The sequence below is a fragment of the Vigna unguiculata genome, chromosome 9 (assembly GCF_004118075.2).
Source record: "Vigna unguiculata cultivar IT97K-499-35 chromosome 9, ASM411807v1, whole genome shotgun sequence".
NCBI lineage: Eukaryota > Viridiplantae > Streptophyta > Magnoliopsida > Fabales > Fabaceae > Vigna > Vigna unguiculata.
The window spans coordinates 37,622,320-37,683,267 of NC_040287.1; the positions used below are offsets into that span (position 1 = coordinate 37,622,320).

A 60,948-nucleotide genomic window follows, 5' to 3' on the forward strand; every position below is an offset into this window, starting at 1 on the left:
ATATCATTTTCCTTGGGGCTCACTCTGTATTTATTAAACAAATTTACCATTTTGGATGGAGAAAATGTTATTTATACATCTCAAGTTCGTAAAAATTATATTTTATATATATTTCACTTTAAATTTTAATATAAAAACATGTATTAAATGTCAATGTTACGAACAATAGTAAAAACACATGCATTTGTTATTTTCTAAATAATTGTTATGAAAATTATAAAATTAAATATAAATAATTTTTATAACTTTTTATTTATATTGAAGATAGTTTTATACTTAAGAAAATGATTAAGTTAAAGAAAATGGTTAAATCACTGAAATTTAAAAAAAAAAAATTAATAAAATAATTATTTCAATTTAAAAAATATTTAAAGGATAAAATTAGAAAGTAAATGAAGATTAAAAAAAACTCTTTATATACTATCATATAAAGAGATGTATTCTTTGTACATAGACATTTTATATATAAATATATATATTTTGATTAATTTTATAGATAATTTTTATTATAAATAATTATTTTAATTTAGAAATATAATCAATTTAAAAGACAACCAAATTTTAAAAATAAAATTGATAAAAGTTTAGGTCTTTTTATTACCGTTAAAAATAATAGTTTCTTTTTATTTTGGTTAAATTATACAACCTCTGTTTGAGCCAATGGTGGATGATCCAGACATGGTTAAAGTCCCAAGGATTTTTTAGCATTGAAACTCATCAGCTGTTTTGTTTTCAACTTTCAAAATATTATTAAAGGTTGTGTTAGTGCACATCCTTCAACATGTGTATCTGCTTTGGACAGACAAAGATGTAAATCAAAATATTTTGAAGCCCATCCTATATTTCTTTGGTCAGAATATAGGTTTCAGAATATAGGTTGATTTTAATAACAAACCATATCAATATTATCGTTCTAAAGACAACTTTTCAAACAAATATTGCTTAGATAACTGTAATTTATTATGATGTTTTTTATAAATACTATTATGTTTATTATTATTATTTATATATTACCTATTTATTTATTAAATTTGCAATGGTTGCCATGAGTTTTATTAAATAAATTTACCATTTTAGAAGAAGAAAATGTTATTTATAAATCTCAAGTTCAGTAAAAATCATATTACATTATTATTTACTTTAAATTTTAATATAAAAACGTGTATTAAATATTGATATTATAAATATTAGTGAAACATATATGTATTATTTTTTTATAATAAAAATAATAAAATTTTATATTATTTATTATTATTATTATAAAAAATATATAATTTCCACAATTTTTATCATGCATTTTTATTCTTTGTCATGATTTCCACCCTCATCATCCATGTGTTCCTTTTGATTGGCTTGCTAATACGATATATTTAGAAAAGAACACGATCATTTCTGAATTTGAATCTTTCATAGAGTCGAGAAAAATAAATTAGAGAAGAACGCAAAATAAGACAAAGATGGAGGACACCACAATTTAGCAGATTGATAAGTTAAGTAGATGAAAAAGTTAATATTTGATAAGAATCAGAGTTCAACTTCAATAACCAAGAGAGTCCTCCCTCAAATAATGCAAATGCATATAATATAACTCAAAAAGTGTCTATATTATTTTTTTATACCTCTATACACAAGCACAATTTTAAGAAATACTGGAAACCTTCCAAAAAGACCTGAGCCCAAAAACATAAAAACATAAAATAATTTATAAAAGAAAGCACAAAGCTCAAAAGCATACAAACATAACTAATTTCTAAAAGAAAATCAAAGTCAAAAAACATAAACTAATTTTCCTAAAAAGTATTATTCAAATGTGTTCCAAACCATTATCTTTGTATCCTTTGAATTTTCAATTGCTTGTAGTATCATGAGTCTCAAATAGATTTATTCTTTCAATTTCTTGCTCCTTGCCATTGCCATAGATCATTTTAATTGTAAAAGTTCATCTTCAAGTTCTTCTTATATATGTAATCGAGGGATAATCTTTTATCATTCTCTCCTTCTTAAAAAAATCTGTCCTCAAATTCTTAGCACTTAAAGTTTAAAAAATAGTCTTTTATCACCAGGGATAGTCCTATATCATTCATTCTTGAAGAAATTTTATTCTCAAATTACCTATCACTTGCCTATAGGTCTCAACCTCACGATTATTTTACATTGTCCTTACAATTTATATGCCAAACAAATGAAAATAGTATAGTGATTAAGATTAAATTATATATTTCAATAGTAAGTTATATAAATTTCGGATTAAAACCTACATAAATCTTATTTTTGTATTCTCTTAGGTTTAAGTTTTATTTCTTGAATCTATTTATTTTAGGAGTTATAAAACTATAAAGAGTTCACCTCTTTTTTGACAAACTTCACTGACAGATATTTAAATTTTAAATAAATTTTATATATTAGCATTTTTTAATTAAGTCTTTTTTTTCAAAACAAAATATAATTACTCTGTATGGCAGTCCGAGTTGAATTTTATCAGGATTCAATTAAAAAAGTTAGTTTTCATTATTTGATGATAAAATCACTAGTTTAAATATTTAATATGTCTCCAAAATACTTATAAAATTACACAATAAAACCTAAACTTTAGAAGAAGAAAAATGTGCTTGAGGAAGTAATTTCTAAATTAAGAAATTTAGTTGGATGACTTATTTAAAAGAATTCAAAATACAGAATTTGCATAACAATACAGTCTTAAATTTAAATAAGAAATAGTAAATCGCATGTACCTATATATTTTTACTACCAATATAAATAGCATAACAATACAAAATATACCTATTCTTTAATAAACTTCACCAACAAATTTACAATTTTTAATAAATGTCAGTTTATGAGAAAAAAATCTAATGATATTGTAAAGTTGTTTTCTATCGTTCTCCATTTATAAATCATCGTGATAATTAAATTTGAAAATATATATATATATATATATATATATATATATATATATATATATATATATATATATATATACACACACACACACATATACTCTTTTCATTCCAAATCAATTGTCTTTTTAAAGTTCTCTTTCTGATTAAAAAAAACGATGTCGTACGACTTACTTGAAAAAATATGAGATTTAACAAGTTAAAAAGGTACTTTTAATTAGTTTTTTACTATTTAATGTTTCCTTCCTGATCAGTATATCAAAACAGTAACTTAAAAACCATTATTGATATTTTAACCGACTATTTTAATTCTAAAATTAGTATAGTAGAAAACTGTTTTAGACTATATCAATTAATTTCTGTGCATGTATTTCTAGAAAGTTTTGCATGAAGCTTCTCAAATCTCAAATTAAGACCGACAGAAAGCCATCGTTTATTTATTTTATTTTTATCAAATTATGTTAGCTAAAGTTTGCGTCAAAGTTTGCGTCCTTGGTCACACCAGAGTTTATAAAATTATTACACCCATATTGAAGAACTACGCTATATATTTTTTTCTTTTTTTTTTCATTAACACCATTTTCACGTTACCTCAATCATTAAGCTTTCGTTTCCTCTATTTTCATCCTACCAATTCAGAAACCTCACCTCTCATATGGTTCCCCAATTTCAAAAAGTCGCCACGATAATTCAACGATTGAGTAGCCTCCAAGTATTCGTTTCGTTCCAATAGATTGCAACCACCTTCGTGTTCCTTTCGTACCCCGTGTTCGCGTCGTGCGCGCAAAGTAGCGAATCGTAACTCCTCAAATTCTCCCTCAGTCGCAATACACGCTAGCGAGATCCGAACGAATAACGTGATTAAGATCATCAAGAGAAGCAGGTATGTTTCTCCAATCGAGATTCCTCCTTCGTCGATCCGATTCTGCAAAATCATCGATCAATTCGTTGAGACGGTTAGTTGCGGAATTGTTGGAGCGAATTTGAATCGTGTTTTTTTTTTATTATTAACAGGGGATGGCGAATGACAAAGTGATTGATGAAGGTGAGAAGAACGAGAGCGGTGGTACGAATTCCTCCGAGGGTGGGAAGAAGAAGCAAAAAAGCTTTTTGTCTCGAATTTGGAACGGGATACTTAGGTTACACGGTGATGATTTTGAGAAGAGACTCCAATACATTTCTAAAGAGGAGGCTCAGGTTATGACTAGGATGAACAGCAGATCACGATCCTGGAGGAGAATTTCCCGCCATCTTATTGTGTTTTCTGTCATATTTGAGGTGTGGTAATTGTTGATAATGTTTTCCTTCGCATTCAGCATTATTTGGTTTCAATCAATGATGCATATATACCTGGTTGCTTCTCTACGTTTCATTGTGAGATTAAGGTTTTTTTCAGTTTATCGTATTTTGTCGTTTAAACATGGATGATGATAAAACCCTCGGTTAGTTAAATTCTATAATTTCTCTACCGTCAACCTATATTATATTGAAGTTTAATTTCTCATTTGAAATTTATAATTATATGAAGACTTTCTTTTTAGTCCCGGTACATGCCATTTTAAATTCTTTAGTATTTGCATGCATCGTTTTAATTTTTCTTGAGATTTAAAATGGTACGTAAAGGAGTTAAAAGGGGTGATTTAAAGATAATGTTTTTGTAAATATAGGAAATAAATGAATAATTAAACCTTTATCAAACCTTATATCGTAAACTTCTCTACCGTAGTTACTTACACTTTTACAGAGACAGGGGGGGAATGATTACTCAGAGTGGTTATTCATTTTTAGTGATTAGCGAACTAAGAGGTTAATTAGTCTCTCTTCTCTAAATAAGTTGATCTTCTGGTCCCTGTTACTTAAAATAGTTTAAACTTTCAGGTTGTTGCTATAGTTTATGCTATTATGACAACAAGATCAATTCTTATGAATTGGAAAATGAGGGCACTGCGGGTTTTGCCAATGTTTCTTTTGCCTGCACTGTCATCCGCTGCCTATGCAGCATTTGTAAGCTTCACAAGGATGTGTAAGTATTTTAAGCTTTACCATTAACATGCATATCCTGCACAAGCTGGTCACATTTTATCTATATTTAACAATCAAAGTTTTGTGTGTTCGACCGTAATTGAGTGCTGAGTGTTGCATAATTTGCAGTTGTCATCTATGTTGATGGAATTTTAACTTTATGTTCCAAGTCTCAAATTGATGTAATTAGGTGGTCCTCTTTACGGTACGACTTACTACTGTAAAGAGTTTTAATTCATCTCTGCCATTAGAACTTTTTCCAATAAAATAGGATGGACAAGTTTCAATGTTAGTCTAAGCCAAACTTATTGATTCACTTCTGTGAGCAATGCTTTCAATAATTGATAGACCCAATCTAAAATCCTGTAGTTTAGTACTTCCTAGGTGAGTGTTTTGTATGAAAGAATATCGTATATTCTTCATGCTGTCGTATTCATAGCTCCATGCAAATACTGATCACAGTAGTATATAAAGTTCATTAGAAGTTCCTGCAGTTCATGTAATCATGTTCAAACGGTTCTAATGAAACTTTTATATGAAGAAAGATGCACGCTGGAGCAGCATTTGATACTAATAAGTAATTTCTCACTGGTAATAATTACTTATGTGATCTATTCTTCACAAATCTAATGATTTTATTATTGAATTCAAATTTATAGCGCAGTTTTTCACGCCCAACTAGTGCTCAAAATTTTATAACTCTTATGCCAACTGAAAATAAAATTCCCTTATTGTTTGAATTTTAAATTTATGATGTGTGATTTTACAGGTGATCGCAGGGACCAGAAAATTCTTGAAAGGCTTCGAGCTGAAAGGCAAGAAAAAATTGATGAGCTCAAAGAAAAGACAAATTATTACACTACACAACAGCTCATTCAGGTGATTGTTTGACGCAAGGCTTGTTACATGGTTCAATATCACCTATCTTTCATTTCTTGAAACGGAAGTGGACAAAATAACTTCGGGTTTGTAGTCTGGTGGGGTTCATTAATGTTGAATCTTAAGTTGAAAAGCATAGTACAGTATTTCAAATTTCAGAACCCCATCAAATTTGATGACATAGCTCCTAATTATCAGTTACGTTGAATATTTCTTTATCCATGACATTCAATACCCATGCTTCTATTTTTGTAAAGAATTAATAATGTCAGCATGTGAATGAATTCATGTGACTGCTGTAATCAAGGTTCATTTATTTCATTGATTTAAGCTGCTGTGCCAATGTGTATACTCCAAAGTGCATTACTGAAGAGCAACTCTTGATGGTATCTGTTTGTACGTGTCTTAATATTATTGTGTGTTATGCTTATGATCTATTCAGAGATATGATCCAGACCCAGCTGCAAAAGCAGCTGCTGCAACTGTTTTAGCATCTAAGTTGGGTGCAGATTCTGGTTTGAGAGTGTACCTGGAAGATCAACTCAGTCCCGGTGCTGCAATAGGGAAGAGCAACGATGTTGAACTTACGCAGTCCTCTGGACTTCGAAATCGGAGACAAGTTCAATCTAGATGCACTAGTCCAAGGGCAGCCACACCAAATCCTGGTGATCAACAAGTTGGTCTTGGGGGAAGTTATCAAACCCAGACTTTTGACGACAATCAGCCTGTTGTTGTTGAACATCACCAACCTCAAAGTTCAAACACACAAGACGGTGGATGGATTGCACGAATTGCAGCTTTGCTTGTGGGTGAGGATCCAGCACAGTCTTATGCTCTCATATGTGGTAACTGCTATATGCATAATGGTAAGGGGGCTATATTTGATTTTTTTTTTTTTTGTCTCATGTCCTTTTGCATTAGATCATGTTGATGTGTATTTTTATCTACTTATTTTCTTTCAGGTCTAGCTCGGAAGGAGGATTTCCCATTTATCACATACTACTGCCCACACTGTCGTGCCCTAAACAAACCTAAGCAATTGGATGAGCGTATTTCTAGTCTTACTTCTCCAAACACAGGGACTCCGAAAACAGACAATAGTTCCTCTGATGCAACTAAGAATATTAGGGCTTCTGCCGCTGAGAGTATAATCGCAGGCAGTAATCCTGGAAGTGCTTCTAGCTCTGAGATCGGGGAACTAACAGAAAGGGCAAGTGTGGATGAGAAAGTTGATTAAAAGAACGGCCGTTTTTTATGATTCAGCTGTTGGGATGACATGTCTACCCCCTTGTTTCGGACACAAACTGACTATATGTATAAAGGGAAGAACTTCGCTATTAGTTTCCTTGGTTGGCTTTGCAACAGGAAGAGTGCTGAAATACTTTGATACGTCTCGTGATCTGTGGTATAGAGTACACGTATTGTTTGAGTAAAGGCAATTTTGGCTTTATTTTACCTTTTTTGTGACAGTGTTCTAGTTTTAAAACTTGGACTGTAACTAAGAAATTTTGGGATCTGGATTTCTATCCGTTCTGTTTATGGATTTAAATTCAATTCATCCATGAGCAATAATTTCATTCTTGGATACCGAGTGAAGTAGCTGATTGTTGGATTCCAATATCTTGTTTATGATACTTTTGTATATATACAATATACGTTATAATTATTGTCCATTTGTTCAAATAGTTGGTTCCGACTGTATTCAGTCAAATCTGGATCGCTCCAAATTTAGCTAAATTCGGACCGGTCCTCTTGATGTTAAAATTGGTTGAATTAGTTTTAGAAGAAATTTGGTCAAGTCCGTCTCTGTTAAAATTTGGTTGAGTCGGTTACAATCAAATTGGTAGAGTTAGCATTGGTTGACATAGGCCGACCTAAGTTGAAAGGTGAGATTGTCTAACCTAGATCAAGGGTTTCGAGACTAGTTGGACATGCTGATGATCGAGATGAGTTTGGATTGTGTCGACCCAATGACACGAATTTTAAAATAATCATTTCAAATTTTTTTTATATAAGATGAATGAGTTGTTTTCTTTTTCACCTTCAACTTTCTTTTGTGTTTCTAATTTTTTGTCTCCAGTTTTTTTCAAAATTATCGAATTTTTAAATTTTATTAAGAAATTATCGAATTTCAAAATGTGGTTCAAGATAGTCAAGGAATTTACTAGATTTTGAGATATGATATACACACGTTTTTATATTATATTATTTTTTTTGAAAAAATCATTTATGTATTAAGAAAAATAAATAAAACATCAATTAATTTGTAAAACTGAATAAGACAGAATAAATTGATTTGTGTGAAGTATTTATTATTAGTTCCTTCACTTATCATACATACTAATTTAAATTAGAGAATGATATTATTTTATTTTATTTTATTTTATTAAATTTATTTTTTCAACTAATTTATATATAATTTGTGCTAAATTAATGAATCTCAACTCTTTCTATTATTTTTTAAGTTTCCAACAATTTCTTTCCTATCAGGTTTTTAATAAAATAACTAGTTTTTACAAATATTTTAAACTTAAAAATAAGAACAAAAGACTATTCGTGTGAATCGTAACCATAGTGTCACACAAATATAAATGTGATATAATTTTAATTAATTTGATTAAGATTTTTGACATCATTTTAATAAGCATTAAACAAATATATTATAAAATTGTTTTAATCGATGAATTGTTGTATCACAGATATGTTTGTGACAAAAAATCAAGAATAGATCAAGGTTAACATAAATACATAAATATTTTGTTTTGTTATATTGATTTTTTTTTATCGTAAATTGTATCAAAAATTCATTTTACTTTAAAAAACTAAAATAATAAATTGTTAATGTTGCACGAACAATACAATAATAAATAAACTACAGATAATCTGTTTCTTAAAATAAAAAAATAAATGGAATAGAAAAATATATTACGAAACTCCATAATACTTGTCATAAAAATTTTGCACAAATTATGATAATAACATATTACACAATTATGTATATTTAAATATTCTATCATAAATGTTTATACTTTTATTATAAAATTCCAAAATTAATATAATAAATAAATTATATAAAATATTCTTCAGAAACAAGTAAATTTTATTTTCTACTCATTATTTTTCTTTCTTTTTTAACACAAAAAAAAAACTTTATTTTCATTAAATTTTTTAAAACATTTTCACTTTCTAATCCATCGTAAGGATAAATATATTAAGTATATCACAATATATTATAAAAGAAATAATATTTGTTAAAAAAATATAATTAAAAATTAATGAAAAAAAAACATCAATTAATTTGTAAGTTTTAATAATATCACATTTTTAAACGATAACTCTAAAACATCGATCCTTAATTAATCCTAAAAGAGAAATTAGAAAAAAATGATAAAGATATAGAAAAAACATGAACTAAATAATTAATTACATTCGAAAAGTATATAGAAAATAATCAAATATCCTATTTCATTTTAAATTCTACATGTTTATTTTTTTTTCATTTCTATTTTTAAGATATTTTTCATTTGTCAAATTATTTATCTTTTATATAATTTTTACTTTGTTTTTTAATTTCAAGACCACTTAACACACAAATATACACGTATTTATAGACAGTGGATTAATATATTTACGATTTTATTATATTCATTAATTGCTTGATATCACGATTTCTACAAAAGTACATATTTCAAGACACTTTACATTAATTAAGGTTAATGTACTTTTGAAGCCTTAACTTTCAGTGGATCTTGGAATTAATCTATTTCAAAATTTTGGACCAATTTAGTTCTTCATCTTTCCAACTATAAGAATTTAGTCATTTTAATCAAATTTTATTAACTTTATTTCGAAATACGTTTGAAATATCAAATAAACCTGACAAAATTTGATTAAAATGACTAAATTCACGTATTTCAAAAGTGAAGGACTAAATTGGTCAAAAGTTTCGAAATTGACTAATTTCAAAATTCACATAAAGTTAAGTAACCAAAAACATATTTAACCTTATTAATTATTTTGATTTGCATTTAGATAGAAATAAAGCAAATACGAAGATATCATGTGCTTATACCTATTATATTCCTTTAGTTTTCTCGTTGAAACTAAATATTATTTTGATCATTGTGTTGATTTATTAATTTTGACTCGTTAATTTTCTGCATGTGATTTCTGAACCAACTCCCGATACTGATGAATAAGACAAAATGAATTGGTTTGTGTGAGATATTTATTATTGATTCCTTCACTTATCATACGTTGTAATTTAAAATAGAGGATGAAGTTATTTTATTTTGGTTTATAAAATTTATTTTCTCAAATGATTTATATTTTAATTGTGTTAAATTAATGGATCTCAATTCTTTCTCTTATTTTTTAAGTTACTTTTAAGTTCCTAACAATTTTTGTTTTTCCAACAGGATTTTTAATACAAAAATTGTTTTTTCTAAATATATTCAACTTAAAACTAGAAACAAAAGACTATTGATGTGAATTGTTGACTATTGTGTGACACCAGTAAAAATGTGATATTCTTGTAAGTAATTTGAGTAGAATTTTTTACATCATTTTAATAAGTATAAAAAAAATATATTATAAAATTGTTTGAATTGATGAAGTGTTACGTCATCGATAAGTTTTCGATAAAAAGAACAACAATTGATCAAGATTAACATAATTAAATAAATATTTTTTTATGTGTTCATTTTTATTTTAAATTAAGTTAAAAATTCATTTTATTTTAAATAAATAAAATAATAATTTGTTAATGTTACAAGAACAAGATAATAGTAAATAAACTATAGATGACATGTTTCTTAAAAGAAAAATAAAATAAACAGAGTATAAAAATATATTACCAAACCCCATATATGTAATACTTGTCATAAAATTGATAATGTTAATTTTTACCATTATCCAAGCTATATTTCATTAGCAAAATCATCTCTTCCAAAGCTTTTAACCACCTACTTAATCCTCAATTTTACCTTACTTTTGTAAATAAATACATTTTGGGTTACATTTATCTAAATATACCACTAATCCCCATTTTTTGTGTCCTTTTTGTAGATGGGAAGCTTTGTCCAAAAATCCAGACTAATGAGTGACCCGGAATAGCAAGGAGAAGAAGAAAAATGTCAACAGGAAGCGCCTGGCGACACGAAGCAAGCGCCAGGCGGAACAGACCGCCAGTCAAGCGCCAACCAAGCGCCAGCCAGGCGCCCTTGTTACGAACCGCCTGGCGGTAACTGGACACCGCCGGACGGTAGCTGTTAGTTTTGCCCCTGTTTGCTCGATACCGCCTGGCGTTGAGACCCTTCCACCAGGCGCCAGTGTTTGCTGATGTGACAAGTTGGCTCTTTTTCTTCTGTTTTCGCGAGGGGAAACAGATCTTTGGCATTTTGGAGGCACGAAGAACACATTTGGAGAGCTTGGAGGAGTGCTAGGGCTTGTGGGAACAGCTCCATCTTCCTCTTTGTATCTCTTTCTCTTCCTTTTCTTCCATTTTTAAGCTTGAGCTCTCCATGGCAATGGAGAGCTAAACCCATTTTTTGTTGGGGTTAGATGTAGCCACGAAACTCTTGTGTAAAGGCAAATGTTTTGATTATATATATGACTCTTTCATTAATTGCTAGTCTTCTTATTTCTTCACTTAAAGCTTGCATTGATTTAGCCATCTCTTGCATGATTTTTGGTTCATTGGGTGTGGAAATATCTTTGGGAACCTAGATTTGAAATAAGAAAACTCAATGGAGCTTGTACCTAGGAATGGGGCTTGACCCATTGGTTGTCTTAAACCTTTGTGCATAAAGCAAATTTGCTTATTAGGAGTTCAAGGAATTGACTTTTAATAAAGAAATTTAGGCTCAATTTATTAAGGAATTAGGGTTTGAGTAATATTGTGGGTTGGCATTAGCATATTAATGAAGAGGATGTTAAATTGTAGTTGCATGAGAGCATAGTGGTGAATTCTAACCCCGACAATATCAAGTCATATCATTTCTAATCTTTTCCATTCACTAAGTGCCTTTAACTTCCAAAGTTCAATTTTAATTATTTATGCAAAGTTTAATTTCATACATTGAAACTCAAAATATGGATTTATTCATTAGTTTAAATTAGTCACTAATTACGCAATTAATTAGTATACACGAGTCTTGGGAAACGATATCCCGGTCTTACCAGTTACTACTTGCGCGACTTGATACACTTGTCAAAGTCATAACAAAAATCTCTCTACAAATTACGATAATAACATATTACACAATTAAGTATATTTAAATATTCTATTATAAATGTTTATATTTTTATTGTAAAATTTCAAGAATTAAAATAATAAATAAATTTTATAAAATATTCTTAAAAAAAAGCAACCCTTTGTTTTTCTTTCTCTTTTTCTGAAAAAACTTTATTTTCATTAGAGTTTTTAAAATATTTTCACTTTCTAATCAATCATAAAGATGAATATATCAAGTGTATCACAATATATTGTAAAAAAAATATAATACTAAAAATTAATGAACAAAAACTTCAATTAATTTGTAAGTTTTAATAATCTCACATTTTTAATCGATAATTCTAGGACATCGATCCTTAATTGATCCTAATTGAGAAGTTAGAAAAAAAATGATAAAAAGATATAGAAAAAATATGAACTAAATAATTAATTACATTTGAAAAGTATATAGAAAATTATCAAATATCCTATTTCATTTTAAATTCTACATGTTTATTTTTTTTTTCATTTCTATTTTTAAGATATTTTTCATTTGTCAAATTATTTATCTTTTATATATTTTTTACTTTGTTTTTTAATTTCAAGACCACTTAACGTACAAATATACACGTATTTATCGACAATGGATTAATATATTTATGATTTTATCATTTATGATTTCTACAAAAGTACATATTTCAAGACACTTTACATTAATTAGGGTTAAATGTACTTTTGAAGCCTTAACTTTCAGTGGATCTTGGAATTAATCTATTTCAAAATTTTGGACCAGTTTAGTTCTTCATCTTTCGAACTATAAGAACTTAGTCATTTTAATCAAATTTTTTTATGTTTATTTCGAAATGCGTTTGAAATATCAAATAAACATGACAAAATTTGATTAAAATGATTAAATTCACGTATTTCAAAAGTGAATGACTAAATTGGTCAAAAGTTTCGAAATGGACTAATTCCAAGATTCACATAAAGTTAAGGGACAAAAAATATATTTAACCCTATTAATTATTTTGATTTGCATTTAGATAGAAATAAAGCAAATACGAAGATATCATGTGCTTATACCTATTATATTCCTTTAGTTTTCTTGTTGAGTCAAATAAATAATTGATATTTTATTTATTTATTTCATAATTTTGTTCCTCTTGTGATACTTATTAAATTATTTTTTTTGTTCTTTTAAAAAAGATAGAATACAAGATAGTAAATTAATGTAATGAAAAGGACATTAATATAAGCATGTTTTTTATTTTAAGCTTAATGAGAAATATTTTGAATGTCAAATAATATTAAAAAGTAATATAATATAAGAATACAGATAACTAAATATTATTTTGATCATTGTGTTGATTTATTAATTTTGACTCATTAATCTTCTGCATGTGATTTCTGAACCAACTCCCGATTCCAATGAATAGACAAAATGAATCGGTTTGTGTGAGATATTTATTATTGGTTCCTTCACTTATCATACATTATAATTTAAAATAGAGAATGAAGTTATTTTATTCTGGTTTATAAAATTTATTTTCTCAAATGATTTATATTTTAATTGTGTTAAATTAATGGATCTCAATTCTATCTCTTATTTTTTAAGTTACTTTTAAGTTCCTAACAATTTTTGTTTTTCCAACGGGATTTTTAATACAAAAATTGTTTTTTTCTAAATATATTCAACTTAAAACTAGAAACAAAAGACTATTGATGTGAATTGTTGACTATTGTGTGACATCAATAAAAATGTGATATTCTAGTAAGTAATTTGAGTAGAGTTTTTTACATCATTTTAATAAGTATAAAAAAAATATATTATAAAATTGTTTGAATTGACGAAGTGTTACATCATCGATAAGTTTTCGATAAAAAGAACAACAATTAATCAAGATTAACATAATTAAATAAATATTTTTTTGTGTGTTAATTTTTATTTTAAATTAAGTTAAAAATTCATTTTATTTTAAATAAATAAATTAATAATTTGTTAATGTTACAAGAACAAGGTAATAGTAAATAAACTATAGATGACATGTTTCTTTAAAGAAAAATAAATTAAACTGAGTACAGAAATATATTACCAAACCCCATATATATATATATATATATATATATATATATATATATATATATATATATATATATATATATATATATATATATATATGTAATACTTGTCATAAAATCTCCCTACAAATTACGATAATAACATATTACACAATTAAGTATATTTAAATATTCTATTATAAATGTTTATAATTTTATTGTAAAATTTCAAGAATTAAAATAATAAATAAATTTTATAAAATATTCTTAAAAAAAAAGCAACCCTTTGTTTTTCTTTCTCTTTTTCTGAAAAAACTTTATTTTCATTAGAGTTTTTAAAATATTTTCACTTTCTAATCAATCATAAGGATGAATATATCAAGTATATCACAATATATTGTAAAAAAAAATTGTTAAAAAAAATATAATACTAAAAATTAATGAACAAAAACTTCAATTAATTTGTAAGTTTTAATAATCTCACATTTTTAATCGATAATTCTAGGACATCGATCCTTAATCGATCCTAATTGAGAAGTTAGAAAAAAATGATAAAAAGATATAGAAAAATATGAACTAAATAATTAATTACATTTGAAAAGTATATAGAAAATTATCAAATATCTTATTTCATTTTAAATTCTACATGTTTATTTTTTTTTCATTTCTATTTTTAAGATATTTTTCATTTGTCAAATTATTTATCTTTTATATATTTTTTACTTTGTTTTTAAATTTCAAGACCACTTAACGCACAAATATACACGTATTTATCGACAATGGATTAATATATTTATGATTTTATCATTTATGATTTCTACAAAAGTACATATTTCAAGACACTTTACATTAATTAGGGTTAAATGTACTTTTGAAGCCTTAACTTTTAGTAGGTTTTGGAATTAATCTATTTCAAAATTTTGGACCAATTTAGTTCTTCATCTTTCGAACTATAAGAATTTAGGCATTTTAATCAAATTTTTTTATGTTTATTTCGAAATGCGTTTGAAATATCAAATAAACATGACAAAATTTGATTAAAATGATTAAATTCACGTATTTCAAAAGTGAATGACTAAATTGGTCAAAAGTTTCGAAATGGACTAATTCCAAAATTCACATAAAGTTAAGGGACAAAAAATATATTTAACCCTATTAATTATTTTGATTTGCATTTAGATAGAAATAAAGCAAATACGTTGTGTGAGATGTTTATTATTGGTTCCTTCACTTATCATACATTATAATTTAAAATAGAGAATGAAGTTATTTTATCCTGGTTTATAAAATTTATTTTCTCAAATGATTTATATTTTAATTGTGTTAAATTAATGGATCTCAATTCTATCTCTTATTTTTTAAGTTACTTTTAAGTTCCTAACAATTTTTGTTTTTCCTACGGGATTTTTAATACAAAAATTGTTTTTTCTAAATATATTCAATTTAAAACTAGAAACAAAAGACTATTGATGTGAATTGTTGACTATTGTGTGACACCAATAAAAATGTGATATTCTTGTAAGTAATTTGAGTAGAGTTTTTTACATCATTTTAATAAGTATTAAAAAAATATATTATAAAATTGTTTGAATTGATGAAGTGTTACATCATCGATGAGTTTTCGATAAAAAGAACCAAAATCGATCAAGGTTAACATAATTAAATAATTTTTTTTATATTGTTCATTTTTATTTTAAATTAAGTTAAAAATTCATTTTATTTTAAATAAATAGAATAATTTTGTTAATGTTACAAGAACAAAGTAATAGTACATAAACTATAGATGACATGTTTCTTAAAAGAAAAATAAAATAAACGGAGTACAAAAATATATTACCAAACCCATATATGTAATACTTATCATAAAATCTTTGCACAAATTACGATAATAATATATTACACAATTAAGTATATTTAAATATTCTATTATAAATGTTTATATTTTTATTGTAAAATTTAAAGAATTAAAATAATAAATAAATTTTATAAAATATTCTTAAAAAAAAGCAACCCATTGTTTTTCTTTCTCTTCTTCTGAAAAAAACTTTATTTTCATTAGAATTTTTAAAATTTTTTCACTTTCTAATCAATCATAAGGGTGAATATATTAAGTGTATCACAATATGTTGTAAAAATAATAATATTTGTTAAAAAAATATAATATTAAACATTAATGAACAAAAACTTCAATTAATTTGTAAGTTTTAATAATCTCACATTTTTAATCGATAACTCTAGAAGATTAATTCTTAATTGATCCTAAAAGAGAAATTAAAAAAAGTTGATAAAAGATATAGAAAAAATATGAACTAAATAATTAATTACATTTGAAAAGTATAAAAAAAACAATATCAAATATCCTACTTTATTTTAAATTCTACATGTTGATTTTTTTCATTTATGTTTTTAAGATATTTTTATTTATCAAATTATTTATCTTTTATACATTTTTTTACTTTGTTTTTTTTTAATTTCAATATTACTTGACACACAAATATACACGTTTTTATCGACAATGGATTAATATATTTAGCATTTTATGATATTCATTAATTCTTTGATACATGATTTCTACAAAATTTTATATATTTCAAGACACTTAATATATTAATTATTTTGATTTGTATATAGATAAAAATAAAGCATATAATAAGATATCATGTGTTTATACCTATTATACTTCTTTAGTTTTCTCCTTGAGTCAAATAAATAAATAATATTTTATTTATTTATTTCATGGTTCCATTTTTCTTGTGATACTTATTAAATTAATTTTTGATTCTTTTAAAAAGAAGAAGATAGAATACAATATAAGTAAATTAATATAATAAAAATGACATTAATATATGCATGTTTTTTATTTTAAGCTTAATGAGAAATATTTTAAATGTCAAATAAGATTAAAAAATAATATAATATAAGAATACAAATAACAAAATATGATTTTTATCATTGTGTTGGTTTATTAATTTTGGCTCATTAATTTTCTGCATGTGATCTCTGAACCAATTTTCTATTCCAGTGAATAAGACAAAATGAATTGGTTTGTGTGAGGTATTTATTATTGGTTCCTTCATTTATCATACATTGTAATTAAAATTAGAGAATGAAGTTATTTTATTCTGGTTTGTAAAATTTATTTTCTCAAATGATTTATATTTTAATTGTGCTAAATTAATGGATCTCAAATTTTCTCTTATTTTTTTAAGTCATTTTTAAGTTCCTAACAATTTTTGTTTTTCCAAACCGGATTTTTAATACAAAAAGTTTTTTTTAAAAATATTTTCAACTTAAAAATAGAAAGAAAAGACTATTGATATGAATTGTTATCCATTGTGTGACACCAATATAAATGTGATATTATTGTAAGTAATTTGAGTAAAGTTTTTTACATCATTTTGATAACTATAAAAAAAAATATTATAAAATTGTTTGAATTGATGAAGTGTTACATCATGGATAAGTTTTTTATAATAACGATAACAATGGATTAAGGTTAACATGATGAAATAAATATTTTGTTTTATGTGTTTGTTTTTTTTATTTTAAGTTAAAAATTCATTTTATTTTAAATAAATAAAATAATAATTAATTAATGTTACAAGAACAATGTAATAGGAAATAAACTATAGATTATGTGTTTCTTAAAATAAAAAAGAAATAAACGAAGTATAAAAATGTAACGTCCCATTTAAATAACAACATAATTAAATGAAACATCATACATAATAATAAAAGAGTATTGTCATGGAGTGGAAATGTCACTTCTTATAATTGTCCAAAATACTTGAAATAGGAAACTAATCCACACCACAATGCCATTAACAAAACAGAATAAGAGTTCAACAGTATTCAAAATAAATGCTTAGAGAGCAAGTTATTACATGGACTACAACCCTAAAAGAAAAACTCTAAAATTTCCATCACCCTTTTGACGACCACGAGGAGTTCTCACATTTGTTCACATCAATAAATTGATGATCATCGCAAAAGGAGAAATACCACACACAAACATACAAGCAAACAGAAAGGGTAAAAAATTTTAGCATACAATTGAGCATGCAACTTAAAAGTCAAATATACATAGATCAACAAGCATGTGATGACCATAAAACAAGACACCAAGACTCAATTAGCCAGATACATATAATCAGTTGGATTCACTAGATTGTGGTGGCCTCTACTGCTCTACAGAGCCATTGCTGATGAGTTTCACCCTACCACGCACAAGGTTAGCCTTCAAACATATGAGGTCATTATCCTGCCAAAGACTAAGGTCTCTTGCTACTCTCACCACTTGAGTCAGTACACGCTACGTGAAACTAACTGACTATTTAGAGTGTCAGGATGCAATCATTGCTTGAATCCTTCCTAAATTATATAACGAGGCACCACCACGAAACCTTCGTGGAATTACGTCTTAACCATGAGTCATCACCATGAGTTCCCACTAACAGGGATCATGGAATTACGTTCTGACCATGAGACACCACCACGAAACCATTGTGGAATTATGTCCTGACCAAACGAGGCACCACCATGAGATCTCACCTAGAGATTCATGGAATTACGTCCTAAACCACACCAAATCATGTCTCACTAACCAAGCATAAAGTTATCATGCATACCGATTCCATACCAACATTTATAACCAACCATCCAATCAGGTTCCATATAAAGGTCATACCAAACTCATCAATTACAGCCCATACAATCAAATATTACATGCATATTCACATACTTTTTACTTTAAATAGAGCAAACCAACAAATCAAGCAACTAACAACAATTAAGTAGGAAATCAGCACGGCCTGCATCAAGTCTTGCTCAAGCTAGGAGTCTTCGCTTAAGTGAGAGAGGTAGTCTCGCTCAAGCTGCATACTCTCGCTTAGGCAAGACTGCGAACATAGGCCCTAGAAGGTTTTGCAAACTCTCACTTAGGCGAGGCCATCTCGCCTAAGCGAGATGGTTCGCCTAAGCGAGTGCTCGAGCAAAAACCCCCTGGGTGAGCTTCTACTACTCTCGCCTAAGCGAGACCAGCTCGCTTGGACAAAAATAATAGTTCTCCCTCACTGTTCCACGCCTGCAAAGCCAAATTTTCATCCAAAACAACAACCAATGCATATTCATTTCATCATGAACACCACACAATCACCAGAAATGTAAAGCAGAACCAAAAATAGACATGATAAATTTAAATCACGAAACCCTAGCTTCCCTTACCTATAAAATGTTAGACAAGGACTCGGACACCCAAACAGTTGAGCACTATAGCTCTAAGAGTAGATTCGAGAGCTGGAAAACAACGGAATAGATTTAAGACAAGCTCACTACGGTGAACCCTAATTGAAATCACGAAAATATGACCAGAGGAAAGAGGATACAGGTAGGAACGGAGTTGAGCTAGCTTGAAGATGAAGGAGGTCCAAATCCTAGCAAAGCTTCTGAAAGAAGTTTAGAGGGGAGGAGTAAAACACTGATTTTGCAAAGTGGGCAAAAAAAGAGAGGGTTAGGCTGATTTAGGGATTTTGGACACCCCATGGGCCAGCCTTAAGCCCAACAGATTAGGGCAAACCCTTGAACATTGAGACAGAATAATAAGTGAGCCTTATAACAAAAATATATTATCGAACTCCGTATATATAATACTTATCATATAATCTTTGCACAAATTACGATAATAACATATTACACGATTAAGTATATTTAAATATTCTATCATGTTTATATACATTGATCCTTAAATTTTACATGTTTATTTTATTCATTTCTATTTTTAAGATAATTTTCATTTATCAAATTATTTATCTTTTATATATTTTTTTATTTTGTTTTTCTTTAATTTCAAAACCACTTAACGCACAAATATACATATATTTATCGACAATGGATTAATATATTTAATATTTCATGATATTCATTAATTATTTGATATCATGATTTTTTACAAAATTTTATATATTTCAAGACACTTAATATATGTATTATTTTGATTTATATATAGATAGAAATAAAGCAAATAAGAAGATATCATGTGTTTATACCTATTATACTCATTTAGTCTTCTCTTCGACTCAAATAAATAATTGATATTTTATTTATTCATTTCATAGTTTCGTTTTTCTTGTGATATTTGTTAAATTAATTTTTTATTCTTTTAAAAAAGATAGAATACAACATAAGTAAATTAATATAATGAAAATGACATTAATATAAGCATGTTTTTTATTTTAAGCTTAATAAGAAATATTTTAAATGTCAAATAAGATTAAAAAGTAATATAATATAAAAATACAAATAACTAAATATTATTTTTATCATTTTGTTGGTTTATTAATTTTGACTCATTAATTTTCTGCATGTAATTTCTGAACCAATCTCCTATTCCAATGAATAAGACAATGAATTGGTTTGTGTGAGGTATTTATTATTGTTTCCTTATAAAATGTTCTTAACAAGCAAGTAAATTTTATTTTCTACTTATTGATTTTCTTTCTCTTTCTTTTTCTGCAAAAAAAAACTTTATTTTCATTAAACTTTTTAAATATTTTCACTTTCTAATCAAGGATGAACATAATAAGGGTATCACAGTATATTGTAAAAAAATAATATTTGTTAAAAAAATATAATATTAAAAATCAATGAAAAAAACATCAATTAATTTGTAAGTTTTAAGAATCTCACATTTTTAATCGATAACTCTAGAACAATGATCTTTAAATTCTACATGTTTATTTTATTCATTTCTATTTTAAGATTATTTTCATTTATCAAATTATTTATCTTTTATATATTTTTTATTTTGTTTTTTTTTTAATTTCAAGACCACTTAACACACAAATATACATATATTTATCGACAATGGATTAATATATTTAATATTATATGATATTCATTAATTATTTGATATCATGATTTTTACAAAATTTTATATATTTCAAGACACTTAATATATGTATTATTTTGATTTGTATATAGATAGAAATAAAGCAAATAAGAAGATATCACGTGCTTATACCTATTATACTCATTTAGTCTTCTCCTTGAGTCAAATAAATAATTGATATTTTATTTATTTATTTCATAGCTTCGTTTTTCTTGTGATATTTGTTAAATTAATTTTTTATTCTTTTTAAAAAAATAGAATACAGCATAAGTAAATTAATGTAATGAAAATGACATTAATATAAGTATGTTTTTTATTTTAAGCTTAATAAGAAATATTTAAATGTCAAATAAGATTAAAAAGTAATATAATATAAAAATACAAATAACTAAATATTATTTTTATCATTGTGTTGGTTTATTAATTTTGACTCATTAATTTTCTGCATGTGATGTATGAACCAATCTCCTATTCCAATGAATAAGACAATGAATTGGTTTGTGTGAAGTATTTATTATTGGTCCCTTCATTTATCATACATTGTAATCTAAATTAGAGAATGAAGTTATTTTATTGTGGTTTCTAAAATTTATTTTCTCAAATGATTTATATTTTAATTGTGCTAAATTAATGGATCTCAATGTTTTCTCTTATTTTTTAAGTCATTTTTAAGTTTCTAACAAATTTTGTTTTTCCAACCGGATTTTTAATACAAAAACTGTTTCTTTCTAAATATTTTCAACTTAAAAATAGAAACAAAAGACTATTAATGTGAATTTTGAGCATTGTGTGACACCAATATAAATGTAATATTCTCTAAGTAATTTGAGTAAAGTTTTTTACATCATTTTGATAACTATAAAACAATATATTATGAAATTGTTTGAAATAATGAAGTGTTACATTATGAAGAAGTTTTCGATAAAAATAACAATTGTTAACATAATTAAATAAATATTTTGTTTTACGTGTCCATTTTTTATTTTAAGTTAAGTTAAAAATTTATTTTATTTTAAATAAATAAAACAATAATATATTAATGTTACAATAACAATGTAATAGTAAATAAAGTATAGATTATGTGTTTCTGAAATTAAAAAAAAAAATAAACAGAGTAAAAAAATATGATACCGAACCCATATTGCACTAATTACGATAATAAGATATATATTTAAATATTCTATATGTTTATATTTTTAGTATAAAATTCCAAAAATTAAAAAAATAAATAAATTATATAAAATGTTCTAAAAAAGCAAGTAAATTTTATTTTCTACTCATTGTTTTTCTTTCTCTTTTTCCGCAAAAAACTTTATTCTCATTAAATCTTCTTAAGTATTTTTACTTTCTAATCTTTCTAATCAATCCTAAAGGTGAATATATTAAGTGCATCAATATATTGTAAAAAATAATAATATTTGTTAAAAAATTAATATTAAGAATTAATGAACAAAAACTTCAATTAAGATGTAAATTTTAATAATCTTACATTTTTAATCGATAATTCAAGGACATTGATCCTTAATTGATTTAAATGAAAAATTAAAAAAAGTTGATAAAAGATGCAGAAAAAATATGAATTAAATAATAAATTACATTTGAAAAATATATAAAAAATAATGAAATATTCTATTCTATTTTAAATTCTACATGTTTATGTTTTTCATTTCTACTTTTAAGATATTTTTCAATTATCAAATTATTTATCTTTCATATATTTTTATTTTGTATTTTTAATTTCAAGATCACCTAATGCACAAATATACACATATTTATCGATAATGGATTAATATATTTAGGATTTCATGACATTTATGAATTTTTTGATATCATGATTTCTACAAAATTATATATATTTCTAGACACGTAATATATTTATTTATTTGATTTATATTTACATAGAAATAAAGCAAATAAGAAAATATCATGTGCTTATACCTATTATACTCCTTTAGTTATCTCGTAGAGTTAAATAAATAATTGATATTTTATTTATTTATTGTATAGTTTCGTTTATCTTGTGATACTTATTAAATTAATTTTTTATTCTTTTAAAAAAGAAGAAGATAGAATACAATATAAGTAAATTAATATAATAAAAATGACATTAATATATGCATGTTTTTTATTTTAAGCTTAATGAGAAATATTTTAAATGTCAAATAAGATTAAAAAGTAATATAATATAAGAATACAAATAACTGAATATTATTTTTATCATTGTGTGGGTTTATTAATTTTGGTTCATTAATTTTCTGCATGTGATTTCTGAACCAACTTCTGATTCCAATGAATAAGACAAAATAAATTGGTTTGCGTGAGATATTTATTATTTGTTCCTTCACTTATCATACTTGTAATTTAAAATAGAGAATGAAGTTATTTTATTCTGGTTTGTAAAATTTATTTTCTCAAATGATATATATTTTAATTGTGCTAAATTAATGGATCTCAATTCTTTCTCTTATTTTTTAAGTCATTTTTAAGTTCCTAACAATTTTTGTTTTTTCAACCGGATTTTTAATACAAAACTGTTTTTTTCTAAATATTTCCAACTTAAAAATTGAAACAAAATATTATGGATGTGAATTGTTGACCATTGTGTGACACCAATATAAATGTGATATTCTTGTAAGTAATTTGAGTAAAGTTTTTTACATCATTTTGATAACTATAATAAAAATATATTATAAAATTGTTTGAATTGATGAAGTGTTACATCATAGATAAGTGTTCAATACAAAAAACAACAATCGATTAAGGTGAACATAATTAAATAAATATTTTGTTTTATGTGTTCTTTTTTATTTTAAATTAAGTTAAAATTTCATTTTATTTAAAATAAATAAAATAATATTTTGTTAATGTTACAAAAACAATGTAATAGTATATTAACCATAGATGATGTGTTTCTTAAAATAAAAAATATAAAATAAACAGAGTACAAAATTATATTACCAAACCCCATATATGTAATTAGGGATGACAAAAATACTCGTGCCCGTGAATATCCGCGGATAAAATTCGCAACGGATAGTTGATACCTGCGAGTAGCGGATATTTATTACGCGTGGGTAGCGGGTATTTTAATACCCGCTTATAAACGGGTCGGGTACGAGTATCATACTATTCGTACCCGCGGGTACCCGTTACCCGCAAAAAAATGAAAATGAAAATTTAATTTATATTTTATTAAGTTAAATTTAATTAAAATTAAAATTAGCAGTATATTTTATTATGTCAAATTTAATTATAATTAAAATTTAATTTAATTTATATTTTATTTATATAATTTTATATTAAAAAATTTATAAAATATAAATTTTTTAAATATTTGCAGGTATCGGGTATCTACGGGTACCCGTGGGTTTTAAAACTATCCGCGGGTATTTTTTAAGCGGATACCCGACAGGTAAACGGGCGGGTTTTTTTGTGGCGGGTCGGGTTGCGGATAGGCACTATCTGTGCCCGACCCGACCCGTTGCCATCCCTGTATGTAATACTTGTCATAAAATTTTTGCACAAATTACAACAATAACATATTGCACAACTAAGTATGTTTAAGTATTCTATCATAAATGTTTATATTTTTATGATAAAATTCCAAAAAATAAAATAATAAATAAATTATATAAAATATTTTTAAAAAGCAAGTGAATTTTATTTTCTACCTATTGTTTTTCTTTCTCTTTTTTTTTTCTGCAAAAAACTTTCTTTTCATTAAATTTTTTAAAATATTTTCACTTTCTAATCTATAATCAATCGTAAGGGTAAATATATCAAGTGTATCACAATATATTGTAAAAATAATAATATTTGTTAAAAAAATATGATATTGAAAATTAATGAAAAAAACATCAATTAATTTGTAAGTTTTAATAATCTCACATTTTTAATCGATAACTCTAGGACATTGATCCTTAATTGATCCTAAATGAGAAATTAAAGATGGTTGATAAAAAGATATAGAAAAAATATGAACTAAATAATTAATTACATTTGAAAAGTATATAAAATATAATGAAATATCCTTTTTTATTTTAAATTTTACATGTTTACTTTTTTCATTTCTATTTTTAAGATATTTTTTATTTATCAAATTATTTATCTTTTATATATTTTTTACTTTTTTTTTTAATCTCAATATCACTTAACGCACAAATATACAAGTACTTATCGACAATGGATTAATATAGTTTGGATTTCATGATATTCATTGATTCTTTGATATCATGATTTCTACAAAATGTATATATATTTCAAGACACTTAATATATTAATTATTTTGATTTGTATTTAGATAGAAATTAAGCAAATGAGAAAATATCATGTGCTTACACCTATTATACTCATTTAGTTCTCTTGTTGAGTCAAATAAATAATTGATATTTTATTTATTTATTTCAGAGTTCTGTTTCTTCTTGTGATACTTATTAAATTATTTTGTATTCTTTTAAAAATGATAGAATACAACATAAGTAAATTAATGTAATAAAAATGACATTAATATCAACATGTTTTTTTATTTTAAGCTTAATGAGAAATATTTTAAATGTCAAAGAAGATTAAAAAGTAATATAATATAGGAATACAAATAATTAAATATTATTTTGATCATTGTGTTGATTTATTAATTTTCTGCATGTGATTTCTGAACCAATTTCCTATTCCAATAAATAAGACAAAATGAATTGGTTTGTGTGAGGTATTTATTATTGGTTCCTTCACTTATCATACATTGTAATTTAAATTAGAGAATAAAATTATTTTATTATGGTTTATAAAATTTATTTTTTCAAATGATTTATATTTTAATTGTGTTAAATTAATGGATCTTAATGTTTTCTCTTATTTTTTAAGTCATTTTTAAGTTCCTATAACAATTTTTGTTTTTCCAACCGGATTTTTAATAAAAAACTGTTTTTTCTAAAAATAAAATACTATTGATGTGAATTGTTGATCAATGTGTGACACCAATATAAATATGATATTCTTGTAAATAATTTGAGTAAAGGTTTTTACATCATTTTGATAACTATAAAAAAAAATATATTATAAAATTATTTGAACCAGTGATGTGTTACATCATGGATAAGTTTTCCATAAAAAGAACTACAATTATTAAGATTAACATAATTAAATAAATATTTTGTTGTGTTGTGTTATTTTTTATTTTAAATTAAGTTAAAAATTCATTTTATTTTAAATAAATAAAATAATAATTTGTTAATGTTACAAGAAAAATGTAATAGTAAATAAACTTTAAATGATCTGTTTTTTAAAATAAAAAATAAATAAACGGAGTACAAAAATATGTGATGAGTCCCAAATAAGTTGTACTTCTCATAATTTTTTTGCACAAAATAAGTAGTAACAGTATTATACAATTAGGTATATTTAAATATATTTAAATATTCTATCATTAATGCTTATACTTCTACTATAGTGCTTGAAATTATTTTTTATTTTAAATTAAGTTAAAAATTCATTTTATTTTAAATAAATAAAATAATAATTTGTTAATGTTACAAGAACAATGTAATAGTAAATAAACTTTAGATGATCTGTTTTTTAAAATAAAATAAAACAAATAAACACGGAATACAAAAATATGTGATGAGTCCCAAATAAATTGTACTTGTCATAAATTTTCTGCACAAAATAAATAGTAACAGTATTATACAATTAGATATATTTAAATATTCTATCATTAATGCTTATACTTCTATTATTGTGCTTGAAATAATAAATAAATTATATAAAATTTTATTAAGAGGCAAGTAAATTTTGTTTTTTACTCATGATTTTTTCGTTTTTCTTCCCAAATCAACCTTCTTTTCATTAATTTTTTTAAAATATTTTCATTTTCTAATCAATGGCAAGAGGGAGTATATAAAGTGTATTGCAATATATTGAAAAAGAAATAATATTTGATAAAAAAAGTATAATATTCAAAATTAATGAGAAAAAACATCAATTATTTTTAAGTTTTTATAATCTCATTTTTAATCGATAAGTCTATGATATGGATGCCTTATTTGATCTTAAATGAGAAATTAAAAAGTTGATAAAAAAATATAAAATAATAATTAAATAATTATAATTAGAAAAAAGTTTAAATTTTACATATTTATTATTCTCATTGTTATTTTTAAGATATTTTTCTTTTATCAGTTTATTTATTCTTTTATTATTATTTTTTTCAATACCACTTAACACATAAATATACAACTATACTTATATTTATAGATAATTGATTAATATATTTAGAATTTACTCGATGTTTATTAATCATTTAGTATCACGATTTCCTACAAAACTGTATATATTTCGAGATATTTGATATATTAATTATTTTGATTTGTATATAAATAAAAATAAAGATAAAAGATAAAAGAGAATAAAGTAATAATAAGAAGAAGGAAGATTATGTATACTAGAAGTAATATGTCAATAGAAAGTAAGATGTAGTTATTCATTATTAATAGTTTATAGTGTTTATTTATAATGTCAATTATTTAGTTTATTGTAATAAAAATGCTAACATTAATAAAAAATTTAAACATAAAACATTAACATATTTTTATTTACAAATATTATGTGCTTATTCTTATTATACTCTTTTAGTTATTTTCTTGAGTTAAATAAATAATTAATATTTTAATATTTTATTGTTGTATTTATTAAATCAATTTTGTATTCTTTTAGAAAAGATAAAATATAAGATAAATAAATTAGTATAATTAAAATGACATTTATATAATTTTTTTTTTAATTTTAAACTCAATGAGAAATATTTTAAATTCCAAACAAGACTAAAAGTAATATAATATAAGAATACAAATAATTTTGGTTATTAATGTTTTGCATGTGATTTCTGGACCAATTTTCTAGTCAATAAATAAGACAAAATGAATTGGTTTGTGTGAGGTATTTATTATTGGTCCCTTCACTTATCATACATTGTAATTTAAATTAGAGAATGAAGTTATTTTATTCTAGTTTACAAAATTTATTTTCTCAAATGATTTCTATTTTAATTGTGCTAAATTAATGGATCTCAATTCTTTCTCTTGTTTTTTAAGTCATTTGTAAGTTTCCAACAATTTTTGTTTTTCCAACCAGATTTTTAAGGTTAACATAATTAAATACAATAATTGATTAAGGTTAACATAATTAAATAAATATTTTGTTATATTGATTTTTTATCTTAAATTATATTAAAAATTAATTTTATTTTAAATAAATAAAATAATAGTTTTTTAATGTTACAAGAGCAATGCAACAACAAATAAACTATAAACAATGTGTTTTATAACAAGAAAAAATAGTAGAAAAATATTTGACAAAATCCTCAAATAAATAGTACTTATGATAAATTCTCTGCACAAATAAGATATTATTTGCACAGTACGTAGCGATATTAAACAATTAGGCATGTTTAAATATTTTATTAATTTTTATATTTTTATTATAAAAATCCAAGCGATAAAAATAATAAATAAATAATAAAAAATATTATCAATAGGGATAAGTAAAGTTTTTTTCTGCCTATTCGCTTTTCTTTTTTCTTTTCAAACAATCTTGCTTTGCATTATTTTATTTTTAAATATTTTTACTTTATATATTTCTATCCTATCCCAATAAAATGTAAGAGTGAGTATACAAAATATATTAAAAAATATATATTATTAAAAAATTAATGAAAAAAAACATTGATTATTTTGTAAGTTTTAATAATTTCGTTTATAACCGATCACACAGGATAATATAACTAAATAGATAATTTATATGTTATTTTTCTAATGTTTTCAAAATAGTTAAAATTAATAGTCAACTTGGTGCACCAATATTTGAATTGGATTAGGTTAATTTTTTTTATATAAATTTTATTATTAATTATAAATGAATATGATTTTTTAAGAATTTTACTCACTCGAGTTGTCTCACTAACCTGAACATAGAAATAAAAAACCATGACACTATTGATTGCTTCTTCCTACATCTACAATTTTACTTCCTGCACCTTCCATAAATTCTTATATCAAATAATCTTACCTATGATCAAATTATATTTAAAAACCCTAGGTGGTATAGGATGTTTTTGGATAGTAGGTTAAGTTGGACTAATTTTTTTTTAATTCACTAATAACTGACCTAAATTTAGTTTACTTACTAAGTGACTAATTCGTAGTGGATCGGATCAGGTCAGGTGACCTGTTTTAAAAATTCTATCATTTTTCCTTTTACTTATCCTTATATGGGGTAAGCAATTTTTAAAAAAAAATCTTGTATGTTATTGAAAATGAGACACATGTTAATTTCTTACAAGTTTAATGTTTTATTTATATTTTTGGAAAACTCAACAGTCAGAGGTGAATAAGGTATATGCCATTATGAAATTCCTACAAATTAATAATAAACAATATATGTCATTATCAAATTCCTACAAATTCTCAAAATTTATGTCAAGATTATCTAATACTACTTATGGATTGGATAAGTAATCATTAAAAGTCTAGATTCTCTGCTAGATATGTCACTAAGTTCTCAAATTGTCAGAGTTAAGTTACCACCAATATAACCTACACTACATGTTGGATAAGTAATCATTATGATTCTAGATTCTCTGCTAAATATTCCTACAAATTCTCAAAATTTATGTCAGAGTTACCACCAATACAACATAAGTAATCATTCAGAGTCTATATTTGATTGGCAGATATTTTGATATTGTCTCCTGCTGAACACTAAAAACATACTAAATGTTGATATATTAAAAGTATTTTAAAACATTAAAATTAATGTCTACTATTTTAAAGACACAATAAAAAAACAACACAAAAATTAACAAAGAATCTAAATTCAACTATCTACACTCATTTGTTATTAAACTCAATATTTATTGTTAGTTTTTTTTTGACATTATTGATATACTTATGACTATAAAACTGTCAGAGTTACCACCAATATAACCTACACTAAAAGTTAGACAAGTAACCACTATGAATTTAGATTCTCTGCTAAACATTCTTACAAATTCTCAAAATTTATGTCAGAGTTACCACCAATATAACCTACAAGTTGGATAAGTAATCATTTATAATCTATATTTTGTGAATAAATATTCTAGTATTATCCCCTGCTTAACACTAAAAATATATTGTTGACATATTAACTTTTCTTTAATGTATTTTAAGACATAAAAATTAATATCTATTATTTTAAATATAATAAAAAAATAACAAAAAAATAGTAGAGAATCCAAATTCCATAACTCTATTATTTTTGATTGAATTCGATGTTTCTTAATGATTTTTTCATTATTTTAAACATTATTAATAGATTTATGACTAGAAAAACTTATTAGAATACATTTTTTCTATATACTAAAGTGATGTTATTAAATATCTCACTCAAAATATTTATAAAAATACCAAATTTAGGTTGATGAAAGAAACCATACTTACACCAACTTTTGGTTTCAGTAATTTAATTAACTGATCAAATATACTACCCTATCAATATTTTTTAAGTTGAACACTTTTTTATTAGTATTTATCATCATAAAATTTTTAAATTAAGTATATTTTACGCTTTTGTTTTTGTTAAATTTGTGACACAAGCATCACAAGAAAACCTATGTTTATAATCTTTACTAAACTATTGTATAATCCAAACAAATAATTTACACAAGAACATGCATTAGTAAGAATTAGAATTTAGGATTATAATTGTAATTATATTATACAATAGTGATTAAAATAAACCTTGTTTAATATTATTATATTTATTAATTTAGTATGAATCTCTAATAATTTTCGGTGATATTTTCAATATAAAAAACCTCTAAAAAACCATTCTCCCCGATAAACATGTACAAAATAAATTAAATATTCACTTATTTAGTATATAAAAACATATAAATTTTATAATAAAATGTGAAGTATGATGACATACTAAACAAAATAAGATAAAATTCAACCTTCAATTCTTTCTCTTATCCTCAACAAAATCAAACTATCAAATTAATTACAACAAATTAGAAGAAGTACGATAGTACACTGTTCATCAAAATTATTTGTTTATATATATATATATATATATAATTTCATTCTATGAAATTCTCGTTATTAATTTATTATTTAATAATGTATTAATGAATCTGTTCATCATCACTTTTTTTAAGGGAAAAAAAAAACATTTTAAGTAATAATCATTATTACGGTAATAATAATAAATAATAAAAAACTAGTGATAACGTTGAAGGGATAAAAAGTGATTATGTAGGGGTAACCTCAGGCACAGAAGCTGAGCCCCTCTGACTCAAACTTGACCCATCAATTTCCCCCTCTTCTATGTTCTGACATGACATTGGCATCCAAACCCAGCCACCTCTGTCCCCATTCAATTCCGTTTCTCTCTCCTCTTTCTCTCTCTATATTCACTCTCTCTCTCTCTTTCGCTCACTCGTCCTTCGTCTGCTGTTTCAAAGGTAATTATGTATTTCTATTTAATTCACATTCAGTAATTTCCAACAAAAGTAAAAAAAAATAATAATAATTAAATTTCTTCTTACTCTTATATCTTCCCTTTCTCCACAATCCTGAAGTGTGTTTTGATCTTGCAGTTCATAGCAGTTTCGTTTTTTTCTCCGTTCTCTCTCTCATATCTGTCTCTCAGGTAACCTCGCAGAAATAACTTTCCTCCCTTCTTATCATTCATTCTACCAACTTCGGCTATTTGTGCTGTCGATTCTGATTAATACCTTGTTGTGTTTTCAAACACTGTCATTTTTTTTGGTTGATTAGATAGAAAATTCTAGGGTTCTATGCAGCAGCGGTTTTGCCGAATTTTGTTTATGTCTTTTTTTCAGCGGTTCAATGATCGCCAAAACTTGGGTTTCGGTAATGTGTCTGCTTAGACCTGCTTAGACCGAACCGATGATAGCCATTACTTCCTTCTTAGACTTTTTTGTAATGCGATTTATGCTATCTTATGCTTTAAGTTTAAGTTATGTTGGTTGCATGTATGCTCCAAGTGTTGCATGTGATATATCTGATATGAATATGATGTTCAGTTGACATATTGTTTATTTTCACGGAAATCTTAGAATGGATATGGATTTTTGAATCGGTATTTATTAGTGTTTCATCCTAATATGTCAGGACTAGGTTGTATTTGTACTGTAGAATGAGTAGACCAACAACACGAGGTAAAAATAAAAGGCACAGACAAGGGGATGATGGCAACTGGAAAATGGAAATATGGAGGTACCGACTTTCTACCTTCTACTCCTACTTTCTAATCCGTAAAATGAAAAAAAAAAATAAATTAATGCTAGCTTTTTGGCTTATTGATTGTTTTAAAATGTCTTTGCATAGGAAAATTCACAATAGTGGTGCGGTAACTCAGGATGATATGAATCAGTTATATATGATCTGGAAGCCAGTTTGTTCAGGCTGTCGGGTCAATAGCAAAGATAACCCAAATTGCTTTTGTGCATTGGTTCCACCTCTAACTGGATCTCGAAAATCTGGCTTATGGCAGAAGATGTCCGATTTTCTTGAAGGTCTTGGCCATGATCCGTCCAAGGATCTACGGGCATCTGCCAATTCTCCTGCAGGTCTCACAAATCTGGGTGCAACATGCTATGCCAACAGTATACTTCAGTGTTTGTATATGAATCAATCTTTTCGAGAAGGCATCTTTTCTGTAGAGCAAGATGTTTTACAACAACAGCCTGTGCTGGATCAGCTCACCCGACTTTTTGTGCAGTTGCATATTAGCAAAATGGCTTTCATAGATTCATCTCCTTTTGTAAAAACTCTTGAATTAGATAATGGAGTTCAGCAGGATAGTCATGAGTTTCTGACATTGCTTCTCTCTTTGCTCGAGGGTTGTCTAAGCCATTCGAAGGTGCCCCGAGCACGAACCATAGTTCAAGATCTTTTCCGGGGAAGTGTGTCTCATGTGACAACGTAAGCATCATTATATATGTACAACTTATTTATTGATTGACAAATTTATTTTTCTTGTAAAATTATACTTAGCCTTTTATATATTTGCCATGTATACTATAGTCTACACTCTTAATCTTGCACCCTTTCATTCCTTAACCTAATAAACAATCATAAATTATACTAAATATGTAATATGATTGTTTGTTTTAGAATCTTTACAAAATGTTAATTTGGGTGTATTTTCTGAGAAAGTGTATTTCTTATTTTCTGTATTACTGTTATTTGTAATATACTTCTACACACTTATTTTTTTTATAACCAATCAGAATGCAGGAGTAACACCAGTGATCTGTGTACATATGATCACAAATATGGTCTTTATATTAAATTCTGTCCGTCCAATAGTGATCTTGTTTATGATTCTCACATTTCTTATGCTTTAATGACTTGTTATGTAGGTGCTCACAATGTGGAAGAGACTCTGAAGCTTCTTCCAAGATGGAAGATTTCTATGAACTGGAGTTAAACGTCAAAGGGTTGAAAAGTTTAGATGAGAGTCTTGACGAATATCTAACTGTTGAAGAGCTTAATGGAGACAATCAATATTTTTGTGAGTCATGTAAAAGAAGAGTTGATGCTAGTCGCAGCATCAAGCTGTGTACACTGCCGAAAGTACTTAATTTTCAACTTAAACGATACGTCTTCCTCCCTAAGGTATTGATATAGTATATATATGAGCATTGTGTCTTTTTTATTTTTATTGCAAGCATTGTTTCAACCAAGTTGTGTGCATTTTTCATTCTTTATAATTATTATTTTTTGTTTCATTTTAGTTTTGTAAGCATGGAAGAGGACACCGAGTTGATAAAAATAAGCAATAAGCATCTGACAAAGAATGTTAAGAAATTTATCCAAAATAATAAAAATTAGTAGTAATGAAAAATTATTAATCTGTTTGCTTATTTTTATCAGTTTTGAAAGGGTAGGTTGGATATTATTCCTATGTATATTGCATGTACGATTTCTGTCCTTTTAAGAAATTGTATTCCAGTGCAAAAGTGTTCAGGAAATATTTTTTCTAAAATATTCTGTCCTGATTACAAATCTTAGATAATCTTAATTGGATAAAAAAATCTCTCTAACCCCATGTCTTGTTATTTAAGCAGATATCTTGTTCTAAAAAGAGCTCTGGAAGTACATTGGTTTGTTTTTTTTGTTGTTCTTAATATGTACTTTCGTTTTTGGTTTTTCTCTTAATATCTTTTCCTTTTACTCTTGTTAATCTATCACTTCTCTAATCAAATAAGTAAACAAAAGAGGAATTTTTTGAATGGTTTAGGAGTATTATTTTTTACTGTTTGTTAACTTTTTAATATTGATTATCTGAAGTGTGAATCTATCTTAATAGTTACATTCTTTAGAGTAAATTACACTCCTTCTCCTCGAGAGATTGTTAAATTACAGTGTTCTTCATTCGGTTTTGAAAAATTATGCTAATAGAACTTAAATTAAATTAAATACCAGAAATACTAACCAGGAAACAAGAATGTCCTCATGGTTATTAATTTAGTCCTCAAATTGTGATTGCTCTCAAAAAAATTAGTTTCAGGGATTTTGAGAAACCTGTACTCTCCCATCCAAAACCATTGCATTTTTTTACCCTAACTACCAATAACTTCCCTTAATGATAGGATTTGCTCAAACTGACAGCTGACTCCACTAACTATTACACATTATAATTTATTCTTATTTCTTATTTGATACGCACATTTAATAGAAGATTTTCTTGTTCTATCAATACTCTTCCTTTCAAGTGGAATATTGTCCTCAAGGTGGAATTGAGGAAACACTTGTTGAATCTCAGATGCTAACTCCCAATTATTCTCACATGGTGGAAGTTGTTGCCATTTGAGCAACACTTCTACATCTCCCTGAGCTTTTTGTTTGGTACCGAAGACAACTTGTGGAAACATTTGGAGCTTCCTATCTTCAGTCAGAGCAGCAGGTAAACCTTGTTCCGTTGACAAACCTCACAACATGCCACATAGTTCTTAATATCATTTTTATACCCATCTAGTATACTGCATTCACCACCCTTTTGTAAGTCCAAAAAAACCAGAATGTCTTCCTATTGAAGAGTCATGTAATATCTGTAGAATGATAGAAATTTGACCAGGTTTACTAAATCTTGGTAAATCTTATAGAGATGTAGATCTTGAATAAATTTAGAATCCCATTCAGGACATTTTTCACCATGCATCACTAAAGTAAACCGTATAGAAAGAGCATCAAGAACTATTCCCTTACCATCTATATTGAATATCAAAGTCACAGCCAATCAATTTAGTAATCCATTTAAATTGTTTGTTAATCCGCATGCATCTAATTATCTTGCTTCAATACTAATAAAGACAGGAAGGTATTACTCATAGATGCATGTTGAAATCTCTCCATTAATGCACCTTGAATTCTTCTCAACCCAAATTAAGGCCGCAAGATTACCACCACCGAAGCCACCCTAACAAATCACCTTCTAATGTCACCATAACCATCTATGTCTTCTCAGCAAGCACAACCCCCTATACAAAAATAATGTTTGAGTTTTGTTATCTACCAAACCCGTGTCTTCTCTGCAAAGCATTGGGATGTCAGGTTTCTGCCGTTTTTCTCTTCCACCTGAATCTGCCATTATATCATCTCCTGATACTTAATGCTATTCTCACAATTTTCATCTGTTTTTAATATATTTTTTTATTTTTTAGAGTGCCTTTCCCACATCCCAACATTTTTTTCCAACTTTGATTCTAACCTCCCAAAAAAAAAAAAATCAATTCTAACCTCATTAATTGTGATTCTTGCTCTGAAGTCTTGCTGATGTGGTTGATTGATTCTCCTATATGATTTTCTCCAAATTGTCAACACGTCCCTCTATGGTGTTCTTTCTCTCACTCATGTGCAGCATCCATAAAGCTCTTAAGATTGGAGTCTGGAATCAGATTAGTATCTATAGAAACCGTAGCCAAAACAAGAATGTCTTTATTGTTATTAAAGAATTCCTCAAACAGTAACAACTCTCAGAAGAATTAGTGTCTATTATTTTTAGGAACCCGAACCTTCCCACACAAAACTATACAATTGTATTTTTCCACCTGAAACTGTTAACAACTTCATCTACTAATAATGTATGCTCATGTAACTGACAGCTGATACACATGTTTAGTAGAAGGAAGGTTGTCTTGTTTTATCATATGTCCTCATCCCTTAATGACCTACACTGAAAAGAAGGCTAATTTCTAATATATAACGCACTGGGACACTGCATATGAGTGTGCGTTTGTCCCCCATGTATGTATATATAGAGAGACTGTAATGGAATGAATAATGTACAATGAATCTAAAGTGATAATCAATATTTATATCTTGTATACTAAGCCTTTTTGAAAAAAAGGGTATATTCACCTTTCCAAATCATTTACTTTTTGTTTGGTACGATAATGAGCCCTACAAGAAGAGGTGAGAGGACATTATTAGTTGTCCTCCTTCTAATTGGGGGTGCTAAGGAGGTGTAACTCTTGGAAATGTATCTGCCAATATTTCACTTCAAGAAGTTGAGGTGCCTTTGCTTCATAGCTTGAAACTTTATTTCGTCTTCTGATGTTTGTTTGTCAGTTGGAGGTATTAAAACAATAGTTTAGTGGCGTGCATAATTTCTAAGAAAAATTGACTTGGAGGGTCTCAAAATTGCCAAAGAAATCTATTTACATTCGAACAATGCATAACACAGTTTCATCTCTCGAAGAAGGGAGCATGATTTGCCATGTTTATTTCTTAAAATGGTGGTTTTATAATGGTGTTTCCCTATGTGTGCTGTCATATTTGTTTCTCTTTACCCTTCATTTGTGTTCTGATAGTGTATTTGTTTATTTATTTGTGTTGACAGACTACAACAAAGAAGAAAGTTAATTCTGCTTTCTCATTTCCTGCTGAACTTGATATGCGACATAGAATGTCGGAGTTGTCTCAGTTTGATTTGGTGTATGATCTGTCAGCTGTACTGATTCACAAGGGAACTGGTGCTAATAGTGGTCACTACATTGCACATATTAAGGATGTAAACACTGGGCAATGGTGGGAATTTGATGATGAGCATGTTACTAATTTGGGTTGTCATCCATTTGGTGAAGGGTCTTCAAATTCTACCTCTAAATCGATCAAGACTGAGGTAATTCAGTCTGAAAATTCTCAAGCGATGATAGCTGACAGTAATGGAAATGGTTTGAATACCTCTCATTCACAATCTTCACTTGTGGAGACATTTTCGTCTAGTGATGCGTACATGTTGATGTACCATCTTAAACATTCGAAAAATGTAGGTGAAAGTGGGAATGTAATTTGTGGCGCTAGGCATAATGAAAGAGAGGGAGTTGCAGTTGCTTTGCAAAATGGCGATTCTCTTCTGTGTCATATTTATGATGAGATTCAAAATTTTAATTCATCATATGAAGAGGCTTGTATGCAGTACACTAAGATGAAAGAGTTTGAAGTGGGTCGTATTACTGGGAGGAGACAGGAGGTTCGATCTGTTTTAGCTGAGGCTCCTGTTCAACCTTTGGAGCAACCATTTTACTGGATTTCTAACGAATGGCTTCGCCACTGGGCTGACAACATTGTTCCAATGTTAGTGCTTAATCCTTTCAAATAATTATTAGAGTCAGGTTAATTGATGTATTTTTTAGGATGCTTACTTTTCAAGATATATGCAGTCCTCTTGACAACTCGCCTGTCCAATGCCCACACGGGAAAGTCCCAGTTTCAAAGGTTACCTCAATGAAACGATTGTCTCCCAAAGCATGGGATATGCTGTTCTCCAAGGTAATTTTGTGTTAGTCATCTATTAACATTTTTTGTGGATTATTAATTTCTACCTGCGGTATAATGCCATTAGGGTTTGTTTGGTGTTGAAGATGTGATAGGATAACACTGGGACTAAAACAATTTATGATATAAATAGGATTGAATCCAAGCATGATAAGCTTAACCGTGTCGTGTACATGGTATACCTTAGATGATTGTATAACTCAATTGTGTTACCTTTTCCTGTATTCGACATGGACCATGGACCAAACAATGGTATGATGATAAAAATTTTGTTCTCGTGACAAAATTACACACACACACACATATATATATATATATATATATATATATATATATATATTTGATTGCTTTCTAACTTAGTTCCTTCATCTGAGGATAAGAAATGCTTTCCACGGTTAACAATGATTATGTCTTGGGGATGGTCAAAATTCACAAGAAGCTCTCTTTCAATCTATTTTTATAGTTTGGGTTGGACAATACTGGTATGAATGTTGAAAAGAAAATTTAACAGATGTAGGGGCCATAAATCTTGTTCTATAAGTGAACTTTAGAAGTTGAGCGAGTAGTTGTGTTGACCATGACCACATTTCTTATGGGGACTGATGGAACAGACACTTTCTCAGAGGAGGAAAATGCTGTATACTTAACTGAATTAATTACAGTTTCTGGTATAATTAAAAGGAACTGCATGCTCTGCTGAACAGGTGTAAATAATGATGATTTTCCTTCTGATGGTTTATTTGTGTATCTCCCCCATATTCTTGTTCCGATTGCTGCTTCCGCTCTCACCATTTGCTGTAATAATAATATCAATGATGTGTTCCCTTTATTGACTTTTGATATTCAGTATGGTGGGGGGCCAGCATTATCTCATGATGACCATTGTTTGGATTGCCTGATTCATGGGGCCAAGACTGTGGTTTCAGCTGACACCTATCGGGATAGAAGAGAATCAATGAAATCACTTGCAAGAGATATTCTAGATGGAAACTGCCCGGATGGAAAGTTTTACATATCCAGACCATGGTATGATAACAATTTTCTCATGTCATTGCGGTTCATGCTGGGGATTTTGGGGTGGGGGACTGTGTTCTATTTCTTGTACTTAAGAAACTGAAAATATATGAACTTACTGAACTCTATCATCATTTATCGGTGGCTCCAATTTCTTCTTCACTGTGCTATAGGCAACTTATAGTTCAATAGTTTGTCCATAAACATAATTTATGATTGTATGATCTATGCCGCTAACCACACCTAGTGGAGTGATTTTTTTTTCTTCACTACACTAATAGGATGGTTTCAAAGTAATGGTAATATCTTTTCATGGTGAGGAACATGCTTTTGTAGGTTGCAACAGTGGTGGAAAAGAAAAGTTCTTGATGCTCCATCTGAAGCCGATGCTGGGCCAACAGCAGCCATTAGTTGTCCACATGATCAACTGATGCCTGAGCAAGCTCCTGGTGCTAAGCGGGTGCTTATTCCTGAGAGTTTTTGGCTCTTCTTACATGAAGATGCTGTTTCTGTAAAGCCTGATGATCCTTTGGGTGGCCCAACATTTTCTTCAGATTCAGAAGAGTGTTCCCTATGCAGTAATGAATTATCAGAAGTAGCATGCTTGGAGGACTCCTTGAGGTTTTATCATTCATTCATTGCCACTAATGCAGAGTATGCAGACAAATTTCAAATTTTAAACTGACTTCGTGTCTTTATGCTGCAGATTAGTTAAACAAAAGCAACGTCAGAGTCATGAGAAATTATTCCAGGCTAAAAGTCTGCCACTTTTTCTAAACTGCAAGTATTTCTTGGTGCCTTCATCATGGATTAGTAAATGGCGAAATTACATCAATCCAACCTTGAAGAATTCTGATAAACCTGAAACTTTAGATGGGGCAATTGATTCATTTTTATGTGAGAAGGTACATTGTTACTTAACCTTGATTATCTGTCATATTTTGTAATTTTCTTCACAGTATGCATTGAGTTTGCTTCAGTTATTAAATATGATTTTGACTGGTGTTTGGTTAAATTTGAGAAAAAATATTTTTGCAACTGTTAAGAGGAGATTTATTGCTAAAAGGTATCCTATCCAGTATGCAATAGGTACTTTTTATTAGCAGAGATTACTCTTGAACTGGCAGAGTGATTTGGTCTGCACACTGATAACCTTTTCATTCTTTCGAATTTAATACTTAGGAAATTGATATGATGAAATTTGTGTCTTTGTTTTGTATCAGCACTCACAGCTTCTTGAAAGACCTCCTGAATTGGTTTTCAGACGCGGTGCCATATTCCAGAAGGAGTCTTCTGTAAGTTGATCAAAGTAACATTAATTTCTGTAATTTCGTCAAGCAGTCCTAGTTTTTTTTTTTTTTTTTGTAATGAACAAGTATGATGGTTCAAATCCCTTACAAAGTTTAAGCAAGTAAATTATGTCTTCTTGTCATTCATTTGCTTCTTTCTCGTTTTTCACATTTTAATGGAGTTTTAGTTACTTTGAAGTTAGATTTCCTGCCTCTGTCAACTACATCAATTTTGTGTGTTCTAGGTTGGTGGCTTAACCATTGTATCTGAGAATGATTGGAAAAGCTTCTGTGAAGAATGGGGTGGTATTGAGACTAAAGGAATCTCTGCAACTATTGATCATACTAATGATCCGGACAATGTTTTGGCTGGATCCAGTGAAGAAATGCTGACATGCAAGGATCAGTTGGGCACAGCAGATAAAATGAATTATGAAAATGGAACTGGACAAATCTTCATCAAGACTTGTCCTAAGGTAATCCAAAATTCTACCTTAGTTGTGTAGTTATACAGATGGGCCCCATGTCCAATTCTTTCACAGTAGTCACTAGAAAGCCGTATTGTTGGTTTTCCTATTTTTCCCTTTTGCTAGCTACTTTCATCTCATTAATATCACAATAACTTTTTCTTTGAGAACATTTGATTCTTTAGGTGTTCCCCATTTTCCATTGTCCCATAATTCTATAATGTACTCTCTGTCATCACATTTTTGCTTTTAGTTTAGTTCATTCTTATATTCTTGTGCTAAACTATCTTTCTTTTATTGGATAATATATTTTAATCCTTCTTGAACTATAATTTTTCCAGGTTTGTGAAAATTGCATTGGAGAAAAAGAGAGCTGTAAGCTAATGCAGAAGCTTAATTATTGCAACGAGGACATATGTGTTATTCTTGTCCGTGGTAAGGAGGTACCAAGATCAATGTTGGAGGCTTCTAAGGGGTCTGTTGAAACAGATAGGAGGGTTTCCAAGCGCTCCCGTAAGACTAAAAACGGCAGTTCAATTAGTCTAAAAGTTTCTGCTTCAACAACTTTATATCAGCTGAAAATGATGATATGGGAATCCTTTGGGGTAAGTCTAAGTCTATATATGTATATTGTTTTATTGTGTTTAAATGTTAGAACTAAGCATGTGCTGAAAATGACTATAAGGAGTTTCTGTAATAGTTGAGGATCATGTCGTGTGCATATTATTATATATGTTATATGTTAAATGATTTTCTACCAAAGCATTAAACCATTCTTCGACGTTTGCTACCACACACAGGTTAGTATTGAGATTTTAGCAATGCAAATTGGAATTCATGTAAATTTTAAAGAAAATGTAACGGCATTTTATTTCTGAACACTCCCAAAATGGATTATAAATGAAGAAAATGAGCAGAAGTAATAATTCAGTTCATCTTTTGACATGAAATGGATGAACATGTTGGTTGCTTCCCCTTTTTCTCCTTATTTACTGTAAAAGATAACTGCTTCATGATGTTTATATTTTTGTTCATGAATCTTATTAATGATAGTTGTCCTGTCAGGTCGTTAAGGAAAATCAAATCCTGTATAAAGGTGATATGATGATTGACAGTGATAATGAATTTGTTACCCTTGCGGATGTGAACATATTTGCTGGAGATCAGATTATAGTGAGAGACTCTGAGATTCATGAAAATCGAGATATTGCTGGTAAGCTATTTGCTGGTGGCAATCTGGTTTTTCATTCTATTAATGTTAATAAGAGGCTGACACAGGGAACATGAAAAATAGTGTTTTTTATCTTTTGAAGTGAAAGTCTGAGTTGCATAATTATGTTAATCTTTTTGCAGATGAGCTTTGCGATGATAAGAAGGATCTGCAACATACCGAAGAAGGGTTCCGTGGAACGCTACTTACAGCAAATGTTTCATCCCAGGTTGTTTAAGAACCGCACTTTCACGAGCTGATATATCTCTGTAACATCTTTTTGTTGCTGTATATATCAAGAAAAGCTGGATGAAGCAGTCCATGTGCCTGGTGCTTTTCAACTGTCAACAGCTATTTTATCCTTCAAAGCCTGGGTAAAGGCAAATTTTGGAATGTATTAATGTGCTAGTAACGTATGGTACTTCTGTGGTTATCTGAGTAAGTGGTTATTTCTGTATGAGTCTAGAAAAACAATTGTTGTTTTTAGTTTACTTATTTATCATGAATATCTTTCAGTTAAACATTAAGTCCGTGTCTTTTGTTCGAGTACATTATCTGAGGAATAGTTCCAGTTCAAAAATTGCGAATTATCAGTTATTGTTGGGGTTACATCAGTTTTTAACATGAATTATTTATTGTTTTTTACCAATTGGTCGAGTTGTATGTTTGGATTCGCTAGTTTTACTCTTGCTTGGAATGCGTATGATATTAAAATCACTCAAGGAGTAAATGTTATTGAATTTTATTGGGAAATTTGATGGATTTTGTTCTCAATCAGGCACGTTTCACCAAATATTGATGGTTGTTAGTTTACCATCTATAGCCTTTTTCAAAGTACATAGTTTTCTTTTTATTTTACTTCATATAAAATTGGCATTTTAAATATGCTTGACAAATGAATAAGCAAATATGTATAATTTTTAACTATGTACAAAAAGGTACACTTATGCGGTGTTTTCGTTTGTTTGTTTGTTTTTAATCTTACACTCAATGTTTTAAAGTTTTGAATAATTGTTTATAATAAAAGTATAATTTTTTAGTTTTACTTTTTTAATAATTATTTTTAATTTAAATAATTATTTGTTATAAAATTAATTTTTACTTGTATCATCCTTAACTAAATATAAAGGATACATTTCTTTATGTACTTTTTATTTTTTTAATTTTATCATTTTAATTACTATTTCTAAAATTTAAATAATTATTTATAATAAAATAATTATTTTCAATTTTATCATTTTAATATATTTTTTTTAATTTAAATAAATATTCATTATAAAAATCAATTTATACTTTTATTATATTACTAATTATTTTTCAATTTTAAATAATTATTTTATAATAAAATATTATTTATAATATATTTTATTTCAATAATTAAACATTATTTGATCTATAGTTATATGTAAAGGAAATTGATTGTTGTAACTGTCTATTTGGTGTATACATTTTATTTTCGGTTTTATATTTTATTACAATAAATTATTCTATAATTTTACTCTTTAAATTTTATAATTATTAATAAAATTAATTAATTAATTACAATAAAAAAAATCTGCAATTATTAATAAAAAGATTTTTTATTTTGGTATACATACTTTTTTTAGGTAGTATTTTTTTAAATTAAAATAATTATTTTTATCATTTTTAATCTTTAAATGTCCGTTTATTTATATTTAGCTATTTTTTAAATTAAAATAATTATTTTACTACTTTATTTTTTAATTCATTATTTATTTATTTTTTACTAATAATTTTTTCAAATTATGTAAATAAAAATAAGATAACAATTATTTACAATGCAAAACAGTAATTTTTTAGAAATTTAAAAAAGAACAATTATTTTTAGTTTTTTAAATAAGTAAATATTTATGTTGATGTTGGATTACATCGATTTGTCCGAAATGAATAACATTAGTTAACTGGATAGACTCTAATGAAATCAGTTTAATCGATTTTATGGTGACATTAACTTCTTTTTAATATGTATAAATATTTATATTAGTGTCAAATTGATATTGGTCTAGTGGATATTGATTAAAAAAATATTAAAATAGGTTAAGAGTAGTTAAGTTCATGTTAATCTTTTTTTTTTAGTATGTATATCATAAGAATAATAAATTACTTTTATTCTATAGATATGTATATAAAGATGACAAATTTTTCTGGTTATTATTTCTTTGACTTTCTATACATAGATCTCCTATCACTCATCTCTTTTATTCATGATTGTCAAACTTCTCACTCTGATTTTTGACACTTCTTTAGTGTTTTCTTTTGTTTTTTTAATTTTATCATTTTAATATTTACTTTAAAAATTTAAATAATTATACATAAAAAAATATATTTTTCAACTTTATCATTTTAATAACTAATTTTTTAATTCAATCAATTAATCATTATAAAAAATTAATTTACACTTTTATATATTAGTAACTACTTTTCAAATTTAAATAATTACTCAATATAAAATTAGTTACACAGTATCCCATATAACATCATCTTTCTTTCAACAACTATTATTTTATCATAACTAAATATTATATTTTATATATAATTATACGTAAAGAGAATTTACACATTTCATTCCCAATTTTATCCTTTATTATTATAAGTTATTTTGTAATTTTACTTTTTAAATTTTATAATTATTTGTAAAATTAATTAATTACCTGCAATAAAAAAACTATCTACAACTATTATTTTTAAAGAATTTTTTATTTCCGTGTACATAATGTTTTTCAATAATTTGTTTCTATATAACAATATCTAACAATGCGCACATAATGTTTTCCAATAATTTGTTTCTATATAACAATATCTAACAATGACGTTGTTGGAAAAAAAAAGAGAATTTTTCTCAGATGAGATACTTGTCTGCTCTTCCAATAATTGGTTTCATTACATTACTACAAAAATTCGATAGACTTTTCTTTCTCTTCATCTCAGATATTCTGTTTTAAAAATCATATTCCGAAAATGTTTCAAAAATTCTGTTCAGAAAACAGAAATTCCAAAAGCGAAAGATTGCAAAATATGTATAACAGAAGTAACTGACAGTTCCCACTATTATTTAAAAAACAATCCTATTCTCTCAGCAACATTATGATCGTTGTGTTGAAATTATCACCTGCTGCAGGGGATAATTGTTTGAGAAAAGTGAAAATGTTTTTTGAGTTAGTTATAATGCATATCATGGTTTAAGGCATAACTTGGATTGTGTTTAGTAAAAAATAATATAAATAATGCGGGTGCTATAAAACTACTTACATTAGATAGATGCATTAAGAAGAATACTAGCAAACAAAAAGTAGCTTATTGTACAACAAAATTTCCCATAATGAATTGAAATGATAATATTTCTCTACAGAATACATGGGGCTCTCATCTAAAGCCCAACCCAGTATGAACGTCCATTACTATTGTGAATTGGGGTCGACGAAGGAGAAGTAACACCCCACTCATACCAAACCTGTTTTAAGATTCCACAAGAAAATAGTATCAGTGTTTATTCAAAGGAAAAAAAAATGCCATGGGAAGACAAGAAAAATTACGAAAAGTCAGAAGCATGTGAAATTGTATTAACCTTGGTAGAACCACAACAGCGCCAAAAATGAACTTCGAGAGTAGAACCAGGGCTTACACAAATGGGTGCCCTCAATGGGAAAAATATTGCAAACCTGCAAAAGACGGCCAAGAGAATCAGCGTTTGAGAAATTGATTTGTATTTCCTGATCTTAAGGGTCCGGTATAAAAAGACACAACTATTTTTATTAGAGCTCATCCAAATCAACAACTTACATCAAGTAAAACAAACTACACATTATACAAAGAATGACACGATTTACAAAGTCACGTAGCAGGCCGTACGTAGAAAGGATTAAAAATCGGGTAAAATTTTCTTAATTGAGGTGCATAGCATGTACTTTGATCTTTTCTATGTGTTCCTTAGGAGGATATATTATCCTTTCATATTTTTCTTTCCGATTTGCTACTCCAAAATAATTACTTCTCAACATGGAACAAAGCAAACAGAAATTTCAATACCAACTGAACATGTTTGGTGTTGCTGTTGAAGGTTCAATTCCAAGATGCACATCCTTGTAAAGTGTCGCATCAAAGTAACCAGCAAATCCTGTAATCAAGGAGAACACAACATCAATCTTATATACAAAATTTCCCAAAATTGGATTCTAAAGATTTGAAATAATAGAAACATATCACACACCGTGTACCATTGCAGATCCAGTGTCACTTGGAATCTCAAAACTCAACTTTTTATAACGCTGATTGTTTTCATGTTCAGAGCGTTTTGGATGAGTAAATGTAAAAACCTACATATAGATCAAGAAAATGAGCATAAAAAATTACTGTAAAATTCACTAGAAAGAAAAAACCAATAGTATATTGATATCTGAAACAGTGCAAGGCCTTAATTAATACATAGATCAGTATCAGTCGGCGTAGATTCAAGAAAAAAACAAGACAAGAATTGTGTATGAAGAAACTCACAGATTGCGATGGTGCAAGTCTGGCAACATTGTGTAATTTCACAACATAAGCAGTTTCAAAATGTACAAGATCTTTATGCGCCTTAACCTGAAATACAATCACAAGACAATAATATGAAGTGCTAAGTTTCTAAATGTTAATTAGAAACAATTAGAAACTACTAGATATATACATCATTATACAACTTCGACGCTGTCACTGGTTGGAGGAAACTTGTATACCTGAAAAAAATCCAAAATACATACATTAATCACTAAGAACCGCTTGAAACACTCAATTTATACTTACAAAACACAAGTGAAACTCCATCATTGGCAAATTTATTAGCCTCAACAGATTACAATAATTAGCTGAAACAACTTTCAAATGGAACATTCTGACCCTGAAATTGTTTTGCACTGTCACAAATTGTGACCAAAACTACAGAAAATTACCATTTTTTTACTTGAGACTGAGACTTTAAAATATGAGTAGTGGACAACAGTACCACTCTCTTCCTCTTCTATTTATAGTGAAGCAAGCACGTACATATGAAAAGATATGAAAAGACTACTCTAAGATACTAGGCATGATTACATGCAATAGTAGATATGGCAGTAGGTAGTTTCCCACACTCAACACCCTACACATAGGGTTAATGATACAATAGGTATAGGTAATAATTCTAACACTCCCCCTCAAGCTGGAGCATACAAATTGTATGAACCAAGCTTGGAACAAATGAACTCAATCCGAGGTCCCTTTAATGACTTGGTCAACACATCTGCAAGTTGGTCATTTGACCCAACGAACTCAGTACAAATTTCCTTGGTCATCAATTTTTCTCGAACAAAGTGGCAGTCAATTTCTATGTGTTTAGTTCTCTCCTGAAACACTGGATTTGATGCAATGTGGAGAGCAGCCTGGTTGTCACAATACATCTTCATGGTCTGAATTTCACAGAAGTTAAGCTCTCGAAGAAATTGCTTTACCCATATGAGTTCACACGTGAGAGACGCCATTGCCCGATATTCAGCTTCAGCGGTGGATCGAGCCACTACATTTTGCTTCTTACTTTTCCAAGAGATAACATTTCCTCCAAGGAGGACACAATATCCCGTAGTAGAGCGTCTGTCAATAGGAGAGCCTGCCCAATCAGCATCACAGTACCCAGAGATTTGAACATTTCCTTTATCTTCATATAGCAAACCTTGTCCTGGAGCCTTCTTGAGGTACCTTAAAATACGGATGATGGCATTCCAATGTCCAAGACATGGAGTCTGCATAAACTGGCTAACAATTCCAACTGCGAAAGATAGATCAGGCCTCGTAATAGTGAGATAAATTAACTTTCCAACGAGCCTCCTATATCTCTTTGGATCGGAGAATAATTCGCCTTCTACTGTTGTTAACTTCTGATTCGGGTCCATAGGACTCTCTACTGGTCTGCAGTCAATCATACCTGTTTCTTGTAATATATCAAGAGCATAATTCCTTTGAGAGATTACAACTCCATCTTTTGACTGAGCTACTTCAATGCCCAAGAAGTATTTGAGGCTTCCAAGATCCTTGGTTTGAAAATGTTTACACAAGTGCTCCTTCAGTTGAGATATTCCAGTAGTATCATTTCCTGTAATAACAATTTGCATACCATACCAGACTCCCCCTGAGCAACAAACCCAGGAGGTTGCTCCATGTACACTTCCTCCTCAAGATCACCATGAAGCAAGGCATTTTTGATATCTAATTGATGAAGAGGCCAGTGACGAATTGCTGCCATTGCAAAGAAGAGGCGAATAGTAGTCATCTTGGCCACGGGAGAGAAGGTGTCACAATAGTCAAGGCCATAAACCTGAGTGTACCCTTTTGCAACCAATCGGGCTTTGAGTCGATCAACCTGACCATCAGGGCCAACTTTAATTGCATACACCCATCGACAACCAACAGCCTTCTTACCCAAAGGGAGGGGCACGAGCTCCCAAGTATGATTGCTTTCAAGAGCCTGCATCTCTACAATCATGGCTTGTCGCCATCCAGGATGATCAAGTGCTTCATTCACATTTTTGGGAATAACAACAGAAGACACTGAGGATAAAAGTGAACAATAGGAAGGCGATAATCGGTGATAGCTAAGAAAATTATAAATGGGATGTGGATTTCGAGAGGAACGAGTACCTTTTCTGAGAGCAATGAGCCAACCTGAATCACCTTCATCAGGAGTCGTGGGATCAAGAGACGAGGGAGAAGAATCTGAAGTAGGGGATTCACCATGTTCTTGAACAACTGGACTATTCGTCGGCGTCCTGTGTTGGAGAGAGTCAATAGGTGGAGATGATGGCTCAGGAGGACTTTGGTCGAGACTTGGAGGGACAGGGACACTGGAAATATTGTACTCAACCACGGGAATAGGAAGGACCTGCTGGATGACATGGACATCTTGAACAGATGGAGAGAAGTAAGGGGTCTGTCCAAAAAATGTAACATTGGCAGACATGTAATATTTCTTGGTTTCAGGAGAGTAACATCGATACCCTTTTTGAAGTCGTGAATAGCCCAAGAAAACACATTTGAGAGAGCGAGCAGAAAGCTTGTCTAACCCGGGAGACATGTCATGAACAAAACATACACAACCAAAAACTCTAGGAGAAATGTGAAAGAGAGGATTGTCTGGAAACAGAATGGAGAAAGGGACCTTATGATTGAGAGAGGAAGATGGCATCCGATTAATAAGAAAACCTGCAGTTAAGATGGCATCTCCCCAGTGATGGACAGGAACGTTGGCACTAAGCAAAAGGGTACGAGCAATTTCAACTAAGTGTCGATTTTTTCTTTCTGCTATACCATTTTGTTGTGGCGTATGAGGACAAGTAGACTGGTGCAGGATACCATGGGAACTCAAAACATTAGAAAGAGCAGACGAAAAATACTCTTTGGCATTGTCACTTCTTAAGATTTTAATTACTTGACCAAATTGATTCTTGATTTCATTCAAAAAGGATGTGAAGAGGGATAATAATTCAGAACAATCTTTCATAAGATAAACCCAAGTACATCTCGAATATTCATCAATGAAAGTAACAAAATACCTAAAGCCAAAAGATGAGACACGACTAGGTCCCCAGATATTGGAATGGATAACAGAAAAACTAGAAGTACACTTTGATTGAGATCTTTTAGGAAAGGTAGATCTAACATGTTTTCCTAGTTGACATGACTCACATTCTAAAGTCTGGAGATGACTAAGTTCAGGAAACATTTTCTTTAACTTGGACAGGTGAGGGTGACCAAGCCGATCATGTAACATTTTAGGATTAGGGGCTGCAACACATGACACACGTGGACAAGATCCAAAATGGTATAATCCGCCCGCTTCATATCCTTCTCCAATCCGTCTCCCCGAGCCACGCTCCTGTATAACAAAAGATTTGTCATCGAAGGTTACAGAGCAATTCAATGTTTTGGTTAACTGACTTAAGGAAATTAAATTGAAAGGACAATTAGGGACAAAAAGGACAGATTTTAGATTTAAGGACGGAGATAAGATGGCTTGACCGACTCCATTTGAGGATGTTTTAGAACCATTTGCGAGGGTTATAAAATGAGATTTTTCTTGGAATGAAATGGTTGAGAACAAGGAGGTATTACCAGAGTCAATTACCCATGAATTGTGACCTTCCATGGATTGAGAGATGCAAACAGTTGATGTACTTGGAGCTTGAGATGACTGTGCCAAGTTGTTGGATTTGAGGCGTAGGTACTCTTGATAATCGTCCTCGGTGAACTTGGAGTCAGTAGTCTCTGCCTGGGAGACATTGGCTGTTTTGGCAGGAAATCCATGTAAAGTGTAGCAGTTTTCTTGGGTATGACCCATCCTTTTACAATACGTACACTGAGGACGCCCACGACCTCCACGTCCACCTCCTCTAGTTCCACGACCTCCTCTTCCTCGGGTGGCAACCATGACAGATGGTTCCATTACAGCAAGAATTTCTGGAGTTTGAAGAGTTGGAACACGTATCATGAGGGAGATCAAAGTTTCCATGAAAGGAACCTCATGAGAGGTCAAAAGCTGATCTCGGATATGATTAAAGTCTGGGTGTATAGCGCGGAGGATCATTACCATATAGTACTTGTCAAGCTTTTTCTTCATTTCATCTAGAGAGTCGACTTCCAAGAACATTCGAAGTTCTTCCACAGCAGCTTGAGCGTCATTCATGAATGACATCATATCATGGTTAGTCATTTTCATAGATGCCAACTTGTTCGCCGAATCATAGAGGCGTTGAATATCATTTGCATAGATATTCTGAGTTCGCTTCCAAAACGAGTGGCAAGTTTTGAAGGCCCGTAGGGACATCAAAAGTCGTGGTTCCACCGATTGCCACAATAGAGCACATAGTTGGAAATCCGCTTGTTTCCACTGTTCAGCTTGTTTCCATAGTTGGCCATGATAAAGAGAGGATCTCGGAGAACAGTAAAACAGTGACGAAAACAGTGAAACAGTGATGATTTTCGACTTCGAAAGGGACGATTTCCACAAGAGGTGCTACTGAACTTCGCGCGGAGAGGCGGTTCAGATCCGGACGGAACTGCGTCGGTGGACGACGGCGGACGGCAGCGGACGGTGGCGGACAGCGGCAGAGGACGCAGACAGTGGCAGATAGTGTTGAGAAGTTGTTTGACAGTGTTGGGTAGTTCAGAAACGAGGTAAATCGAACTTAGACAGCCGCGGACAGCGGCGGTGACTAACGGCGATCAACCGCGGACAGCGGTGACGGACCAGCTGAGACAGAAACCAGAGCGGGATCGACCCGCTCTGATACCAACTTGAGACTGAGACTTTAAAATATGAGTAGTGGACAACAGTACCACTCTCTTCCTCTTCTATTTATAGTGAAGCAAGCACGTACATATGAAAAGATATGAAAAGACTACTCTAAGATACTAGGCATGATTACATGCAACAGTAGATATGGCAGTAGGTAGTTTCCCACACTCAACACCCTACACATAGGGTTAATGATACAATAGGTATAGGTAATAATTCTAACATTTTTCATTTTCATTTCTAATCCAAGGAAAAACTGGGGACAAAACAAAGAAAATGCATTGATCTTTGGGGCATAATGAAGCCCTAAAAATTTTCTTTAATTCCAAGATTTAAAATGACCAGATAAAACTTCAGCAACTAATTTGACCATATACTTAAAGTAAATTGCCCAAAACAGATATAAAACAAAGATCCGTGCACAAAAGATAAATCAGTAACTACTGGAGTGGAAGCAATTTACATACGAAGATGGTATTGAAATTCCATCTTGCTTTAGAAACCTTTGGGCTCCATCTAGACACTCGGGAGAAAGTTCATTGTCACCAAAAGAACCTAGCAATTCACTAACCTAAATTCAAAACAAGAACAATCAGACACTGGAATATGCACAATAAAAGTCAAACGATTGAGTAGTAAGCATTCAAAATATACCAATATGTCAGCTTTTTCAGCGGCATTCCAATGTCGCATGTCACATGAGACTATGGTGACAGTGTCCTCCCATCCTTCTAACTTGACCAATGCCTGTTCTAACAATAAAGTGACATGGAGTAACATTCAAAAATAGAAGTCTTATACCAAAAGAAAAAGAATTTTTTCCACGAAGATAATCTAAATCAATAGGCGGAGAAAAGGCAAATAGCTTAAAAATGTAAGAGCACCAACCCTCAACACAACAAAGAAGAGCCAAAAAACAATGATAAAGACAAATGGTGTTAAGAAAATAAAATTTATTATTCAAAAAACAAAACAGAAAGCATAACAAAGAGTATGACACACATTCAAGCCCGTTATAAATATATTACAAAATCTAAAACTTGATAATAATTAGGTCATGTATTTGAATTTAGCAAATACAGCAAAAAACAAATAACATTACATTAGCACATGAATTCATGGAATCAGCATAGATGTTGAAAATCCAGAACTTACATGCAGGGTAACAACTGCATTTGGATTCTTTTCAACTGCATAAACTTTGAGCCTCCGCCCAGTTTCTTCAGCGGCCTACATATGAATGTGACAAAAATCACTAAGGAATAGGATATAACAGATTCTACATTTCACAGAATGTGTTCAATGGGAAAGAATATGCAAAAACTCATCAATTTAAGGGACAAAATCACACCTGCAATGATGCCCGCACAAGAGGCCCACGCCCTGCCCCAACAACCATCAATACCTAGGCACGGGAACAAAAACAAATAATTTTCAGGTTGATGCTGGTGTATATATCACACCCCCAAAATATCAAAATTAAAAAGTAAAGACACTGACAAGAAAACTAGAAAAAAGAATATTACAATGATTTTAGCAGATGCCTCTTCATCAGGAACCCTGTCCAATAATGCTTTACTAACTGCTCGCTGATACTGTCAAAAGGAGTGTTGACTATTAGTTTACATGTACGAAAGAAACCAAAAACATAATATACACACCAACAACTTGGCCTTCATATTCCAGTGATACAAAAATCGCAAGTACTAAGGTCATTTCCAAACATGTATTGACAAAACCCAAACATCTTTGTAAGTGCTAAGGTTATTTCTAAACATGCATTTACGAAGCACAAACATCGTTGTAAGCTTATGATAATGAAAAACTGAATAAAACACATAAATAAGATCCCTTATATTCTATATACCTTCTTTTCCAACAAATTTTGAAAATCAAACCGTTCATGAAGATCATATAAATAAAACACAATCTATATCATCCCAAATTTAAAAAAAAAAAAAAATCTTTGGATGAAGAATAGGATAAGACATTTCATGATGTGAGATAAACAGAAGTTCTAAAACTAATCAACTCAGGCAGAAAAATTGCTCAGCAAGTACAATTTAAGGGGAACAGGAAACATATTCATCAAATAGATACACTCAGTTAAGAATATCATGCATACACTGTCATACATGAATGTATTTCACCGAATCTTTCTCAAAAGTCTCGTAAGTCTGAGCTTCCAAATTATCCATCAAAGGCTGCAAAATTATAAAACATTCAAAAATTATTTATCTGAAAGTGCAGCATAATATGATAGTAACAAGACAATAACCCAGTAAAAATAAGGCAATGCAAAAATAATGCTTACTTGCAAGGGTGACTGTAAAAAATCCCTGTAACCAAGCTGGCATAAGATGCTGAGAGAGTCAAGAGGAATACAATAACATACAATCCTATGCCATAAATTCAACAAATTTAAAGATAGATACCTCAAAACGTTCTTGCTCAGGAAGAGGATCCATTCTTTGGTATAGATATCCAACGTAGTCCAGATAGGGCCGCAAGGGATGTCTTTGTGAATCTGACAGGCAAAAATACGGACTTTAAACAGAAGATTATAACAAAGGGCTACGAATATGAAGAAACAATGGAGCACCAAATAACAGCTTCTAGTCCCAATTTAAAGGTACAAGCTATGTAAATATGTCGTATTACATAGAAAATAGTTGCTGCTCTAGTAACCTAAATGCAAGACAAAAAAAAGAGGGTTTCATATCAGGAAAACATTGAAAAACTAGTTTAATGGGAAGAATAAGATATTCTAACTATTGATCTACAAAATTGAGATAACAAACTCTATAAACTAAGAAAGGTACTTACTTTTATCAGAAGTGTCATTTGCATCCATACTTGCGTTTGGATGAACAGAATTTCCGGATATAATGATCTACAAAATTGTTTCAGATTAGCTCAGTACCCTTTTGAACTTAAATTACATTCCCTTTAATCAATCAAGGAGCAACGCAGTATCGAGGGGGGAAAACACGATGATGTTGTCACAGAAGAATAGTATAAATCATTGCAAAAATAATATTTACAATACAATAATATTAAAAATAAAACTTAAATGGTGCACCTGTATAGAATGGTTAAAAAACCCGGAAATTAACCTCTGGTGACGCTTGGAGAGGCATGGACACCCATGAGAATTAGTTAGGAAGCACTGGAAAAATTCCAATCCAAACCATTATGATACTAATCAAAGAAACAACAATACTGTTTGAAAAACCACAAGTTATCCTTACATCAGTATTTAATATAGCTGCTCTAACAGGCTCCCCAAACCAACGCCCAAGTGAATTTGTGGATGGAAGAGTACTCCTAATGAAAAGGTTTCAAAGAAAATTTAATAATATTCATGAAATTAAATAAACTCACAAAAATATAAAAAAACATTGGACCTAGGAATATAAAGCAAGCAACAAAATCCAAGATCAGGGTAAAATATACGAGTGAGGAATGCTAGCAACACTATCTTAAACACCAAAATGTATGACTTCAAACAAGTTCAAATCTATAGCAAAAACAAAGTTGCTAGCGTTCCTCAACTATAATGGATGAAAGGAATAAAGTGTAGACCACTCACAAAATATCAAGTGCAACTGAGAGTTGACTATGATGCTCGCACAGCAGACGAAATGAATTCCAAGATTCCCAAGAGTCGTCCTAAAAATCAGGATCACAAAGTTTAGAAACTTCATGCCCAAACAATTCATCTCATTTAATCATCAACAAATACAGGTTAAACAAAAATAAAAATATATGGATAAACACCATATAAATAGAGGGTCGTGTATAATTGAACTTAAGAACCAACAAGTTCACTATCAAGCAGTTTGACTCTTATAGTAAAAGTCTTTTCATCAAGAATTTAAAAATCAAGATAAATTTGTTAAACTAAGTTTACAATCAAAAAAATACTTAGAAGTTATTAACACAAATAAAAAACTCTTACCCAACTCACAAGCATTAATGTAGCATTTAACTTAAAAAAGTAACAAAGTAAATATAAAAACTTGCATTTTATAGTGAAAATCACATGTAAACCCAAAATCAGAAACTTAATGGAGGAATTGAGTTTAACCATTCTGCCAGAGCTCACATGTGTCTTACACAGCTAGTGTCCTGGGATGGCATACTTTTATAATTCAAAGCATGACTAGTACTACCCACACCAAGTACCCACCAAACACGAAATAATATCAACAAAAAATTCGAATTTTACAACCAAAATCATGTGTAAACCAAGATCAGTTTTACAACTTTGTCAGAGCTTATGGGTCAATTGTTTGTTGTGTACTAAAAATATCTTAAACTAGTAGAAGGCAAAATTTAACTCAAATTAACAACAGAGAAACTCTCATTAAAGAAAGAAAAAAAAAAGGATGAAGGGGGTACATGCATGTATAAAGGGCAAGTGGTGATAGATACATGATACAACATAGCTGTACAGAATAGAAGACAAGGACCTCACAACATAAATTTACATATGTACTCACCAAAGTAACAGATTTTTCATCCATAGAGTCGACATCAGGCTTAACCAATGGAATCCTAAGCCACAGCTGCATTACAAAGTCACAGAAAATAAACAGAAGATTGGAGAAAATGAAATTCATGAAATAATAGAGAGACAAATAAACCAGACATTAAAGTTGAACATATAGTCACACCTGAATATTATTTGCACCCTGTAAGATTTGATTAACACATCTAGCATAATTGGCACAAGAAGTTCCTTTGGGAGAAGGAAGCAGGCAGGCCTGCAAAATTTTAAAAGGAATTAGCAAAACCATACACATGTCAGCCAATGAAGAATATTTGTGTGGGTAATCCAAAAAAAACGTTAGCCACCAGTCACAAGTCATTTTTCAACAATGTTTCCATAGTTTGGTGAATAAATAAAGCATGAAACAGATACAAAAACCAGCAATTCAGAAACATAAATTTACATAACCAATACAAAATGTGTTCGTTTCTCCCCTTAGTTAAGGATATTGTTTGCATACCAGCAAATAAATTTTGGCTTTCCCAGATAGTATACCTTAGGCATGAGGGTGTTTCAAGAAACTTCAGAAAATCCCCTGTCTAACACTGTAGTTCAATACAGATACTGAAATTTCCCTGGGCCATGACTCCGGGCTGCAAACTATTCTGCCCAGTCACGTGTCGCAAGGGTTTTCTCATTGGTTTATAATGTATTCCAATATTTTTCTTCTTAAAATTTGGCAAAAAAGTTCAATGAAATATTACATAATATATCACTAAATGCATCTGTTCTTTTACATTTTTTCATTTAAAAAGTTAAAATGGGATACTGATAGAAAAAAATTAATATCCAAAGTAATACATACACACACACACACTCCTACCATATCCACATCCTAATTTTAAAAAAATTGTCTTACTCCATATACATACTTCAAACCAGTTCCAGTAGTACAATGCCAGGTACCATAACCATATCCATGCAACATAAGAACAATAAAGATATCATAGATAATCAAATTTGTTAAAGCTCAAAAGAATATTATTTTGTGTGGAAGTAAATGACGATTAAGCATTTGTGTGATTCTAAGAGAATAATCAAAGTTCAAAACTCAAGCAATGAACAAGAGTGGAATTACTGATCTAAACCGTTCAAAGTAACAATATTTAAAATTGAAGTTTCGTCAATTTGGTTATACCAAAGCAAACCTGTAAAGAGAGATGAGAAGCCCAAGCAATTTCTTGTTTAAGTGTAGTTTCAGAATCTATTCTCAGGGTTTCATCCTCTGAATCCAGGTCTATCCATGAGCTAATTTTTCCTGATTACAATGTAGTTAACAGGTGAGAACATACATGGCTGTGAATCAAACAACATTATCAATGAAGTGTAGAGAATTTACTAATGACCAAAAGATTTTAAAAACCAAAAGAAGCAATGGAAAATAACCAGGCTCTACAAATCTATTACGTATCATATACATCCTTGAAAAATAAATATGAATTTATAAATGGAACTATCTAAAACAAAACTTGAATATAACATTCTAAAATTGTAGTAAAAAAATAATCACAATATCGAAGACATACAGCAGGAACACAATAACATTTCCACATTGATGACACAATAAGCTGAATACCATGTTTTAGCTTTTTGTTATGTCATATCTATTCATGTAAGAAATTGCCCCGCCTCTGACAGGGTGAAAGGTGTTTAAGGAATAAAAACGAACACATTCCATTATGTAATGGCAATACACAAAATAGACTGAGAATAAAATTTATTTTGGTTCGTGAATTTCAAACTTCCAACCCTGCAAAATTCACAAATAAACCAATGTGATTTCAATCCAAGATATGAAAAGGGGTAGGTAGACTACATATCGTGATAAATATGCAAAGTTCATAACAATTAAAAGTGAAAATGTTAACATAATAGGTCATTCGTACCCACTACATGACTACTCCATTGGGATGGACTCAAGACCAAATCTGACCCAGCAAATGGCAGAACACCAGACCCCACAACATCTTTTTGCACTAAACTTGGTCGATAAGAAGGATCCATCTGAATCGTATGGTGAAATCATATAAGATAAACAGACAGTAGGAAACTATATAAACAAAAGGATCATTTCTCATCACATAATGTTGTACTTCAACAATGTATATGTTGTTAATAGATGACAACATGTATAAAAAGTCAGCAGTATGATAGACTACACGCTAAATAAATCATATGAAAGGAAATAAAATGTTCATTAAGTACCATTTCTTTAAAACCAGTTACACATCACTTTTTGGCATCACAGGAAGTTGCAAAAAAAAATGCAGATGATGTGGTCACATTGTGTTCTATTTGAAGAAATTTAAAAAAAAAAACTTAACACATCATCCAAAATCAAGGATTAGTCAAGTTTTTTATATAACTTTCATAATATCCTAAGTCCCTCGAGAGCGCACGGGGTTGGAGCATCATTAAAAGCCCATGCAAGGTTTCAAAAGTGTAGACTAAAAGGCTCTTAAGTGAAACCGCATTGAAACAGCTTCACAAGTAAACCTCGAGACATTGTTAATTTGGGTAAGCTTACTGACCAGACATATATGTAAAATGCAACAAGAAGCCGCCACATGACTGGCTAATTAGCTACCATAGCAGCAAACAAACACACCTAACACCATTACAACCTTACAAGTCCATTCAAACGTTCATAATAGGAAGTTTAAAATTTAAGAAAAGAATTGCAAACTGATACCAAGGGAGATTTTAACTTTGAAAGGTACGACAGAAACATGCGTTGAAATGTAGTTCAGTAGAGCCACACAATGAATCCCCAAAAGGCTCGCTGGTGAAGCGGTTTCACTGTAAAAGGCCCTATGGAGCAATTTCGTTTAGGTGAGCTTACTGACCAGTCACACACAAAAGGCGCAACATGAAGTTGCAGTGTGAGTGGCTAATTGGCCACCATTAATGACCTAAATTCACTACAGTGCACACTTTCAATTCACTCATCACATTAATAAAACGCACAACATGAAAACCAAATCTTCACTTGTCAATTCACTTCACTGATTTGTGATGACAAAATATTACAATGCATCAAGAGATGAAGGAGACGAACCAGAGGAGCAACAACGAAATCGAAGCTTCCAGTATAGAGGTTGAAGTGGAGGACGTGTGGCATGTCATCGTTGAAATCGGTCTCCACACCGCAGTAGCGAGACTCGCTCTTATCCCCTGACCTTTCTCCGAGAGGCATTTTCGCTGATCAATTCTCTCTAACACCGATAAATGGATTGAGTTTGGGGCGGTATATATACTGAGGTCAAGCGATTTCGAACATGGTGTATGGTGTGTTCAGAGAGAGTTGGTGGAGGGTTTTGGTAGGGTTTTGTAGAGGAAGTAGTTACTGCACCCAACCCTAGGGTTTGTTTTCGGATACAATGGGTGGGCTTTCTGGAACTATGATGAGTATTGCTTCGTGCACCTCTAGAATGACTAACTGCACCTCTCGAATATCTCACCACACTATTACTGTTATTATCTTCGCTATACCGCTACTGCAAAGGAAGGAAGAAGAAGAAAAGAAAAACGATGCAGATGAAGCAGAAGAGAGAAGAAGGTTTCTTGGAACTATAGCAAGTAATGAGTATTGCTTCGTGCACTTTTTTAATTACTAACTACACCTCTCTATAATCTGTAATGATAAGAAAAAAGTTTAATTAGTCGGATGATCAGTTTGATATCTATTTTTAAAAATGTGTCAATTTAGTTCAAACTTTTAAATAAGTATCTTAATCAGGTTATTTTTAAACAAAAATTATTAAAGTCATTAACTTAATTCATAATTTTTATCACTAAATCTTAATATAAATATCAATACTTAATGCTTTAAGTCATTTTAAATATTAATACTATTAATGATATTAATATTTTTTTCTTTTGAAAATGACTAATTGAAGTATCTTTTCAAAAATTGAACTCAATTGACATTTTTTTAAAAATAAATATCAAACTGATACAATTAAATGAAAGTGAGTCTCATCCAACTAATTAAACCTAATTAAAAACTCGAACAAAGACACCACACTGTTACTGTTACTATCGTCCCGTTACCAAGAAGAGGAAACAGAAGAATAAGAGCTGAGAAAGCTGTACAGGAAGAATAAGAGATAATTGTAGAAAAGAACATGTTTAGAAAAATTCTTTTTGAAACATGTTTCATGTGTTTTGAAAAGCACTTTCTGAAATATAGTAAGATCTATTAAATGAAATGGAAAAGTAACACATTTTTTTTCACTAATTTTACTTAATAATGAATAATGTATTGAAAAACGTGTTTTTGACGTTATTTAAAAAAAAAAAACTTTGTAGAACAGTATGAGTCACCGATATATTTGAAATTAAAAATGTTATATTGTGTTTTCATTATGTACTTGGTATTAAAATTTGGTAAAAGCTCGCTCTTTGCTGTAAATCAATACACTTTTACATATTGTTAAGAGAATGGTTCCTAAATATACAAGAAAAAAAACGTTATCATCGTATTTTTCTCCCTTAAATTCTCGTCATTTTGAGTTAACACATGTATATACAAACATGTATATACAAAGACTTATTAATCAAATTATAAATAACTCTTTTCGGTAACCATGAAAGAACACAAATACTTATAAATACTTATATGCAGGAATGTCAATGGGACGGATAAAGTACGGGTAAGGTACGGGCAGTAACTCTCCCGTATACTATCTGCTGGATAAATATGTTCCGTATTCGTATTTATATTTGTCAGATATCCGTTATAATTTTTTAATATTCACAGATATCCACGAGTACTCACGGGTATTTACAAAAAAATATAAATAAGTATTTAACAACATATTTTAATCATAAATTCAAATAAAATACAATGCATAACATTCATAAATTGTAAACAAAGTTCAAATAATCCATTTAAATAGTGTTGAATGACAGTTTATAAAGAAATGATTTTTTTTAAAACTAATTGATAAAAAAATAATTCATTCAAAATCAATATGTTAATATTTTAATCATATTTTCTATTTATTTTTAATTTAAATAAGAGTATAGTGGGTTTGGGTATCCACGTGTACGAATATTATGATACCCGTACCCGTTTCGTTAACATGTGGGTAGTAGAAATACTCGTATATGTTATCCGCGTATATCCATTTGCAATATGTTATCCGCGTATATTCATTTGCAATATTCATTTCCTACCCGTTGCGAATTTTATTCACGAATACCCGCGGGTACGGATTTTTTTGACATCCCTACTTTATATTTATATGTATTAATTTTAGATCCTTTCTAACTCTTTTGCCGCCTAATTTTCT

At 29.2% G+C, this 60,948-nt stretch overlaps 3 protein-coding genes across 3 annotated transcripts; 2 read left to right on the forward strand and 1 right to left on the reverse strand.

Moving 5' to 3' along the window:
• The first annotated feature begins 3,430 nt into the window (after window positions 1-3,430).
• On the forward strand, window positions 3,431-7,464 carry LOC114163768 (uncharacterized protein At2g24330-like). The gene is made up of 6 exons (XM_028048072.1): window positions 3,431-3,780; window positions 3,912-4,175; window positions 4,776-4,920; window positions 5,689-5,798; window positions 6,241-6,664; window positions 6,761-7,464. The coding sequence occupies exons 2-6, from the start codon at window positions 3,915-3,917 to the stop codon at window positions 7,033-7,035; spliced, it is 1,215 nt and encodes a 404-aa protein (XP_027903873.1). The 5' UTR covers window positions 3,431-3,780; window positions 3,912-3,914; the 3' UTR covers window positions 7,036-7,464.
• Window positions 7,465-31,270: 23,806 nt separating this feature from the next.
• LOC114163005 (ubiquitin carboxyl-terminal hydrolase 26-like) lies at window positions 31,271-42,405 on the forward strand. Its single transcript, XM_028047047.1, has 15 exons — window positions 31,271-31,451; window positions 31,587-31,639; window positions 32,125-32,229; window positions 32,341-32,937; window positions 33,378-33,633; window positions 36,860-37,596; window positions 37,683-37,791; window positions 38,645-38,823; window positions 39,148-39,432; window positions 39,518-39,716; window positions 40,035-40,106; window positions 40,346-40,576; window positions 40,909-41,172; window positions 41,633-41,780; window positions 41,921-42,405. Exons 3-15 carry the CDS (start codon window positions 32,150-32,152, stop codon window positions 42,013-42,015), a joined length of 3,252 nt encoding a protein of 1,083 aa, XP_027902848.1. The 5' UTR covers window positions 31,271-31,451; window positions 31,587-31,639; window positions 32,125-32,149; the 3' UTR covers window positions 42,016-42,405.
• A 2,568-nt stretch (window positions 42,406-44,973) lies between these two features.
• Window positions 44,974-59,104, reverse strand: LOC114163791 (protein arginine N-methyltransferase 1.5). Its single transcript, XM_028048113.1, has 23 exons — window positions 58,710-59,104; window positions 57,538-57,655; window positions 56,800-56,909; window positions 55,776-55,865; window positions 55,602-55,667; window positions 54,689-54,768; window positions 54,348-54,423; window positions 54,179-54,265; window positions 53,923-53,989; window positions 53,532-53,623; window positions 53,411-53,446; window positions 53,232-53,300; window positions 52,623-52,691; window positions 52,448-52,501; window positions 52,252-52,326; window positions 51,751-51,843; window positions 51,564-51,667; window positions 46,462-46,510; window positions 46,290-46,376; window positions 46,006-46,111; window positions 45,825-45,912; window positions 45,364-45,457; window positions 44,974-45,249 (listed from the first exon to the last, which is right to left on the reverse strand). The coding sequence occupies exons 1-23, from the start codon at window positions 58,845-58,847 to the stop codon at window positions 45,166-45,168; spliced, it is 1,932 nt and encodes a 643-aa protein (XP_027903914.1). The 5' UTR covers window positions 58,848-59,104; the 3' UTR covers window positions 44,974-45,165.
• Between the last annotated feature and the right edge of the window lie 1,844 nt (window positions 59,105-60,948).

Bases quoted from the DNA above. Each gene is read 5' to 3' on its own strand.
- LOC114163768 (XM_028048072.1), top strand. From the start codon at position 3,915: ATGGCGAATGACAAAGTGATTGATGAAGGTGAGAAGAACGAGAGCGGT. The intron at 4,176-4,775 runs GTGTGGTAATTG...TTAAACTTTCAG, and splicing joins TGTTTTCTGTCATATTTGAG to GTTGTTGCTATAGTTTATGC. The intron at 6,665-6,760 runs GTAAGGGGGCTA...ATTTTCTTTCAG, and splicing joins TAACTGCTATATGCATAATG to GTCTAGCTCGGAAGGAGGAT.
- LOC114163791 (XM_028048113.1), bottom strand. From the start codon at position 58,847: ATGCCTCTCGGAGAAAGGTCAGGGGATAAGAGCGAGTCTCGCTACTGC. The intron at 53,624-53,922 runs GTAAGTACCTTT...TTTGCCTGTCAG, and splicing joins AAATGACACTTCTGATAAAA to ATTCACAAAGACATCCCTTG. The intron at 51,844-52,251 runs GTAAGTTCTGGA...TTGTTAGAACAG, and splicing joins ATGCAGTTGTTACCCTGCAT to GCATTGGTCAAGTTAGAAGG.
- LOC114163005 (XM_028047047.1), top strand. From the start codon at position 32,150: ATGAGTAGACCAACAACACGAGGTAAAAATAAAAGGCACAGACAAGGG. The intron at 33,634-36,859 runs GTATTGATATAG...TTGTGTTGACAG, and splicing joins GATACGTCTTCCTCCCTAAG to ACTACAACAAAGAAGAAAGT. The intron at 38,824-39,147 runs GTATGATAACAA...ATGCTTTTGTAG, and splicing joins TTTTACATATCCAGACCATG to GTTGCAACAGTGGTGGAAAA.